General features: G+C 42.1%; 2 protein-coding genes across 5 annotated transcripts in view; one reads left to right on the forward strand and one right to left on the reverse strand.

The window, feature by feature from the left end:
• The first annotated feature begins 14,659 nt into the window (after positions 1-14,659).
• LOC138758702 (amyloid-beta A4 precursor protein-binding family A member 3-like) lies at positions 14,660-42,797 on the forward strand. Its single transcript, XM_069928024.1, has 10 exons — positions 14,660-16,234; positions 18,348-18,384; positions 19,213-19,358; positions 20,656-20,742; positions 21,774-21,950; positions 22,578-22,754; positions 26,821-27,033; positions 29,877-29,996; positions 38,339-38,479; positions 41,718-42,797. The coding sequence occupies exons 1-10, from the start codon at positions 15,116-15,118 to the stop codon at positions 41,787-41,789; spliced, it is 2,289 nt and encodes a 762-aa protein (XP_069784125.1). The 5' UTR covers positions 14,660-15,115; the 3' UTR covers positions 41,790-42,797.
• Positions 42,798-59,367: 16,570 nt separating this feature from the next.
• arhgef18b (rho/rac guanine nucleotide exchange factor (GEF) 18b) overlaps positions 59,368-72,089 on the reverse strand; it is a 128,741-nt gene continuing 116,019 nt past the window's right edge. For 3 of the 4 annotated variants that reach the window (XM_069928027.1, XM_069928026.1, XM_069928025.1), the window contains 3 exons: positions 67,441-67,831; positions 66,547-66,672; positions 59,368-64,862 (listed from right to left, as the gene is read on the reverse strand). In XM_069928027.1, the coding sequence (XP_069784128.1) occupies positions 64,726-64,862; positions 66,547-66,672; positions 67,441-67,831 (654 nt within the window). In that variant the 3' untranslated portion in view covers positions 59,368-64,725. Of the gene's footprint in view, positions 64,863-65,944; positions 65,996-66,546; positions 66,673-67,440; positions 67,832-72,089 lie in introns of all 4 variants that reach the window. The other variant, XM_069928028.1, reaches the window with a different exon arrangement.

Consider the following 72,089-nt stretch of genomic DNA (forward strand, 5'->3'; position numbering starts at 1 on the left):
CCATTGCAAGAACATCCTTCCTTAGATATGGTGACCAAAACTGCACACAATACTCCAGGTGTGGTCTCACCAAGGCCCTGTACAGCTGCAGTAAGGTATCCTTGTTCCTATACTCCTTTATGTAGCAAAAATAAAGATACTTAACCAATGATTTGGGCATGAGCCCTTCAAAGTTGGTTATGTATACTTTATCTTTGCTACATAAAGTACTCTGTCTTCCTTACAGTAGACAAAGTTAAAGAATTTCATGTATGTAACATTCTAAATGTCGTGACAATAATAGAATCTTTACCTTTACCTTAAACTACACCGTTTGACCTGCTGAATTTTTCCAGCATTGTGTTTTTCCATTCAGATATAAAACAGAGAAAGCAGATTTTACATGTCCAGGAGAGTACATATAACTATCAGTCCAATTTGGTGGTCTCTTTGTGACTGGAAGCAAAGATATTCAACATAAATAGCATTATTTGAATGGTCATCTTCGTAGCTTTCACTAAACTTGCCATGATTTGATCAGACTGTAACCACTGAGTTACAGAGTAAAATGGGAAACAAGAAGGCAGACAGTCATTTGGCTTTTTTTAAAAAATAAAACTCAGCATGTATTAAACTTTGAACTTGAAAAGATCGTGAGAAATTTGTGCTCAATGTCAATTTGAATCTTTCCCACTGTGTTCAGACAGCTGTGGGGGTGGGGGGGGGGGGTGGCAGCACAGGTTGCTCAGTGTCTGGGTTATTGAGGCTGTCATCAGCTCAGGATGCACAATGATCTTCGGATTCAAGATCCAATTAGTGATGAACTGCAAGGCTGCAGTTTTCAATGTGTTAGCTCCGTGTCCCTGGAAAGAACGGAGAGCAGTACAAATGTAACCTAGGTGGAAAGGGAGAGTATCTGCAGGGCTTCTGGAGTACAGAGAACTGGGATAGGCTACTTCTTCATACTTGGATGAAGGGTTCAAGCCCGAAACATCAGTTATGTATCTCTGCCTTTGCTACATATAGAGCAGCAGAGAGGATCACTGAAGTCTCCCTCCCGGCGATTGATGTGATCTATTGGGATTGTTGTCCAAGGAGGGCACACAAAATCATTGAGCACTTCATCCACCCTCTTTCAGTTGCTCCCATCAGGAAAGAGATCCAGGAGCCAGCACCACCGGAGGAACAGGTTCTTTCCACGGGCAGTGAGAACGCTGAACAACCGAAGGAACTGCTCACATTAACCATCTGAGATTTGCATAGAACAATATTTATCAATATGAAGGCTTGTCCTGCATGTGTACTGTGTCTGTCGGTGTGTCATGTCTGGTTGTGTGTTTGCATGTTTTGCACCAAGGATTGGAGAACATTGTTCTTGTACAATCGGATGACAATAAACTTGACGTGATTGTTTCCATATTCTTTTCTACAGCAAGGCTCTGATTTTTTTTATTTAGGTTTCCACCACACAATAATCCTACTGTTATTATGCTTGCTGCCATCACCAACTCACCCATTTTCAACCCCCTTCATTCTAGGTTCATACATTGCAATCAAATCTAAATTGTATATTTTGGATAGCAACGATCTATTCTTTGTGTACCAGTGGGAATTAACTTCCCATCTAGATCTTTAAATAAATGTCTCCAGAACAATAAAATGAGAGAGGGGGTTTATTTCGCCTGAAGTGCTGGCCTGCCTCTTTTTTTTCCTCTCAGACTGTAAAATTTTGCTGCAAAAAAAAATTGCCTCAACTTATTCAGAAATTAAGCTGCAAATTTTGACTTTAAAATGCTGGTAGGGAATTCTGTGCTCAGCTCCAGGGCTCAGCATAACTCGGGCCACTTCCTTGCTTGCGCTGCTGGTTGACATCAGCCAGGGTGGTTTGTCTCTGTAACTGGCTTCAGTCACCTTGGGAGAGGAGAAAATTTGTCATTTCCTGACCATTATCTAGTGACGATAAAGATGTTGCTGAGAGTAATGGTATCAACTCACAATTAAAAAGGTCACCAACTTTCGTCATGCAAAGAAAGCCATTCAGTGAGAGGGTGGGTGCGTATAGGATACTTGGCCTCAGCCAACTATGATCAACTGGTTTTTTTTCGGTTAGGGCCCCCTTTGGGCACTACTCAAAGTGTAGGGGGCTTCCCTGTGAATCAGTCAAGTTTAGTTGGTTTTTTCCGTACTTCTCCTGACTACATAAAATACATTAAAAATATTTGTTTTGTGATATGAAAAGAAAGCAAGGCTTTTACTCTGTGCGTAACAACTATGGCTTGTGATTCCAGGACAAACAGACACTTTGGATATTATTCTTATTGAACATGTTGGAAAGAATAAAATATGCACATAGATACAGTCCGTTTCCGATTATCTGAAACGCTTGGGATCAGATGTGTATCGGTTAACTGCATTTTTTGGATAACTGAAAAATGATTTTAAGGAGACAAGCAGGAACACCAGAATACTTGTATTGGCCTTCGCCGATCCCCAACACCTCCCCACCACCGTCGCCGAACCGTCTAGGAGCCCGAGTTCCCCGCTCTGATCCACAACAGCTCCCCGCCGCCATCATCAAACCTGCCCAGGAGCCCCCACTCTGATCCACGACATCTCCCCACTGTCGTCGCCGATCCTGCCCGAGAGCCCGAGTCCCTGCTCCTGCCGATGCCACAGCCTCCCGGTCCGGCGCTGCCGCCACCAAACTCCTCCCCTCGCCTTCCGACCCTGCTGCCGCCACCCTGGTCTGATGCCGCTGAAAAAAATTAATGATCCCTGCAGTTACCCTAATTTCCCCCCCCCCCATTAAATTTGTTCGGACACCAACTCTGGGGACAGCGGAAAACCAAGTACAGTGGAGGGTAAAGAAGAAATGGAAAGAGAGAGGGGAGGGAGTTACCTGAAATGAGGACAATCTCCCCATGTGCTGCCTGGTCCACCGACTTCCTCCAGTTGTTCACTGATGTTACCGAACTGCTGCTAATATCTGGTCAGAGCCTCACAACTTGTGACGTCATGTTGTGGAGAAAAACCTTTTGGATTAACTGAGAATTTCAGTTAAGTGGTTTTCGGATAGTTAGAAATGTACTGTATCACAAAAAAATATGAAAAAGGATTCTTGGAGCGCCATGGTTTGTACACAATGAGTCATTAGGGAACCTTAAGCCTACACTCGTGAAACCTTAATGTAAAGAACTTTAAAAAATAATTCTTATAAAATGAACATTTTAGTGGGATCTTTGAGCTTGATGTTCCTGTGGAAGTTTTTTTGATGTCATGCTCGGAGTTGGATATTCATAGTCGAAGGTCACCTCTTGTTGAGATATCAAGTCCGTTGCTGGATTTTATCAAGGAAACTACCTTCCCGAATCCACATTCAACTAAGCTTGTTGAGGCTAAGGCAATTGAAAATACTTCGGCCTTTTCCCATCGTTTTAGAACTCTATTTGGCAGATCACTCTCAACCCAAATATCTTTTTTAAATTGATCCACCATTGAAATGGCACCACCAGTTGCACAGGCAACTATGTTCTCAAGTGGAATGCTGTTCTCATTTACATAGTTTGTGACTTCCTCGGGAATAGTCCGTCCTTTGGTACCTGCTTTAATCCTGTGGTGAGCAACATCTCTTCCATCGGCTCCAGAATCTGGCATTAGCCATGAGAAGAACGTTGCTCTCTAGCTGAGTGGATTCATCAAATTGTAAAGAGAATTTCTTGGATTGTAATGAAATGACTAATTGTTTTTCATTGTGTCCCTTGCCATCTCATCAATTCTTCTAGAAACAGTGGAATTACTCAAAAGAACTGCCTGAATAGTTACTTTGGCGTTTAAGTTTATGATATCAGATATTATTGTGGACACCAAAAAATTCGTGAGCATTTCCACTTTTAGCAATCAGTTCACTTGTAAGATGTCACTCCTAATTTCTTTGACATTTGAGTAATCGTCTGTTTGAGTGTTGGCCTTCCCTCAAAATGATCTCGAAGGGTTTAGAAGTAATCCAAGGGTTTTTCTTTCTTCTCTTTATGTTGTTTCAGCTCGCTTGGCCTCCTGCTTTTGTTTGAAAATGTATTCAAACAAATCAAGCACATGGACAGAGAAGAGTTTTGGAGAGATGTAATGGAACCATACGATAAGCATTCCAATGAATTCTGTCGACACTACTTTGCTGAGGAATTCATGGGTAAAATTATTTCTTAAAGTAACAGAAATTAACCATTACAAAACTGAAACATTTCTAATGAGGGGTAGCTGAAAAGTCGGCTTAAATTTTATGGAAAGTAATGAATACTTTCTTCAGTGAAAGCTAGCAGAAGGAGACATACATTCATACATTAACCTGCGAGAAAGGTGGAGCAAAATTTTTTTGGCCTGCACGCTTATTTCCTGGAATTGAAGGAGACAGAACAAAAGAGGAAAACTACGTGGAAGGCAATTCATGGCCAAAGCTGGTTCCACGTCAGCCAAACACAATCCTGTCGAAGCAAGGAACGCTGTGAAAACATTGTTAATTTTCGCATAGATCTAGGTCATTTTAGCCTGGCTCCAAATGCTTCCAATCTTGAAAAAAATCTTGACAACTATACAGCAAAGCCCAGCAGCAAAGTCCTTTCCTTCCCCAAATAATGTTTAGTCCTTTTCGTTTCCATGCCCTCTGTACCTTGGCAACCCTTATTAAGGATTTCAGTCAGTGTCCCACATTAAATAGGCTGTGTCTCCCAAGTGGGGGGAAGGGAGGGGGCGCATATGCCCCCCCCCCCCCCCCCCATTGAGAATGAGTGTCCTCAGGAGATTCAGTGTCCAAGGAACTTTTGAGAATCATTGTTCAGGTATTCACATATCAGTGAAAGTCAGTTTCCATGGGATGTAACCAGAGAGAATCAAGTGCCTTGGGAACTGTAATCTAATCAGGGTTAATGTCTATGGGATTGGCATTGTACCCAGTGAAAGTTGAACAGCATCCATGAAGAGAAATGGACAGGCAACATTTCACATTGGGACCTTTTGTGAGACCAGGATGAGATGGGAAGACATCAAGCATAAAAAGGGGCTGAGGAGGACTAGGACGTAGCAGGATATAGGATTGTTCATTTCTCTCCATAGATGCTGCCTGACTTGCTGAGTCCCTTCAGCTTCTCCTTTCTAATCCAGAGTCCAGCATCTGCAGTTCTTGTGTTTCCCCCATGAGGATTTGTGGGAATAGCACCCTAGTAAGAGTCAGTGCTCTGGGTACTTCACTGCTGTGACGTTGATCTAGGAACAGTAATCCTGCGGCCTATGAAGACTAAGTGCCCGTTGAACTGCAGCGGATTGGTCACGTGAATCAGAAACTGTATCCCGATGGGAGTCAGCGATCGAGAAACAGTGTGAAGAGAAAATCAGTGGCTAGGAACAATGCCAACGAGGGAATGAATGCCCTGTATCTGAGTGAGAACACACAGGAGTGGTTCAGGTGACTCTTGACAAAGGGCTCAGACCCAAAACATTGCCTGGCCATTTACTTCCTATGGATACTGCCTGACCTGCACTTTTGTGTACAGCAAGTTATATGTCTGATAGAGTTCTTCTGCCCTCTGGTGGTTACCTGTAAGATCTCAGTCCTCTTGAACATCTTGCTTTCTTTCCCCTTAGGTGGTTATTTATATTTCCATATTACATAGGAGGCCTTTCAGTCCATCACATGTATGCCAGCTACCAGTGCAATCCCTTTTCCTCACTATTTTTCCCTGTAACTTATTCTACCCACATTCCCATCAGTTTCCTCAGCTTCTACCACTCATCCACTCACTAGGGATAATTAGAGTATTCAGGGAAGCTCGTGTTGTCATGAGGACATGCAAACTCCACAGTGAGCCACCCTCCTGGACCCCTGCAGTCCTCCCAGTGAAGGACTGGATACTACTGGGTAGGGAGTTCCAGGGTTTAGACCTCGTAATCAGGCTGATGTGCGACTTGGAGGGAACCCAAGTGCCTGCTGCCATTGTCTGTCTTGGTGGTAGAAGCTGTGTTTGGGAAAGCTGCCTGGTAGCTGAGGTAAGGAACTGTAGCGCATTTTGTTGATGTTGCATGTGGGAGCCACTGTGCACCTGTGGTAGAGAGGATAAATATACAGAGCAGTTGATGGGGTGACATCGAGCAAGTGGTTTTGTTTTTTGATGATATCCAGCTGTTTGAGAGTTTTCGGAGCTGCTCTCCTCCAGGCAAGTGGAGAATCTTCCATTACACTCCTGACATATATCTCACTGAGGATGGAGAAACCTTTGAGCATCAAAAGACGAGTCATTGGCTGACTGATACCTAGTCTATAGCCTGTACTTGTAGCCACAGTATTTACATGGCTGATCCTGATTCTTACTTGTCATTGCATAGCACAGTGGTGGCCAACCCATGGCTCGCAACCCACATACATGTAGTGCGTAGCTCGCGGAAATAGGTTAGCTGGAGGAGATACCATCGCTCTCCGGACACTCCGAATTCCTGCAGCCAGACCAGGGGGTCCCGGGACGGTCACAGCCCGGGCTGTGTGACAGGAAGAGGGAGTGGGCACTGGAAGAACAGCCCTTGTAGAGGAGCAGAGCAAACAGCGCATGCTGGAGTTGGGTTCTCCTTGCTCGGGCCGGGCGACACCACAGCAAAGCAGTGCCATTGTGGGGTGTGTGTGTTAGGAGGGTCAGGCAAAGATAAGAGCCCTCTGCAGAGAGTGGACCAAGAGGTCGGGAAGCAGGCTGGGCCAGGAGAGCTCTGACGAGGCATGGTCTGTCCCAGAGGTGGGGTGTCTGTCCAGGCACTCTGGCAGGAAGGAAGCAAGATGACAGAGACAGGGAGGAGAGGCTGGAGGGGGTCCACAATGAAGACCTCATCCAGGCACCAAGCCAGGACAGAGCAGCAGTGAAGGTCCTGTCAGTGGCCTTGGGCAAGCACCAAGCAGCGCAAAGGTTAGATCGCCTCATACCCCAACCACTGCTACCAGCAGCTGCTTTCCCCATCCCGCTGGTGACTGGGAAGAGGGGAGCAGAGGTGGGACGGGGAGGAGCAAAGCGTCGTGCGCTCAGCTGAGGATGCTGCAATGGTGCAGGTATCTTCAGAGACCAGTGGCAGCAGTGTTTCTGAAGAAAACACATAGAAGCAAGAGCAGGAGTCATCCATCCGGCCTTTTGAACCTGCTCCTACATTCAGTGAGATCACAGCTGATCTGGCTGTGGATCCAGCTCTGCCTTTCCCCATAACCCTTAATTCCCCAACAATCCAAAAATCCATCTTACTGTATCTTAAATGAAGTGACCTCCACTGTTTCTTCGGGCAGAGATTTCCACAGGAAATCGTTCAGGATTTTGAAAACATTTGGTACGTGTGTGTGTACTTTGTGATTACTGAAACTAATACAAATGAGCAGTTTAAAAACTACATACAAGAAAAAATATTATTACATACATGTATTTCTTAATATTTATATAATTTTTTGATACAAAATATGCATGTAAGCGTAGAAACGTGTATGTCATATTTTTTTCCTGTCTTGCAGCTCTCAAACATCTGAAGTTTATCATATTTGGCTCTTACTATCTTACTTACTGAGCTAGCCCTTAGTGTCGCCAATGTTGCTTGCCACTTACCAGCACATGTTTGAAAGTTTTCTAGGCCTTGCTGCAATCAAGCAATGTGGCCTCCATCAGTCGTGGTTGTCCATAGGTACTGTGCCTCTCCAGGGTGGAAGCCAGGGCAGAGTTGTTATAGAAATCTGTCTGTTTCCAATGCTTTGACCCCCCCCCCCCACCCCACCCCCGCCACCACCCCATGCTAATGCCAGGTCAAAAGGAACAACGAAATTCGATACAGTTTGGTGCCAGTGGCATAACAGGAGTTGCCGTGCTGGTGCTGGGTACGGCAGTCACCCACCTTTGGGACTCTGGATTTTTCCTCGGGGTTTACTCCCAAAGCCTTTCCCATGAGTGGGTATAGCCACAAGGCAGTGGTGGTTTGAAATTGGAGTTTTTCCCTCTCCTAGATGAATTAGTATCCATGGTTAACAAGCCTCATCTGCCTGAAGCAACAGGTTTCAAGGCACCAGTGGGCTGCTTTTGCCCTTTTTCCTGTCAGTAAGAACTCTGCTGGGCATAAAAAATATGCCACATGTGAAGGCCAGGAGTTCTCAGAGGCTGCTTGAGGCACACACCATGAAGATCATTTGCTTAGCAGTGGGAGCTCATCCCCACTACCACCCTTCGGCTATGACTACCTTCAGAGTGGTCAGGTAGGGGCTGATTTATTTACTGAGTTGTGAATTAAATTGAACATAATGCAATCATCAGGGTACATCCACCTTCTGATGTTATGACAGAAGGAAGAGGGACTAACTAAACACAGTGAAACTCCATTAAACATCTCCAAAATGGACAACAGCAGCACCAGAAATGTACACAACCACAATCTGTAAACCCACTGTCTTGCATATTCCTCGTTCTACCATTGCTTTCAGGGAAGAGTGCAGAAGACCTTGCTGGGAGCATAACTGGACACACCCAATAGTAATAAGGTGCCAGCCTCGTGAAGCTCTGAACAGTAAAACCAGCACATAACCTCTTAGGCCAAGCGATCTCACAACCAAAGCATTCAATCTAACTTTGCAGTCTTACCATAATGAATTATAAATAGTGGTGGACAATTAACCAAAGAAAAAGGCTCCAAGACTATTTCCACATTGCGGGACCCAGCATATGAGTGCTGAAGACAAGGCAGAACTTTCCTATTAAGATCCCCACCATTACAGAAGATAGCCTCCAACCAATACAATTCATTCTATACATCTTCAAGTATGGATTTAAGATAATGAAGTACAGACAACTTCCATCTGTGATACTGAAGGCCTTCACTCAGAACAATTTGCATCTCCAGTTGTTTCCAAGCTGTAGTCACATTACTGGAATTTTTTTGAATGGATGGAAAACTGCCCAGGCTTATTGAACTCACAACAATCAGAATAAATCTCCTCTGAAGAAATGCCCTGCAATTAGTCCACTCTCAACGAAAGCAAAGTGATTGAAGCTGTCATCAAGTGGCACTTTAATTCTCCAATTTGGCACGGTTTGGGTTTAACCACTCCACACCAGATCTCATCATGGTCTTGGTCAAGACCTGAAGGTTATGCTGCAACAGTATAGGGCAGCTATTCTCAACCTTCTTCTATTGCTTTTGGCCTCCTTCGGACTCTGCTCAAAGTCTATGGGCCCCCTTCCCTGTGAAGCAGATGTTTGGTTTGTTTCCTTCATACTTCTGTCCTATTAAAATATTTTATTTTGGCCTCCTTAAATGTGCTGTGTACCCCAGGTATGGCCCTCAATGAGAATGGCTGGTGGAGGGTATTGGTGAGGGTGCACCTGGAGTATGGTGTACAATTCAGATCTCCTTATTTGAGAACAGATATACAGAAAAACCCCTAGTATCTGGCACCTATGGGGATCGGTAGATGTTGGATAAGTGTATTTTACGGTTGCTTGCGACTTACTCTTACAATGCCCAGCTGAATTAAGACTAAACAGACTAAAGTAAAAAATACTACACTCTATTTACATTGAACAAACTTCACTTGCCTGAATATATAAAACTTAAAGCATTTCACTTTATTTTCAGTCACATTCTTTGAGAATATTTAACTGTCGCTGTATCTGCAGGTTCCTCCCCCTCCATGGAGCCACCCAAAAGACTAACAATAACATTATAGATAATTAGCCCCTTCCCCCCTCCCCCAAATTTACAAATTTACAAATTTACAGATAAAGCCTCTGGCTCTTACTAAGTGGGAATAAAGAGACACTTATAGGGAGTCACCCCAATGGCGAGCGGCATCAACCAGCTCTTCATCCTTGATGAAGCCATTACTATTTCACACAACTTTATTCACACAGCTGCCATGAGTAAAGCATGGCCAAGGTCCTCCGCTGACTGAATATTTGTTCCCATCTTCACCAAAGGTTGATGTGTTACTTCAGAAAACGTTTACTTTTACCATTTTAAGCTTACTTTTTTTTAACCTATTATTTTATTCTTATGATATCTAAATTTTAAAAAATTATTATCTTTGATTTTTTTTTGCCGACTGCTTGAGGCTGCAGTTGCTTGAATTCCAGATACCAGGGATTTCACTGCTACTGGGTTTGGAGGCAATGCAGAGGAGGTTCATCAGATTGAATCACCCAAGACTACACTCAATGGAATTAACCATAACCATATAACCATTTACGGAGCGGAAACAGGCCATGTTGGCCTTTCGAATCCACACCGGTTCACCGATTTTGTGCGCCCTCTTCAAGCATTGGTCCCGGTAGATCTTCATTCAATAACGATGATATCCACTAATTTTTTTTCTTCCTCAGATATATGTTGGAATTCAGAAGAATAAGAGGGAATCTTATAGAAACAAATAACATTTTTTGAAAAGGATATACAGTATAAGATAGAGACTGGAACTGGTAGGTGAGACTAGAACAAGGGGACATAGCCTTAAGATTTGAGGGAGAAGATAGAGGATGGAAGTGAGGAGAACTGCTTTTCTTAGAGTGAATCTCTGCCCAAGGAAGCAATAGAGGCCTTATTAAATATATTTAAGACAAAATTAGATAGATTTTTGCATAATAGGCTAATTAAGTGTTATGCAGGTAGGTGGAGTGAGTCACAGCCAGATCAGACATAATCCAACAGACCAGATGGCCAACTCGTACTCCTATTACTTATATTCAAACATGCACCAAAGAGCTGAATTCAAGACCTGATCTAAGGTTTGCCATAATATCAAAAATTATTTATAAATTTAAAAGTAAATTCATTAGGAACACTTCCTCTACATTTATTAAACCATTAATAAATGGTTGTGCAGAGAAGGTTCACGAGAATGTTGACAGGATTTCAGGGTCTGAGTTACAGGGAAAGGTTGTGCAGACTGGGGCTTTTTTCTCTGGAGCGCAGAAGATTGAGAGGGGACTTGATAGAGGTGTTTAAGATTTTAAAAGGGACAGACAGAGTAAATGTGGATAGGCTTTTACAATTAAGAAAGGGGGAGATTCCAACTAGAGGACATGGTTTAAGATTGAAGGGGGAAAATTATAAGGGGAACATGAGGGGAAATTTCTTTACGCAGAGGGTGGTGGGGATGTGGAATGAGCTTCCGGCAGACGTGGTCGAGGCGGGATCATTGGTTACATTTAAGGAAAGACTGGATCGTTACATGGATAGGAGGGGACTAGAGGGGTATGGACCGGGTGCTGGTCAGTGGGACTAGGAGGGTGGGGATTTGCTACGGCATGGACTAGTAGGGCCGAACTGGCCTGTTCTGTGCTGTAAGTGGTTATATGGTTATAATCCAATTTCTTACGAAGCATTAACAACACTCTTGTTTTCTCTGGTAAACAATGCACTAAAGAGGCCGTTATATAGGATGTAGCCACCCCAGAGACAAGTGGCAGCAGAACCCTGGGTCTGTGGTCCTTCCACACAGAGGCTTTGTGGTGGCTGCACCTGAGCATTAGTATGTTCCTCAACAGCTTGGAATGAGCCATTTGGGAACATTTGCTTACATAGGAAAAACAACGTGTTTCAGGTCAAACCAAAGTGCATTTTTCATCAAGTTGATGGTCTTGACATCAAAGTGGCACTTGACTAGCTGAGGCCAATTGTGTAACATTGGGAAAATCTTCTCTTCATTCTGCTGACAACTTGTTGACGATTCATGTTACAAGCCTCTAGCACTTAGCAGTGTCTTCCATATCCATGGCCTCATTCACTGCCAAACCGAGGCTACCTGCAAATTGGAGGAACACCTAACATTTCATCTTGGTGCTCTCCAACCATTGGGTATTAACATCGAATTCTCCAGTTTCCATTAATCCCCCCTCCCTAATATCTTTCTTTCCCTATCACTCCACCCCTTTCCTCCCTGTGTCTCCTCAACTTTTTTTTTAACTTCCCCCCCCCCCCCCCCCCCCATTCTTGATGGTTGGAGAGTACCTAGACAGAAGTATTAGGTGCCCCTCCAATTTGCAGGTTTCAGTTTGGCGTCCATGACCTCTATTGGCCTGTGCTCCTTCCCTTACCCTCTCCTCCCCCCACTTTTTAAATCAGGTGCCTGCTTGCTTTTTTGTTCGTGCCTTGACAAAGGGCTCAGGCTCAAAATGTTGGTCGCGCTTCACTTCCTATTGATGCTGCGAGACCTGATGACTTTTTCCAACACTTGTGTATATTACTGGCAGTGTTTGCCAGTAAAGTACAAAATTCAAGACACAGACTTTTTCTATATGTACACATAATGTGGGCGTGGATGTGAAGGGTGAAAGGCCATTTCTGTGCTACATAACTCTATGATTCCATAAATTATGGGCTTCACTCAAGCATCAGAAACATATTTCATGTTGGAACCCTACAAATCTCTGGTGAGACCACATTTAATTGTGTTCATTTCTGGTCACCTCATCATAGGAAGGATGTAGAACTATGGAGAGAGTGCAGAGGAGATTTACCAGGATGTTGCCTGGATGGGAAAATCAGTTTAATGAGACAAGGTTAGTAGAGCTGGGACTTTTCTCTTTGGAAAGTAGAAGGATGATAGGAGACATTAAGACATTAAGACCTCTATTAAAGAGGTCTACAAGATTCAGAGAGGCATAGAGAAGGTAGACAGCCAATGCTTTTTTCTCAGGGCAGGAATAGCAAACACCAGAGGACATCTGTACAAAGCGAAGGGAGGGAAGAGTAGGGGAGACATCAGGGGTGTTTTTCACAGAGTTGTAGTCCCTTGGAATGGCTTGCCGGGGTGGTGGTGGAGGCTGAAACATTAGGGACATTTAAGGGACTCTTAGGATGGAAGAAAAATAGAGGGGAAGGGAGGGTTTAAAACTCTTTTTTAAGGAATATATGGGTTGACACAACATCAAGGGCTGTAGAGACTGTACTGTGAAGGGGATGAAACATGAAAGTCTGCAAATGCTGTGCTTGTGTTAAAAACACACCAAAACTCTGGCAAGTTTCTACAGATGTGTGGTGGAAAGGGTGCGGACCGGCTGCATCACATTCAGGGGTATGAGTGTTAGAAACAGAAGTACCTTAACAGAAATTGCTCGAGACAAAAATTGAGAACAAAGAACATTTATTATACAACAATGCAAAGTTGGGTGCTTCCCCTTACCCTGGGAATACACACATACACTGGGGCTCACCCAACTTTTATACAGTGAATTTCAGTATCATAATACCCTCCCCCTTACATTCTTCTGCCCCCTGGATGGGTTTGGCATAGGCAATTCTTCCTGCCTACGTGCAGTTTCAGTGGACTTGGAGGACCAGGGGTATCTTGTCTTCTCATGTCATTATCCCCATTGTCCTTATTCACAACCTTGCCCTTGTCCCCATTCACACCTTTCCAACTCTCGGAGCTACAGTCCCTTCATATGCAGAGTTCGCTAATCCTGTCTAGGGTTTACTAATTAAATATGCCTAACTTGATAAATCTGTGTATGGCTTACTAATTATATATGTAGAACTTGGTACTTCTGTCTAGGGCTAGGAGACCCTTATCTCATCCAGACTATCTCAACTTCCTACATTCTATCATTCCTTACCTCTCCTTATCTTATTCATACAGTGGGCTCACTGATCCTTGAAAAGACTAGAAGATTCTTATCTTACAGAGGCTGACTCTGCTTCCTGCATTCTAATTTCCATGCTTAGCCTATTCATACTGGTTTAATCCATCACTCCACATGTCTGCACTAGTTTCCCCATCTTTCATATTTTTATGTCAAGTTTCCTCATCTCTCACAGAAGTACCCTCCCCTTACATTCTTCTGCCTCCTGGATGAGTTTGGCATTAGGCAATCCTGTCTGCCTAAGTGCTGTTTCTGTGAACTTGGAGGACCAGGGGTATCCTGTCGGTGTCCCATCATGTCAGGGCTTACTAATTACATATGCAGAACTTGCTGATTCTGTCTAAAAGGCTAGAAGACCCTTATCTTATTCAGACTAACTTTACTTCCTACATTCTAATATCTATTCTTATCCTATTCATACTGGCTTTATTCATTACACATATATCTATACTAGTTTCCTCATCTTCATATTTTTATATCAGTTTTACTCATCTCTCACATGAGGACACCCATATCCCCTGAGCATAAAGTCCTCCAAAAGGTAGTGGACACAGCCCAGGACATCACAGGCAAAACCCTCCCCACCATCGAGAACATCTGCAGGGAGCACTACTGTCGGAGAGCATCGGCAATCATCACCCAGCACACGCTCTGTTCTCACTGGCACCATCAGGAAAGAGGTAGAGGTGGCACAAGACTCGCACCCTCAGGTTTGGGAGCAGCTGCTACCCCTCCACCATCAGACTAATCAACAACAAACTCAATCAGGGACTCTTTATTGATCTTTTTTATTCTCTCGGTATTGCCCAGTCAGTTTATCTGTTTGCATGGATGCGCTTGTGCACAGTTTTCGTGCATGACCAAGAAGAGGTCATTCTGCCTTGCCTGCAGGATAAAGAATCCCAGGGTCGTAGGCCAGGTCATGGGCATCTGAAGAGCCCAGCCCACCCTTTAACGTCCTCTCTGGAGGAACTGGGAACTGAGACCATTTTGCCGTGAAGGACAGGACGTGGTGACGTCATCGCCCAGGGCATGCAACGTCCGTGCGTCAGGACGCTGCGTGGAGCGGGGCCGCGGTTCGGGTGAGATGGAGTGGCCGGCCAGCGGCCCGTAGGAGCGGTGGACGACCGCGTGCGGGCGCCTGGCAATCGGGTCAAATCGACCGCCGGTCTCGGACCTTCCAGCGCCTGGAGCTCGGGATGTAGCGCGCATCCGTGAGCTCGAGTTGCCCGGACTGAGGGCCCGCGCTGCAAGCCGGCTCTTTGTATGTACGTTAACCGCAGGCAGCTTGTGGGGGCCGTGCAGCGGCAGGCCCAGTCACCAGATGCAAGGTCGAGGGGGGCTTGGGGCCTTGAATCCTGATGTCCTATTAATGGGCTCCAGTGAGGGGGTTCACTGCAGTTGGTGTCCTTCTGCAGTGTGGCTAGTTCTTCCCTCCACCCCGTGCTAGACCCGCAGTTCTTTTTATTTTGCTTTATTAATAATGGTAATGGGATATTAATATGAGCAGGCAGGAAGGCTCCGTTGACTCTGATGGGAGTGGGATGAATGAACGACGTCTGGGAAACGATCAAACAGACGTGGACGCCGTCCTGACTGAGGGTGGCAATGATGGGGCTCTGGAAAACCTCGATGGCAGAAGAAATGTTCTCAGAGGGGATTGGGAAGAAGATTTTCATGATCAAGAGGCTTGTGCCCCTGCAGAGAATGAAGATGAAAACGATGAATGGAAAAGCGTGGATGATGTCGAACTGAACAATGCTATAACTGAAGAAGACAAGCTTTTGGTGGATGATGCAGGCTTGTCAGACATGAATGAAGGTTCTGGTCATTTGGTTGACGATGGTGTGAAAACCTTCAGTTCGGGGACTGACAACACAGGGGAGACTTCGGATCTTGTATGTGATAATGTAGAAGATGATGATCACTGCCAGATTAAGTTACTTTCCGCTCATTTGCGCCAACACGAGCGGACTTCAGTGATCTTGGAGAGCAAAGGAAAACCAACAGAAGGAGGGACTGATTCATCAACCGGAGAAAGTGACAGGCAACTATCTGCTATGGTTAACCACCAAGATATTTTGACTGACATGAGCCATGAACATTCAATTTATTCCGATGAGCAACTTAGTTTAAGAGGGAATGGAATAGAAGATCTGGTCCTAGATCACAGCAAGCTGACCCAAGATGGTTGCCTAGAAAGAATTTATGGTTTTAATAGCCATGCAGTGCCTAACATCCAGGATAACCTAAGATTAGCACAAACTGAGGGAAAATATACAATCTCCCAAGAAACAGAAGATCTATCTGGAAATTACTTTGGCCAAACTAAGGAAGTCATTAAGGGTATGCACCCTGAGCAACCAACTCCTGATTTCCATACAAATGATGATGTGGAAATTGAAGATTTTTCGAGTTCTTCTCTGGTAGGTAGGCTGTTACTTAAGCAAATGATGCTGAAGGAAGACTGGAAGAAAGAGGGAGAAGCATTGTCTTTAGCAGTTAAAGAACTCAAAGAAGAGGTTGAATGTATTAGCAAATCTTTTTTGCCTGAATATGTTGATCCATCAAGTCAAGGTGCTTGTCATAAAAAAGCCAATGTTCGTGAACAAAATCGAGAGGTAAGAAAGAAAACTGAATAGAATATGTACTAATTACCTGTTCGAAATCATAATGTCATCGTACAGAAATATTACAGGAGGTTCAATGCACAATGCAAGTTTTCCTTTCTGGTATTAAATTTGGCAGATGTACTTTTGAGGTTTATTGTGTGTTTTGGGATGTAAATTTGGCACAGGTATGGTGATGGAGCTTTTCCACAATTGGTATTGAGTTGTGTTCTGAGGATGAAGTAAAGCAGCTGTTCTCAACAAGGGCCTGACAGGAGGGCACCCCCCACTTTCTGTGGGGGGGGGGGGGGGTCACAGCACATCTAACTAAAAGCCTTGTTTTCTTTTCACCTCACGTAATAGTTTTTGTTTTGTTATGTTGTGAGTAAGAGAGAAGTACGGAAGAGACCAAAAACTTGACTGCTTCACAGGGGAGGGGACCCATAAACTTTGAGCAGAGTCTTAAGGGGACCATATCCAAAAAAAGGTTGCGAATGGAACATTTTATAAGGATTTCTCTACTGTTATACGTCTGTTACAAACTGCTGATTTGTAGAACTAGATCCTGCACCCTGGTGATGTTATGGCCATTTAATTTTGTGATTAGCAGCCCAGCCCTTGTCACTGAAAACAATTTGGTGGTTTTGCAAAGGCAAAGTGCATCCGTTGCTGGAAATATGAAGTAAAACAGTGCTGGAAATAATTCTGAAACCCAGATACGGTAGTATCAGGTGAAATATTTCATCAAAGATCTTTAACTCTATCTTTCCCTCTCTCCAATTTCAACCTCATTTATTTCCAGGATATGATGTATTGTAGTTGAGTGTATTCAATTTTAATTGCTTTATACAATTATCTGATATCCATTGTCGCTTATGAAAATTTGTGGGTGTTATCTTAGACTAATTCAGACATAACTTTAGCCTTCTTAGCAGAGTTCCCCAGATGGGTAACTGCTGTTGAAGAAAATTTTGCTGGTGGAAGAAATTATCGTCGTAAATTGCCCAAAGACTTCATAGTAAGGTTTAGACATTGAAATACAATATTCTGAAGCAATGTTAATATTTCTGTGCTTGTGTGGGTAAAGTCCAAAGCAGTTGTATATCTGATAGACTTGGGTCATTGGTCAATCTGGCAGTACTGCTATAGATAATATTTTATTAAAGGAAGATTAAAAATGTGAGTTTGCATTTCTTGGCTTATTTAAAAATCATCCATCTGTAATTTGCATCTACTAAAAGAATTTGAGGTGCAAAACTTACCCAAAATTGTGGAAATGTTTGGATGCACAAATGTACAGTTTGAATTGTGGACAGAAGTATTTGCAGCATAAATGAGCTGGTTAAATGTTTTTGATTCAAGATTCCTCCCACATTTATCACGATATTCTGTTTTACTCATGAACAAACACAGACTCGCCACGTTGCAAATAACTCGACTTGTAGAAATTCTGCTTAAAAATTCTCCCATCATTTTTAAAACATTTTCAACGGTCATAAAAATAAAATATTTCATTTCATTAATGACTGGATACAGTATAGATTATGGGTAGTATCAGGGCAATTATTCAGTGAAATGAAAGATTGATAGCAAATGTCTTTGATATGCATCATGGGTTACTATAGAAAATGGATGGTTGCAACTTGTAGAAAAATCAGCTTAAAGACAGTCTCAGGACCCAAGCTACTGCATAACCCAAGGACTGCCCATATTTATCTGAATTGAATTTGCTTCCATTATTCCACATAAGCCTGAGATCAACCACATGTAAGAATCTGGACACTTACAGCTACATCATGCAGACTACACAGTTGCGGATTGAAGCTGGCTTTGAGGTTTTTTTCCTGAGTGAGTTCATATCATTTGCTGAATTTTATGGAGCTAGGTATTTTCGAGGGGCAGGGGCTGGTGAAGTTGAGATCAGTTAAATCACGGTTGGTGAGAACCATCTGTGCAGCTCGGTTATGTACAAGGCTGTTGAATTACCATTGAGTTACCAAACAGACCTGATTTTTTTTCTTCTGCTTCTTCATTTTAAAATAATCAAGTTTTTAAAGTAATTTTAAACACTTGGACAAAAGACTTTAGATTGTCTTTGGTATTAAAATTTATCATTTTATTTCAGACAAAGAAGAAATTTTCCTTTCCTACATTTAAGGAAGGTATGTTGATCCCTCTTCATCAAGTATATATTATTATTGTTTCGTCAACCAAGCTATTAAAAAGGGAGATTAGCGTTTAGATCTTTCACTACTTCAAATCTTACCAATTAAAAGTACTTTATTTTTAAAGTGTAGTCACTTTGGTAAAGTTGGGAATCCAGCAGATTATTTAGTTCCACAAACAGACAATGTCCTGTAACATTTTGCCTCAGTAACTTGAATACAACTTGAATGGTAAGTCTTGCTAATAATTTGCTTGAAATTATGCCATTTGAATTAATGTGCAATTTTGTATGTAGAGCATACAGCAAGATTGCACCATGTTTATGAAAGTTGTCATTTTCTTTGTCAAATAACAAGTGGGTGATAATGGAACTAGTACAGTGGTTTTCAACCTTTTTTCCCCCCTCCCCATTCACCTACCACCTTAAGTAATTCCTGACTAACCACGTAGCACCTATGGCATCCTCTGTGGTTAGTCAGGGAGTTCTTAAGGTGGTAGGTGAATAGGGTGGGGGGGAGGGTGGGAGGTTGAAAACCACTGAGCTAATATATTGGTTTGACATTTCCTTTGTTAGACATTCCCTAGGTTAGAAAAAGCTGGAGGTGGTGGTGTTTGGGGTAGGGAGGTGTCAGAAGAATATTGTTGCAATTCTTGTTTTTAGTCACTATTATGGCCAAATAGGGCAGATTTTGGGGACTGCACATGAAGAATCTCCTGGAAAGTGGGTATTACTGACAATATTACTGATTGTGTGGTGATGGATTGAAAATCGATTTTAACTCTGGATTCAGTAATAGTATTGGCCTGCCTTCCTTTGTTTAAAGTAATAGGACCCTGTGAGTCAGAGGATCTCCTTGATGGCATCATATTTGCAGCAAGTTACCTTGGATCAACCCAATTATTCTCTGACAAAAATCCATCGACTAATGTCCGAATGTCACAAGCACAGGAAGCAGTGGGGAGAATAAAGGTGCTGATGTAAAGTTTATAAATTAATGCATGATATTCTTTTGACGTTAATATTTTTTTAAAATCCAGCAAAATCCTTGTTATATTGAATGTGATACTGATAAATGTTCTGGTTAAGGAGTCTCCAGATATGATGTCTGACCTGCACTCCTAATGTCCTGGGCCAGTGAACACAATTAAGTAAAAGTACGAGTAGGGTTTTATGTAGCTTCTATGAGCCTCTTTTCCTATTCAGTGAAGTTGCAACTAATTATGCATTAATGCATTATGCATTAAAAATAAAAAGTTTAAAAGTTTAAAAATACTACACTGTACTTACATTGAGCAAACTTCACTTGCATGAATATATAAGCCTTAAAGTGTTTTACTTTATTTTCAGTCACATTCTTTGAAAACATTTAACCATCACCTGCATCTGCAGGTTCCTCCCCCCTCTCCAATGGACTGCCCGAAAGACAAAAAACAACGTTATAGATAACGTTATTCCCCCAAGTTTACTGATAAAGCCTCTAACCAGGGCAACTCTTGCAAATCAGGGCTAAGGAGACTCCTTAAGAGAGTCACCCCAACAACGAGCGGCATCATCCTGGGCGATGCCATTGCTGTTTCACACAACCTTATTCAAACAGCTGCTATGAGCAAAACATGACCAAGGCCCTCTGCTGGCTGAATATTTTCACCAAAGGTTTATGTGTTACTTCAGAGAACATTTACTTTTCACATTTTTAAAATTGTGTATTTTCTACTTATTTATTTATTTTAAATTTAATTTTAAAAAATTTCCTTGTTTTTTTTGCTGGTTGCTTGAGGGTGCCAGTTGCTTGAATTCCAGATGCTGGTGGTTTTACTGTATAACCAATATTTCTAGATTTCTTAGATAAAATAGCCTCACCGTCTACTTCAGTCTCTGTTCATAGGGCACAACCGCTCATTCCAGGAATAATGTACTGCACTGCTTTAAAATCATAATGTATCCTCATTTTGATGTGAGAGAGCTGCATGGGTCTCATTATCCCCAAACAATCTTAACATTTTCATACTTTTTTGATATCCCTTGTGAATCTGGGTTGGTCACCATTGGGCTTGCAAATAATCTTCCTTGTGACTTGGGGGGGAGGAAGGCCTGGTTTGTTGTTTAGGTTTATGCTTGAATGACTGTAATAAGGATGAAATACTGGTGAGATTCTGGCACTTGTGGACTCTAGCAAGCAGTCAGGTTCTTTGCAAAGATAAGAGAAGTCTATGTGTGTGTATAATGGAAATGCAAGTCCAGTAAGTAGTTTGTAATTATTTATTAGGCACCTGAAGGAGAGTTACAACCAATGACTGCAATAGATCTGTTTATTTCAACACAACGGATCAAAGTACTGAATGCAGAAACACAGGTAATGGGATATCTGAATGACTAGAAATGTACCCAAGCTCTTATGCACACAGTGTATATTTTGCTCTGTGTCCTGGTACTAAAATGCTATGTTGAAAAATCTATTTGAAAATTTTAAAAGTTATCTAATATTTTTAATTAACTAGAGTTGTTCATTTCATTGTCACCAATTTAAATGTTGCAAGTTAAGTTACTTCTAGCAAAACTAAATAAACTGAAAAGATAATGACCTTAATTTTATTGATACATAAATATTGGCCAGAGCACTGACTGTCTGTTTTAAATAGTCCCACTGTAGTGGCATTTGGGACCTCAGCCCAAAGACTTCATCTCCAAATGATCAACATTCCCTCAATACTTTAGTAAAGTACAAGTCCACATGAGTATTATGGGAATTGACGGATATCTATCACATGAAAGCAGCATAATTTTAATTTGATTCGGACATTGTGTTTGGCACAGACATGGCCGGGCCCTTCAGCTCACCTGTATTGTACTGTTCTATCTCCAAGGTGTTATGCATTTCAATTTTGAAGTGGGGTGAATTGTTAATTGGTCTAGTCTCCAGCAAGAATGGTACCAATAAAAAAATCCTTGCCATGTTGTTCAAAAACCTGTCCAAGCACTTGGACTGGAATGAAAATGGCTAAGTATTTTACAGATTAATTTCACAGCCCATGATGAAAAGGTACAAAGAATCCAGTTGTCTGGATTATTCAAATCCTAGTGGCAGGTTATACTGCTGTGACATTAATGATGACACCCTCTTCCCCCCAACCCCCATGAGTATTCTCATTTTTGCAGGTGGTTAATGATGCACGAATGTTCTACAGCTGTAAAATGCTCAAAAATAGTGTGAATACAAAATCCTCAATATATCTCAGCTTACAAGACATGTCAGTGTGTCTGCCTTAAGTTATTGCTTAGTTTCTTGTCATCACACTGGATCAATTTTTAACAGGAATCCATTTTTCAGATTCCACAATTGTGGTTACATGTGTTTGGTTTATCACAATTCCCTTTTTGTTGTAGGAAGCCCTGATGGATCACCCTCTGCAAACCATTTCATACATTGCAGACATTGGAACTACAATAGTTTTCATGGCACGGCGCCGACTACCACGTAAACCTCCAGACCAAGAGACAGGGAGCTCTATGGCAGGAAAACGAGAGTACAAGATGATATGCCATGTTTTTGAGTCAGAAGATGTGAGTACCTTGTATCATTCCATTATGGCACAATCTTTCAAGCAGTAATTGTGGACTGTTGGGATCTTAGCTAATGATTATAAAATGTCTCAATGACATTTATGATACTGCTCATTCGTGTCTTTTTTTGGAGTTGTGGCCTGATTTCAAGATTAACTGAGCTAGGGCTTTTCTCTTTGGAGCAAAGGTGGATGAGAGGTGACTTAATAGAGGTCTTCAAGATTATGAGAGGCCTAGGTAAGGTAGACAGTCAGCCCTTTTTTCTCAAGGTGAGAGTAGTAAGCCTCAGAGGTCATCTTTACAGAGTGGAGGGTGGAGTGTAGGCGAGACATCAGGGGCAATTTATTTTTACACTAGACACTTGGGCACATGGATGAAGAAAAATAGAGGGTTATGAGAGTTTAGTTTTTTAAATTTTTTTTGTCGGTATATAAGGGTTGGCACAACATGAAGGGCCTGTACTGTGCTATAATATTCCATGTTGATTCCCCTTTGGTCACTTGTAAATTAAGGATATTGTTAAGAGTTATTATTTTCTTTTCCCCTGTGCCCTGAGGATGTGTATGAAATCTATAGTGTGATTAATTGGTATGTACAGTTTTAACAATGCAATGCCCTTACTTGCAGGCAACTCTCATTGCACAGGCTATAGGCCAAGCTTTTACTGTGGCTTACCAGCAGTTTCTGAATGCCAATGGTATCAATCCTGAAGATCTAAGTCCCACAGAGTACAATAATTTACTTGACACTGAGTTCTACAATGGGGATCTTGTACACTTTTCCAAATCAGAGAACTCTAAAGAGGTGAGTGTCTGTTGTGATGACCTGTGGTATAGTTTATTCCTTTCAAGGTTAGGAGGATATTTAAAATTTAATAACATGGAATAACCTCAAGGCATTTTTGGATTTGGACATCTTCCTATCAATCTCTTCCAACAGGCAATTGTTGATTTTATATGTTCTTTCCTCATAAAATAATCTCTTCATCACAGAAATCAAATGAATCCATGCTGGTACAGCCTCCAAGACAAGTACTTGTACATCCTTTCTTGAGCATGGAGATTGAAACTTCATACAGTCCTTTCAGATGTAGCCTTAGCAAATCTTTGAATAATTTGCAAATAACCTGGCCTCCTTAGACTTGTATTCCAACTTCTTTGCAATAAAAGTAATGTACTATTTCCATTCAGAATTGTTTGTTGGACCTGCATACAAGTATGTTTCATTCAATAATTTACATGGGCTTGTTTCTCATTTTAGAATGCTTCTCTTTTCTCTATCTCCAGGTGTTATAGTCCCTTTAACTTCACCATGCTTTAGTTACCATGTACAAATCTATCTACCCAGGAGAGGTTCTATCCTTCCCATTGCTGATTACAAACAGGTACTGGTCAAGCTGCATGCTGTGGTTAGTAGGCAAGAGACAGCCCACTTCAACACACCACAAATCGTAGTTGGTGATCTTAACCAGGCCTGTCTCAAGAAAATCCTGCCCATTTATCACCAGCATGAAACATACTTAACCAGAGACCCCAGCACTGCTACACCAAGATAAGGCCTATCGTTCTTTCCCAGGGACTGCATTTTGGCAAGTCAGTTCATCTGGCTTTGCTCCTTCTGTTTTTGCAGAGACAAAGGTGTAAAGAGAGGCTTCAGAGATCAATTTTGTTTTGCAACAATTGATTCTCACCTCAAATTTGCGTCACATCAAATGTGTGTCGCGTTAAATTTGCATGCATCAATTTTGATTATATTATTTTTTGTCACATCAATTGAAATGAAATATTGCGTCTTTTCAGATATGCTTTGCATCAAATTTTGTATCGCATCAAGTAAGAACAGCTTCCTCAAGTAAGCGCATTGGGCGGTGTTTGAGAACTCTGCTGAGAATCTGAACGAGCACACTGACGCTGTCACACACTTTATTGAATGTTTCATCCAACTACGATTGGATGAGTGTGTCCCCACCAAATCATTCAGGGTTTTTTCCCAAACAGAAGCCCTGGATGAACAATGAAATCCGAAATCTGCTGAGAGCCAGATCATAGGCATTTAAGTCCGGAGACCCAGATGAGTACAGCAGGAGCAGGAATGACCTGTGGAAACCTATCTCCTGGGCGAAGTGGTGATTCCAGTTGAAAATGGAAACAGCAAAGGACACCCAACAGCTGTGGCAGGGCCCAAATGCCATAACCTGTTTGAAATCCAAATCTGGTAAAGGAGCAGATGGCAAAGCTCTCCCAGAGGAATTCAATACCTTTTGCGCCTGATTTGACAACAGTAACAACCACTCCTCCACATCCCTATGTCCCCGATGATCCCATCCTGTCTGCATCTGAAGAAAACGTGCATACTGCCTTCAAGAGAGTGAATCTGAAGGAAGCATCCAGCCCGGATGGAGTACTTGGTGAGCACAGATCTTTAATGCTTGGCCAACTGACCAAGGTATTCGTGGATATCTTCAATATCTCACTCCAGCAGGGCATGGTACCCACCTGTCAAAATTGCATCAATCGTACCGGTGCCCAAAAAGAGTGCAGTAGCCTGCTTGAATGACTATCGACCAGTAGCACTTACATCAACAGTGATGAAGTGTCTTGAAAGGCTGGTGATGAAGCAGATCAGCTCGTGTCTGAGCGGTGACATGGATCCATTCCAGTTTGTCTGTTGTAGAAACAGGTCTACGGCAGATGCCATATCACAGGCTTTACACAAAGCTCTGGAACACCTGGACAGGAAATATGCTCTTTATGGACTACAGTTTGGCATTTAACACCATCATCCCCTCAAAACTGATAAAACTCCAAGGCCTGGGAGTTAACACCCCTCTGTGTAATTGGATCATAAATCTCCTCACCTCCAGACCACAATCAGTGAAGATTGTTCAGGATTTCTCCACAATCTTCATCAGAACTGGAGCACCAAGAGCTGTGTTCTTGGTCCCCTGCTCTATTCACTTTACACCTATGACTGAGTAGCTCAGTATGACAATTAACACCATCTACAAATTTGTTGACGATACAACGTTAGTGAGTTGTATAAAGGATGGGGATGAGTCAGCATATAGGATAGAGATTGAAAACTTGGCTGAATGGTGTACCAACAACAACCTCCAGTCAATGTCACCAAAATTAAGGAGCTGATTGTGGACTTCAGGAAAGCCAGAGATATGCAATCCAATGATCATTGGGGGATCAGAGGTGGAGAATTTAGATTCTTGGGAGTCACTATCTCAGAGGATCTTTCCTGGACCTAACATGCCAAATGCATCATAAATAAAGTGTGTCAGCGCTTCTACTTCCTCAAGAGTTTACGGAGGTTTGATATGATACCAGAAACCTTGGCAAATTTCTATAGCGGTGTGGTGAAAATGTGCTGACTGGTTGCATCATGGTCTAGTTTGTGATTGTGAATTTTAGGAGGGGAAAACCAGAGGTATACAATCCAGTGATCATTGGGGGGAACCTGAGGTGGAGAGAATTAACAAATTTAAATTCCTGGGAGTCACCATCTTGGAGGACCTTTCCTAATGGCATTGTGAAAGAAGCACGTCAGCACCTCTACTTTCTTAGGAGTTTGCAGAGCTTTGGTATGACATTGAAAACTTTGGCAAACTCCTGCTGACGTGCAGTGGAATGTTGTCTGATCTGCATCACTGCATGGAATGATGGCACCAATACATCTCAGCAGAAATCCCTGCAAAAAGAAGTGGACACAACCCAGTACACTACCATCGAGAAAATCTACATGGGAACGCTGCTGTCAGAGAGCAAGAGCAATCATCAAGGATCCACACCACCCAGCATATGCTCTATTCTCGCTACTGCCAACAGGAAAAAGGTATAGGTGCCACAAGACTTGTAGCACCAGGGTCAGGAACAGCTGCCTCCCCTCTACGTTAATTAATTTTATTTTCTGTATTGCTCAGTCAGTTTGTTTGCATTTCTTTCTGTTTACATTTCTCTTTTTTGTCTCTTGAGCACAGTGTTTTGCACTACCGATAAGTAGAAATTCTGCCTGGCCCACAGGTAAATGAATCTCAGGGATGTATGTGATGTCATATATGTACTGACAATAAATCTGAACTTTGAACTCAAGTAATAGTTATTTGCGATTGTAAAGAGGTAATTTGGCACATTGCAGTCTTGTGAGACACTTGATAATAGAGATGCAAATACTATATCGTAGCCCAGATTATTCTAACTCGTTGCCTTGTGAAATGACCATTATGTTCATGTTGGTATAGTTCTAACCTCTAGAGACGAGGAAAATCTGACACATTTGGGCTTTCATTTAGGGCAAACCTAACAAAATATTTGTCAGTGTTCACTCTGCATTTGGTTAATTGGCTCATGGTGGTGGGTATGGTGGTAGCAAATTTGAAAAATAAGATCTTGGAGAGAAAAGCAGTAAAAGGTGTTAGAAAGCAGGAGTCAAACTGAAGGTAAATGATAAGTCAAGTGAAGTTTATTGTCATCTGACTGTATAAGTACAACCCGACGAAACAACGTTCTCTGGTCCTCGGTGCAGACAACACATACAGACAAACAATATATATATCACAGCACAAGTATTTAATCTATAAAAATAAACGTTCTTTTATGAGAGTCTTGGGTGGTTAGTGTAAGCGATTCCTTTGGTCGTTCAGCATGGGAAGAAGCTGTTCCTCAGCCTGGTGGTGCTTGCTCTGCTGCTCCTGTATCTCTTCCCACAGTCTCTTTCTGTGAGAGGGGCAATATTATGAGGGAACAGGCAGGATAGCGATTGGTGGAAATTGTGATCAGCTGTTCTTGCTTTTGAAAATTTTACTTTGTTATTATGTAATGCTTTTATTGAAAAAAGTAATGATATAATTTTGTTCTCTAACCAGGTCCATATTGAAAAGACGAAAGGTGAGATCCTTGGCCTTGTGATAGTGGAGTCAGGCTGGGGCTCTATCCTTCCCACTGTGGTGATAGCCAACCTCATGCATGGTGGGCCTGCAGAACGGTCAGGAGAGTTAAACATCGGGGATCAGATCATATCTGTGAATGGCACCAGTTTAGTTGGCCTGCCACTTGCTACTTGTCAGGGCATAATCAAGGTACTGAATCTCAATGGCTTTGGAGTTCTTGTGCATGGTTTTGTTTCTTGTTTACATTTTTTCAGCTTTAACATTATGCTCCATGAAAGTCTTCAATACTTATAACGTGGATTTCCCCCCCCCCCCCATCTCCTTATCCGCAGTTTTGCTTTCTGTTACCTGCGATCAACTGCGGTCCGAAACTGATCCGACTGTCCTGCTCTCTCCCCACAGCCCTGTATCAGTCTCAACTGATCCGACTGTCCCGCTCTCTCCCCACACCGTGTTGGTCTCCACACCGATCCCACTTCCCCACTCTCTCCCTGAAGCCCTGTGTTGGTTCTCTCACTGATCCCACTGCACCGCTCTCTCCCGCAGCCATGGGTCAGTCTTTACACTGATCCCACTGCCCTATTCTCTCCCTGAAGCCCTGTGTCGGTTCCCTTCTTACAAATAAAAAGTTTACAGGTACACTACAATATCCCATATAGCTTTGCTAAGTATATAATATGCTGTTCGCACAATGTCCTCATCGCATAACGCGCATTTTCACAGAACGTATTGTGGGCGTTAAGCAGCGCATACTCTGTATAGGGTTCCGTACTATCTGTGGTTTCAGGCGTTGGCTGAGGGTCTTGGAACATATCACCGTGGAGAAGGGTGGGACTTCTGTACAGTAAAATTCTTGTTATTCAGAATTCAAGCAACCGGCAAAATTAAAATTGCAGAATATAAATAAGTGAAAAAATCTAAAAGTTTAAAATTGGTGCCTCCTCGTGGTTCGTTCACTAATAATGCAGCATGTAATCTCAAGCAAAATTCACTTATCTGGCATCTACCAATTCCCATAGGTACCGGATACTGGGGGGGATTTACTGTAGTTGGTTCCTAATATATATAAAACACACCAACACACTAATGGCCCCGGATTTCTTGGTTGATGGGTTTTTCACCTGGTTTGACGATGAGTTGGAAAGTAGGAAATTGTCTTTGCTAGAAATTAAGTATATAAATTCGTAGAAACATAGAAGATAGGAGCAGGAGTAGGTCATTCGACCCTTCGAGCCTGCTCCGCCATTCATCGAGATCATGGCTGATCTTAAAGTTCAGTACCCCGTCCCCGCCTTATCTCTGTAACCTTTAATACCCTTATACTGAAGAAATATATCTAATTCCCTCTTAAATATATTTAATGAACCTGCCTCTACTGCCCTCTATGGGAATGAATTCCCCATAAGTGCACAGATACATCACAGCACCTTGAGACTTTTTGTTTTTTTTTATAATGGCTCACTGTTCAAGGGACCTGTAATTAATCCTGACATTAGGTGCTGTTTTCTCTGCTTCTGTTGATTTCTGCCACTTATTTCTGCTTCATTGACCAAAGATGTGTTGATAGGTTAATTGGATGGTGTTAATAAACCCTTATCATAAATCACAGTTGGGGAAAAATGACCATGAGAAAAATGATTGCAGGATTACAGAGAAATAGATGGAAATTATTGTGATGGGATTGATTGGCTGTGAATGGCATGGATCCAGTTATTCAACTAACCTTGTTGTACATTGTAATAAGTAGGGTTATGGGAGTAGTACATACTTGTGCCTGTTGATTAGTTATGCACCATGAATCAAATGAAGGGATCAACAGTGGCTTAGGTAGGAATGTAGAAAGACATTGGAAACACTTTGTGTGGGTGTGGTACCTACATAGTGAAACTATAAAACCAGGCAGCACTCTTAATAAACCACAGAAAAGGCATGTTATAGTCAGCCCATTCTGTAGCCCATATGGTACCTCCATTTGTGTCATGCAACTTGTAGGCAAGTGATTAACTCCAACAAGGAGCTAACCAATTTTTGTTGGTTGGGTGCAAAGTGGATAAATTACTGAACTAGTAACCAGAGTTCAGAAATGTTGATGCAGCGACGTACATTGGTATCTCACTGTGGCTACTGAGAAATTCAAGTAGTTAAATGTGCTCATTCAAATTGGGTATTGGCACCAAGTCACAAGAGTTCTTTGAACCTGTTTTACCATTTAATAAGATCTTGGTTAATCTAGTTGCAAATTTAGATATTTTGAAATGGTAGGCTCATTAATAAGAGAACTAGAAAAATACTGGATTGGAGTAAATATACACCTGCTTTACAGATATGGAGATACACAGGAGACTACAGATTCTGGAATCTGAAGCAAAACACAATCTGCTGGAAGAACTCAGTGCGTCAAGTAACATAAGTGGGGGATAAAGAATAGTTAACATTTTGTGCTGAAACCCTTTATCAAGACATTTTTTTCCCTCTCAAAGTTAAGCAGTGGATTTAGGTCTTCCACTTTCCAGCTAACTGGGAATACCCCTGGAGGGCATGTGGCTCATCTAAGTAAATCTAAACCTGATGTTGATCAAATAGTCTCTCAGTGGAAAGCTGTTGAATCCGGCTTATCCTCTCAGCCACTGAGTTAGCCTGAGATTCTTGGTCAATAATCAGTATTGCAGCGGATAAAGTATAGAAGACTGCAGATCTGATAACAGGATATAATTTGGTTGTTATGCCTAGTTTAAATCAAAACTTGCCACATGGTTTAGATGAAGACTTGCATTGGAAAATAGCTACTGAATCCATGAAATTTACTGAGAAAATGGTAGGTAACTTTAGAACGTTAAGTTATTGAGTTGATACGTAAGCTTTGATCTGATTATGTGCCAGTCATTCAGTGCAAATCCTGCTAAGTCGAGGAATTGCTACCACTGCCAGGTGTATTATAAATGGTTTTTTTGCTTGGTTCTCTTTGTATGATTGTAAGTACACTTAAGGAAAATTTGTCCATCTGGCATTTCAATCTATTGGTTTTATTAAAGGATTTAAAACATCAATGTGAAGTGAAGCTCAATATTGTGCGCTGTCCTCCAGTCACCACTGCAATCATCAAACGACCAGACATGAAACTTCAGCTGGGATTTAGTGTTCAGGATGGCATTGTAAGTACAAAGATGACATTAACAATTTTTTTAAATTTTACTGGAAGTAATTTTTACTATCCTTCCGGAGAGAACTTCTAATCTCCTAAAGCTTTCATCCTTGTGTTTAAGAATGAGATTTTAATTTCACAGAGAGGAATGTGAACTAATGTTATAGGTATTCACAGGACCTCACAGGTAAAACCATCCCTACTATCAAGAATGTCTACAGGGAACACTGCTCTTGGAGAGCAGCAGCAATCATCAAGGATCCACACCACCCAGCGTATACTCTGTTCTTGCTGGAAAGAGGTATAGGTCCCACAAGACTTACACCAGCAGGTTCAGGAACAGCTGCAACCCCTCCAGCATCAGACTCCTGACAACATACTCAATCAGGGACTCATTTAAGGACTCTTATTTTTGCACATTATTGATTTTTTTTCCTCTGTATTGCCCAGCCAGTTTGTTTACATTTCTTTATTTTTTTACCCATGTATATTGAGTACAGGTTTTTTAGCATTATCAAGTGGTAATTCTGCATCACCCAAGGAAAAAGAATCTTGGGGTTGTATGCATTGTTGTGTATGTACTCTGACAATAAATCTGAAATCTAATATCCCAGCAAAAGGTTAATATCAGGAATTGCCATGTTCTAGAAATGTGTTAACTGCCTTTTAAAATCTGTCTTCTTTTCAATTATATTTTCTACACTTTAACTGAATAATTTTGATTTGCTAACCTGTATCAAGACTTTCTAAGATGAAGAATAGACATTGTTTTTTGATTGGTTGAAAGTTCAATGATCAATAGGCAAATGAAAACTGCCACCAAACCAAACTTGTAGGAATTAGCTTAATTCAATTTATATAACAGAATAACATCCTAGAAATCTCCAGGAGAAGGTCATTCAGTCTATTTTGTTCATGTCAGCAATAAATGAACCCGTGAAGCCTTGTTATTTGTCATTTATTTAGGAAGTGCTAAATAAATCTTCAATGTATAAATCCATTCCAATTTGGTATTAATCTGAATTCCCAAAGTGAATGAAGTAGTTGTATGTTTTTATCTCCCTTCATTGTTAAGGTATATGATTACTAGTAAATTGATCTTGATAACCATGTGGAGTATTTGCTAAACCAATAGCAGTAACCAGATTATTTGATCATTATCTCTAATTTTTGTCAATGTGAGCTAAATTTGTGAAAGTGGCTTTTGTATTTATTGTCCCTCAATAGTAACCAGTTTAATGTAATTGCCTGTGAGGTTTTAGAATATGATTGTGATAAGGTTTAAATTAATCAATGTTAAATCCCTGTGAAAACAGCTGCTTTAGGGTGTAAATCCGACAACAACCCTTTCTTTAAAACAAACTGACAGTATTTAGTCCAAGGCTTTATTAATTCCCAGGAGATGGATGATATTTGATCTGTTTCAGTTGGTGCGGACTGAGAGTGAATAGAATTGTTGGCCAGGACAGGAAAATTTGTTTCTTTCACCATTCATGGTGTATTTATAGAACATCTGAAAGGCCTGATAGAGTCCATTGTTTGCCTTGTGTAAAACTGGGACTCCTGACATAACACAGAATACTTCATTTTTAAAAAATTCTTTTTTTATTCTGTCCTTTTCAGGATGTGACCATTATTAGTGAGTACAATGTTTATTTCTTATTCCTAAATCTCCTTGAGAAAGTGGAGTCATCAGTCTTCTTGAACGACAGATGTGCTTTTGGTAAAGCTGAATAGTGAAACTGAACAACTTGGAGCTGGTGATGATGAAGGAAGAGCAATATATTTTCAGCTCTGAATAATGTGTGGGTTGGACAGAACCTGCAGATGTTTGCACTTCCTCCCACTTGCCTGCTGTCCTTGTTGTAGAGATTGAAATTTTGGAGTGTTTTATCCACTTTTCCCATTAAATTCACTAGGGTTTCTTGATGTCACTCTCGGTGGCTTTGCTATTAAGGGCAATTGCTCTGACTTTGCCTCAAGAATTCTGCTGTTTAGACTAAGATTATGGTGAGGTTTGAAACTGAATTGTCCCTCCTGAAACTGCAGCTTCAAATCATGAGCAGGTGATTGATAGCTAAATATTGCTTGCAACCATTGTCAAAAACACCTTTTATCAATTAATTTGCTGATCATTAAGAGTACATTGGACAATAATTATCTTGATTGCATTTGTCTTGTTTTGTGAACAAGATGCACCTCGGCAACTTTCCACCTTGTTTGGATGACACCAGTGTTATAGGTGTATTGGATCAGCATAGTTGGAGAGGTGGCTAGAGAGCACAAGTCTCAAGAGAAAACAAGGTGCATCGCCTTGGAAGTTTATGCTCTTAAGTTCTTTCCATTCAGTCAGTAGCACCAGGAGATATAGATTTTGTTTGATGCAGAGAATGGGGTCTCTGCTTCACTTTTGATTGTATGTCTATCTTTTCCTCTCTATTTCAGATTTGTTATCTCAGAAGAGGCTAGAGATTAGGGTGCTTTTAAGACTTGTAGTCCATACACATTCAAAACTGAATTGACTGCCTAAACTTAAAACAAATCAACTTTGTGCCTTTTTGTCATTGCGTCCTACTAATTTAAACTGAGAATTGCTGGGTGCCTATTATAAATTCCGTCGGATACTAATGTGAGCATAGCTTTAGGCTATCTTCACAATGCTATAAATTTATAACAGAGCTCCTACCCTGAAGCAGCCCACATTATAGCTGGAGATTATAACCATGCTGATTTAAAGGCAGTCCTCCTGAAATTTGAACAGCATATTAAATGTGCTATCAGGATGAGGGGGGAGGGGAGGAGTCACGTGATGGAGTAGTGGCCGGACGGTGAACTCCAGCCCTCTCCAGAAAAGTCGGGAAAAACAAGAGAAAACACAAAGGCACAGAAATAAAAGTTACAGAAAAGTGAGTATAAAGGTGGAAAGAAGATGGCGACAAAAAAAGAAAAGTCGAAAGCAACGGTAAGAAGAGAGGAAGAGAAGACAAAGGAGGAAAAAGGTGAAGGCCTTACCTGTCCGAAGAGGCCCGCTGCGGAGAGAGAAACCCGCTCCCTCAGGTCGGTAAATAATGGACTACAAAAATGGCTCGCAGAGCCGAACAAAAGTGCGCAACCGCGCATGCGCGAAGTTTCGCGCATGCGCGATGCGAATGAAAAAAAACACACCGACGGGAGGGGGGACCAGCTGGGGAGTCGATCTCCACAGCCGGCAACGACAGCTGCAGAACACCTGCAGCAAGAAGAGACCACAGAAGACAATAGAAACAAGATAGAAGAGGAGGAAAGGGCAACAAAGAAACAACAGATGGTCAACCCAGAGGAAGAAGAAGAGGAAGAGTATGGTGAAATAGAAGAAGAAAAGAGAGGCAAGGTAAAGGATATACTTGCTCTTATTAGAGGATACATGGAATCATTTAAAGAATGGCAAACACAGGAATTTAAGGATTTAAGAAAAAGAATAAACAACACAGAGGAGAAAATAATTAAAATGGAGATGACCTTAACAGAAATGGGAAAAAAAATGGACAAGATGGAAGAGCGGGCAGTAGCAGCAGAAATGGAGGTAGAAGACTTAAAAAAGAAATTGGAGAAATCTAATAAAAAAACTAAAGAGACACAAGAACTACTAGCTCAAAAAATAGATACAATGGAAAACCATAACAGAAGAAATAACATAAAGATAGTGAGCCTTAAGGAAGATGAAGAAGGCAAGAATATGAGGGAGTTTATAAAAGAGTGGATCCCTAAGACCCTAGGATGTCCAGAACTACAGCATGAAATGGAAATAGAAAGGGCACATAGAGTATTGGCCTCTAAACCACAACCACAACAAAAACCAAGATCTATTGTAGTAAAATTCCTAAGATATACTACAAGAGAAAAGGTACTGGAGAAGACAATGGAAAAAGTAAAAGAGGGCAACAAACCACTGGAGTATAAAGGGCAAAAAATCTTCATTTATCCAGATATAAGTTTTGAACTCCTAAAGAAGAGAAAAGAGTGCAATACAGCAAAGGCGATTTTATGGAAGAAAGGGTATAAATTTATACTAAAGCATCCAGCGGTATTGAAAATATTTATTCCAGGACAGCAAAACAGACTATTCTCGGATCCAGAAGAAGCACGAAAATTTGCAGAACAATTACAAAAATAGACTGAGGGAGGAAGACGGGTAATGAGAGTTAAAATGATCACGACTGATATGTATGTGGGTAAAGACAAAAATAGACTGAGGGATGAAGACGGGTAATGAGAGTAAAAATGATCACGATTGATATGTATGCAGGTAAAGAGGTATAAGAGTGAATAGAGACAATGAGCATACATGAATGTATCTGTACTTAGAGGAAAATATAGATAGTATAGACAAGAATTAATAAGGGAAGGTAATGGAATAGAGAGAATAAGGAGGGAATTAAAAGAGGGACCTTTGTGACATATGAAAAGTGAAATCTTTTCTGGGGGAGGCGGGGTGGGGGGAAATAGCGGTCACTGCACAATCAGTTGACGCTTGCGAGTGGATTCGCAAATCCAAATGGAGAGGGGAGATGTGGTTGTCCGACAAGGGATAAAGGACAACTCAGGAGGTGAAGGGGAGATTGGGGATAAATAAGATAGAAATAGGAGAATAAGGAAAATGTTAGATGTTGTAGGAATGTTGTCTTATGAAGAGTTGAAAATAAGAAAACAGAAATGGAAAAGGAGGAAAGGTAATGATGGAAAAACGGAAAGAGAAGATAAACAAAATATAAAAGGGCTACGCTGAACTATATGTCTTTAAATATTAATGGAATACATAACCAAATTAAAAGGAAGAAACTACCAAATTTAAATGAATAAATGTATTCCATTAGAAAAAAATAACATATTGGTTAAGAAATAATATTGAAATATTCGAACAAGTATAGGAGCCTTACATTAAATACAATAGCGAAAACCTACCGGGGACAAACATTACCTAAGTTGATGGAAGGAGAAGGAAAGAAAAGAATGGACTCAGTAGAATTTCTGGTGTAATTTTGTTGAATGACAACATTGTCTGACTGGATTAATGCAACCTAGATTGTATACCTAAAATGGATGAGAGGGGGGGGTGGGGGGGTGGTTTGGGAGGAAAGGGGGGGGGAGAAAAAGTCACTGTATATGTGTGAAAAGAAATAGTGTATATCATGGCTAATGTGATTTATGGTGTGAAAAATAAAAAAATTAAAAAAAAAAAAGGATGAGGGGGGAGGGAAGGAAGACACTTGACAAAGTTTATTCAAACATGAAGATCAGCTTTAGATCAATACTGCTACCACACCTAGGCCTGTCGGATCACCATCCTTATTCTTAATCCCAGCATACACTCCCCTTAGAAGGAAAGACTGTTAAGATATGGCCAGAAGGAGCTTCCTTGCAGCTGCAGGATTGCTTTAAAAGGACCAATTGGGACAATTTTTGAAGATCAGAATTTGGAGGAGTGCACATCAGCTGTTCTCTGTTATATACAGAACTGTGTTGGCGATGTTACCGTTGACAAACATATCCAGGTGTATTCCAACCAGAAGCCCTGGATGACAAAGGAGGTCAAAACTCTTTTCAAGGATTGTAATACCACCTTCAGGTCTGGCGACAGAACACTATACAGTGCCGCTAGAACCATCCTGAAGGGAGGCGACAGGGATGCTAAAGTGGCCTATAAGAGGAAGATTGAAGATCATTTCATCAATAACAATCCACAGCGAGTGTGGCAGGGCATTCAGCATTTCACTAATTGCAAAACCAACAACAGTATGACTGTCGGTGGTGATGCCAGCGGAAATGAACACAATGTCCTCATCAGCCTCTAAACAGCCACATCCTCACTATGCAGGAGCATGATATGAGATGGGTGCTCAGTGCGGTGAATCCAAGGAAAGCCACCGACCCTGATGGCCTGACTGGAAGGGAGCTAAAGGAATGTGCCAGCCAGCTCACTGAGGTCTTCACAAAGATCGTCAACCTCTCCCTGTCTAAATCGATCATTGTACCTTGCCTGAGGTCAATGACGACCATCCAGTAGCACTTACTCCGGTCATCATGAAGTGCTTCAAGAGGCTGGTCTTGCAACACATAAAAGTCAGCCTTCCACCCACCTTTGATCCATATCAGTTTGCCTAAAGGGCAAATAGGTCTACAGTGGATGCCAACACAACTGCTGTTCACACTGCACTGACCCACCTTGAAACCAGGAGAGCTATGTGAGGATTCTTTTTTATAGACTTCAGCTCTACCTTTAACACTGTCATCCTGGGTAGACTAGTTACAAAATGCTGAATTAGGATTTTCTCAATCTATTTGTCTCTGGATTAAGGACTTTCTAATGAACTGCTCCCTGACTGTTAAAATTGGCACTCACCTCTGCTCTACCCTTAGACTCAGTACTGGCTCAAGGGTGTACATTGAACACCATCCTCTATTCCCTCTATACCCATGATTGTGCCTCCACATATTCTACCAACATCAGCATCAAGTTTGCGGGTGACACGACCGAGGCTGGACTTGTTTCAAGAGGAGATGAGACAGCCTACAGGGATGAAGTCCAAAGACTGACAGTGTGCTGTTCAGAGAATAATCTCATCTTGAACTCCTCAAAAGTTTATAATAGCCTTCTGGAGGAACAGTTCAGTCCAGACCCAAAATGGGGACTATGTGGAAAGGGTCACTGTTTTCAGGTTTCTGGGTATGCATTTTGCTGAAGCTCTCTCCTGGACTGCCAGTGCCACCTCAATAGTTAAAAAGGCACAAAAGGATTCTCAGGAAACTGCTGGTGTCTTTTTACCACTGCACCATTGAGAGTGTGCTGGCTTACTGGATTCCTACGTGGTTTGCCAGCTGCTCGGTAGCAGACGAGAGAGAGAGAGAGAGAGAGAGAGGGTCATCAGTATGGCCCAGAAGATTATCGGGTACTCACTGCCCTCTTTGGAGGATTTATTCTGCTCATCTGGTCATCTGTTTGACTTGCTGCCCTCTGGGAGATGTTTCAGGTCTATTAAATCTCGGGCAAGCAGTCTTAAAAAGTTTTAACCCGAGCCATACGTGAACTGAACGCTGCCAAACATTGAATATTGTATTCTTTTATTGTTATTATTTTTATATCTTATTTGTATGCATCGTCAGGATATGTACTCAGTTTTGTTGTACTTGTGCAATGACAAAAGTTTGTCTTTAATAGCACTGTAGCCCAATTATGAAATTGTCTGAGTTTGTACTTCATTTATCAACCTTAAATGATTTTGCTTTGGAATGTATTGAATTCAAATAAGTTTAAAACAGAAAGGATCTTTACCTGAAAAATTTCTCTTTCTGCAATATTGCTTCACCTGCTGAGTGTTTTCAAAACTTTTTGCTTCATGATTTTTTTAATATATTGGAATTTGTTGTGAGGTAATTGCTTTTGTGTCCTGAGAGCAAATCATTTAACAAAATGTCTTGCCTTGGATTAACTTGTGTGTGCAGGGGGGGAGTTTAAATTTAATTTTTTTAAATTTAGACATACAACATGATAACAGGCCCTTTTGGCCCACAAGCCTGTGTTGCCCAAATTAACCTAATTGAAGAGTGGGAGGAAACAGGAGCCCTTGGGGAAAACCCACGGAGATACAGGGAGAACATACAAACCCCTTACAGCACGTAATTTGAACCCCAGTCCAGATCGCTGGTGCTAATCGCCACACTAACCATTTACACAGCCTAAACTGCCTTTCTCTTGCTTGCTGTTCTCTTGTGACCACGTTTCATGTACGGTTAAAAATGATTAGAAAATGGCCACATGACCATGTCAGTAATAACTCGTCATTTTTAGATTAACCATTGAGTACTTCATGAAAACATCATTTTCAAAGGTGTCCTATGGAAGAAACAACTATGCTAAAAATGGAAATAAGTGCAGGGAGGTGGGACTAGAGAGGGGTGTTTGGTTTGGTGCGGACTAGAAGGGCCTAATGGCCTGCTTCCGTGCTGTAAATTGTTATGTTATGTTATGTTAAGTGGACTATTGAAGAATCCAAACTCCAAACTCCACTGAAGTCGCGGAAATGAAAGAATAAATATTTTTTCTTGTACTTTGTATTTTATAGGAAAAATGTTTTGTGAATAAACTATCAAAATTTACCTGTTCATCTTATTCTCCTTAAATTTGAATTTTAAAAGTACTGCCTGATGATCTGAAAATCCAGACCAACCCAAACCCCAAGCATTTTAGATTTTAGAACTTTTATTGTATTGGTTCTTAGTGCAAGTAGAAGTGAACTGATCAGTAACCAAATTAAATAAATAATCCACTTCTTGTAGTTCTAGTGAGTTAATGGAGTTAAATGTTATTTTAACCAGATCTATAGCCTCATGAGAGGAGGAATTGCAGAACGAGGTGGAATTCGAGTCGGACACAGAATCATTGAAATAAATGGGCAAAGTGTTGTTGCAATTCCACATGAAAAGATTGTGCAAAGACTGTCGAATGCCACTGGTGAGGTAAGTGCACCATTAGTTTTTTTTTCTCTCTTTTTTATTTATAGTTGATTTCCAGTTTACTAATAATTGCCTAGTTCACTGCATGCACAGTTCAATTTGGGATTGAGGCATACACAGCTCATGGTATGGTTGATGCTATATTTTTTTCATACCTCTAGTTATTTTCCTAATTAAATGAGCTGATGGTCAAAATGCAATAGAACAGCTGGACTCTATGGAGTCAGGCCAGCAACTTCTGGAATGGCCTAAGGCTTGACAAACCTGATTGAGTTTTTCGAGGGGGTTACAAAAAAGGTTGATGAAGGGAAAGCTGTAGATGTTGTCGATTTAGACTTTAGTAAAGCTTTTGACAAAGTTCCCCACAGGAGGTTAGGAAAAAAGGTGGAGGCATTACCTATAAATGAGGAGGTAGTGAAATGGATTCAACAATAGTTGGATGGGAGGTGTCAGAGAGTAGTGGTAGAAAATTGTTTGTCCAATTGGAGGCCGGTGACTAGTGGAGTTCCTCAGGGATAGGTCCTCGGTCCACTATTGTTTGTTATATATATTAACGATCTGGAAGTAGGGGTGGAGAATTGAATAAGCAAGTTTGCGGATGATACAAAGATTGGTGGTGTTGTGAACAGTGAGGAAGATTACCGAAGATTAAAAGGTGATTAGGAAGGCTGGAGGTGTGGGCTGAGAAATGGCTGATGGAATTTAATATAGATAAGTGTGAGGTGTTACATTTTGGAAAGGCAAATCTAAATGGGTCATATGCATTAAATGGTAGGCTATTGAGATGTGCAGAGCAACAAAGGGATTTAGGAGTTGTGGTAAATAGTACCCTCAAGGCTGATACTCAGGTAGATGGTGTGGTGAAGAAGGCATTTGGAATGTTGGCCTTCATAAATCGGAGTATTGAATTCAAGAGTAGGGAGGTTATGATGAAATTGTACAAGGCATTGGTGAGGCCAAATTTGGAGTACTGTGTACAGTTTTGGTCACCAAATTGTAGGAAAGATATAAACAAAATAGAGAGAGTGCAGAGAAGGTTCACGAGAATGTTGACAGGATTTCAAGGTTTGAGTTACAGGGAAAGGTTGTGCAGACTGGGGCTTTTTTCTCTGGAGCGTAGAAGATTGAGAGGGGACTTGATAGAGGTGTTTAAGATTTTAAAAGGGACAGACAGAGTAAACGTGGATAGGCTTTTTCAATTAAGAGTGGGGAAGATTCAAACTAGAGGGCATGGTTTAAGACTGAAGTGGGAAAATTATAAGGGGAACATGAGGGGAAATTTCTTTACGCAAAGGGTGGTGGGGATGTGGAATGAGCTTCCGACAGACGTGGTCGAGGCGGAATCATTGGTTACATTTAAGGAAAGACTGGATAGTTACATGGATAGGAGAGGACTGGAGGGGTATTGTCCGGGTGCTGGTCAGTGGGACTAGGAGGGTGGGGATTTGTTACGGCATGGACTAGTAGGGCCGAACTGCCCTGTTCTGTGCTGTAAGTGGTTATGTGGTTATGGTTAAGGCTAAAGAGAACAAATAAAGTCATAGCATGGTCAGTCAACATGACAGGAAAAAAATGATTGTAGGTTTGAAAACAGTGGTTTTCAAACTGCCCTCTGCCACCCACATTCCACCTTAAGCAATCCCTATGCCATAGGTGCTCTGATTAGTAAGGGATTGCTCAAGGTGGTATGTGAGTAGAAAGAAAAAGTTTTGAAAGCCACTGTTTTAATCGTCCCTAACTGACTCGTTATGTGCACAGTTTCATAACTCCAAAGGAAATGGGCCAATGACACTTCTCTCAAGCAAAATATTTCAGTAACAATTGGGTCTAGAGCAGTGGTTCTCAACCTTCCCTTCCCCCCTCACACACTAGCTTAAGCAACCCCTTACTAATCACAGCACTTGTGCCGTAGGGATTGCTCAAGGTGGATGTGAATTTTAGGGGGGGGGGGGGCATTTTCCCAACGACAAATGTTAAACTTAACTGGCCTATAGTTACCCTCCTATTGCTTGCATCCTTTTTAGAACAGTAGAGTGACTTTCTCCATCTTCCAATCTGCCAGGACCTGACCAGAGTCCAGAGAATTTTGGTAAATTATCAGCAAAGCCTCTGCTATAACTTCTTTCAGTACCCTGGATGCATTCTATCAGGACCAGAGGATTTATCTACCTTTCGGCCCACAAGTTTGCTCAGCGCTACCTCTTTAGTTAGAGCTATTATATCCAGGTCCTTGCCTCCCATCGCATCAGTAACCTACATCTTTGACAAGGGAGACCTGTCTTCCACCATGAAGACTGGCACAAAATAGTCATTCAGTCTTCGCCATTTCCTCATTCTCAATATCAATTCACTCCAAGGGACCAACCTTCAATTTAGACACCCTTTTCTGTGTTATATAATTATAAAAACTTTTACTGTCCTTTTTTTAATATTTTGTGCTAATTGTTTTTTTATAATCTACCTTCCCTTTCTTCATTGCTCACCATGGATTTTTTTGTTTTTCCCAATCTTCTAGTTTCCCACTGCTCTTGGTGACTTTGTATATGTGAGCTTTTAGTTTGATGACTTCCTTTATTTCCTTAGTTATCCCAGGCTGGCTTTCCTGAGACTTTCCATCCTTGTTTTAGCTGGAATATTCTTTTCTTGAGCACCATGAAAAATCTCTGAAAGTCTTCCACTGTTTCTCAGCCATTTACAATTTAGAAGGCATGGCACCAATTTAAAGAGGGATGTTTCCAAAATAGTTGACTAGATTTTGTTTGTGTGTCATTGGGAGATTGGTATTGACAAGGACAATGAGGATGAGGAGCTGATGTAGTTGCAGTTTAACATCAGGTTAAGGCCTCAGCATTTGCTGTCCTGTCTTTTTCAGTTAGACGTACAGCACGGTAACAGGCCTTTTTGGCCCACGAGCCCGTGCTGCCCAAGTACACCCAATTGGCCTACAACCCCCTAGTACATTTTTAAGGGTGGGAGAAAACTGGAGCACCTGGAGGAAACCCAAGCAGGCATAAGGAGAACATGCAAACTCCTTACAGACAGCATGGGTATTGAATCCTGATCTCAGGCGCTGTAAAGCGTTGCAATATCTGCTGCACTAACCATTTTACGTCCCATTTAGTATGAATGTAATTGAATCTAGGCCCTTGGTTTATGATTGATATGTGCCTGATGCTGGGGATTGTTTCTGTGAAGGTACGAGACTTGGAAAAATTTGTCTTGGTAACTGTTTCTTTTCTAGATTCATATAAAGACGATGCCAGCTGCAACGTACAGATTACTAACTGGACAAGAGCAACCAATATATATATAAAGAAAAAATTGTCACTGAAAGCCAACTGAAACATTTGTGACCTCCATGGATTCCACATTGATGCTGCCTGCTTTGTTGTACCTCAGCAGTATTGCAACATTCTTAATTGGTGTGTTGAAGATGACTTAACACAACCATTTCACTCTGCACTAGATTGGCTGCCTGCTACAAGCTGCAGCATCACATCAGGCCAGTGAACAAGGAAGAAATAAGTTCTCCTTGGGTTGCAGCGTTGGCTGCGTGCCACACATCAGACTTTGATGCTGAGTGGCAATGTTCTTCACCAAAAATATTTTGCACGTGGCTTCCTCCATATCACCAGCTCATACTAGATATCTCATAATATCTGCAAGTGGCTCTACTGTTTAAGTAGAAACCCAATGGATTAATTTTAATAATGGCAAAGGCATTGTTTTAACCACGTAATTTAAAAAAAAATCAAAAATTAAATCTATGAGGACGAGGGTGCTAGAAGAATTTTTTTTTCTCTGTGTTAGGTTGGAGAGGGAAATGGCTATGGACAGTGGTCTTGGAGACTGAGGTTGTGGGCCTGAATCTTGGTCTGGAAACTGTTCTGCATTGTTTGTGAAAGATGCTTTTCCATCATGTGACTGCCTGCAATTGAGATACAAGGATCACCGTCAGTTCCCAGTTTTGCTCTATATATACCAAATGTAATTTATTTACTTTGTGCACAGATATTTCCTTTAAAGTCAAGATAGGATTGCCTAAATTGTACCTTTGCATAAGGAGATTTTTAAAAAATGTCTAGAGTTACTATTTCTGCTCATTATCCACTGATTCCTTTTGAGAAGTACACGTGTAATCATTAAGCAAAGAAAAGATTGGCTAATTGGAATCTCCTCCTGATCAGATGCATTATCAAGACTTAGAAGTACCTATAAGTACATGCCTTTGGTGCCTTGAAAATGACCATTAAGCTCACCATAATTGCCATACTATGAGTGCTTGTCAGAGAATATAACTGAATAAAATACATTAATGGTGTACACTCTTTTACATAGTAATAATGGTGAACTGAGAGGTTAAAGGCCACAGGTTTATCAATTGCTGAGTTAGCTGTGACAATAGGGCTGGGGCAAGTGGTTTATTTGGGATCACTATTACTGGATTAAGGGAGAGGGTATTAATCAGATGCATCTGATTATTATTGTTTTGTAAAATGCATCTGGGCCAAGGATACTGCCCATAGGCACTAAGTTTTTTGATTCTGGAAATGTGCTCCAGCAAGAGTTCTAGTTTTGAGACAAATAAGGCGAGAACTTTAAGGCCAGAGTATTTCTGGAGCTCTCTGCATCTGGAAATTGTCTCTGGACCTGTAATTTAGCATTTGTACAAATGACCAGTGTGGCTTGTGAGCTGCTATGATCAGTATTTGAACCATGTGGTGCTTAATCTTACAAGTTGCCTTTTCTGCAAAACTCTGTGCTGAATTCTTCCAAAGTTACGTGTTTTTGACATCTGATGGGAGTGAGGGCACTTGGTGCTCTGATACATTGAGCATTGGCCTTCAGCAATGCTTCCTCTCTCTGATGCTCATTAACACCTTTCATTGCAATAAAGTTATTGTGGCATAAATGCATTAATTTAGTAAAATGATGGATGGCTTTGTTTTCCACAATGTAAATGAAAACAATATACTCAACATACTAGAAGTCAGAAATAAAATTAAAGTTGGCAGCATTACTAAGAGAATCAGATAAGTTCTGAGAAGAGCTAAACAATTCACATTTCAGGACGATGACCTTTTGTCATTTATTTTCTGTTTAGCTGTGCTCTCAATCACGCTTGCATCTTCAGTAGGTCGTGCCTTCAGTCTCACACGTCTCCTCAGAATGCCATTCAGAGTACCATTCCAGTCTACAGCAGGAGAATTGTGACCCTGTATCATACTTCCCAGAGCCTACTGCATCTCAGTGTGAAGTATTGCCTTCTGGCAGCTGCACAGAGCTCATTCCCAGTATCATGTGCCTGTTCCAGATGTAGAAGTAAGTACCTAAATGAGGTTTTGGGAAAATGATGCATGTTGTAATCAGCATTCCAGTGAAGGGTGTGCAGACTCTTTTATCCAAAATTCCAAAGTTTTGTTAACTCTTGTTGAACATGATGGAAAGTTTTACACCATTAAAAGTGTTATACTCTCTATTCTACACATCCAATTTATATTTAAGATGGAGCCCACGTTCACCCCACAAAATGGCAGCTTGTTCCCCACTTCCACCACATTCTGAGTGGAAAAGCTTTCCACTAATGTTCCTCCAAAACTCTTTTCCTCCATTCATCTTAAAACTGTCCTTTTATATTGGTCTCCCTAATGTAAGTGGTAAGAGCCTCCTTGCATCCACTCTGTACTTCTTTTAAACCTCTGTCAAATCTCCTCATTCTTCTTCACTCCAAGGAATAAACGTGTTTAATCTGTCCCTGTCACTTAACTCCTGAAGAACCAGCAAAATCCCAGTAAATCTCTGCACTTCTGATCTTGCTGATATCCTTCCTGCAGTTTGGTGACCAGAACTGCACACAATACTCTAAATGTGGCCTTACCAATGTCATGTACAACATCACCATAACATCCCAACTCGTGTACTCTATACTTTAATTTTTGAAGGCCAAGATGCCAAATGCTTTCCTCACTCCTCTGACCACCTGTGACACCACTTTAAGCGAATTGTTTTCCACATGTTGCTCTTTTCTGCCTTCACCTTCTGCTTCCCATGCACAAACCAATCTTTAACACCCCCCGAGTAAACGAGCAAACCTTCCTGTGAAGATATTCACCCCCTTCTAGTTCTGATGCAAATTTTCCAGGTCAAGGTCCCACCTTTCCTGGACGAACCCAATGATCCAGAAATATGGTCCTGCCTCCTGCCCCATCTCTGATGCCACATGTTAAGCTGCATTGTCCTTATTTCTAACCTCTCCAATTTGTGGCACAGGAAGCAAACCCAACATTGCAACCCTGGGGATCCTGTCCTTCCACTTCACTCCTCGCTCCATGAAATCTTAGCAGGTCCTCAGCACCCTTCCTATCCATGCCATGGACCACATTTGCCTGTTCATCCACTTGGGAACAAACCACCTGGGATTCTCTTCCACAGAACCTTCCCCCACCTCACTGTCATCTCTCAACACCCTCCCTTCTCATATTGACCCCAAGGCAAGGCTTTGTTCGAGACCTGATGGCCATGGCTTGTCCCTGACAGTTTGTCCTCCAACATAATCCAAATGGGATGTTATTGAAGGGAACAGCCACAGGGGAACCCTGCATTGACAGCCTATTTCCTTTCCTTCTCCTGATAGTCACTGACCCACCTTCTTCCAACCTTGTTGCTGTGATTGCATTCTGGAAACTTCTGTCATTCATCCCTCAAGCCTCAGTGACCTGGAGTTCAACGAACATCTACATCAGTTCCATAATGTGTCCTACCTAGAACAGAACAATATTCCAACTTGGTCTCCGTTTTGTTGAATTGTTACATGACCATGGCTCTTGAACTCCTGTCTAATGAAGGCCAGCAGACCACAAGCCTTCTGAATGACTTGCTGTGTGACAAGCTTGAGAGATTATGTATTTGAACACCATGGTCCCCCTGTTCTTTTGCAATGTTAAGAATTGTGAAATTAACCACTGATGCCAGTGGTTCTCAACCTTTTTCTTTCTACTCACATTATCATGAAGTATTCCCTAGGCCATTGATGCTCTGATTAGTAAAGGATTGCTTTAGGTGGGATGTGAATGGGAAGGGAAGGTTTAGAATCACTGCTCTGAACCCAATTGTTAATGAAATATTATTCTTGAGAAAAATTGCCATTGCCCCATTTCCTTTGGAGTTATGAAACTGCACATCATGAGTAATGAGGTAAGATTAATAGTGGTTTTCAAACTTTTTCTTTCCACCTGAAATAATCCCTTTCTAATCACAGAACACTGATGGCATTGGGCCTGCTGAGCTGAGTGGAAAGAAAAAAGTTGAGAACCAGAGTTGAGGCTTGGTATGTGATTTTGACATCAGAAACTCTGGCATATTTCTTGAGGTTTGGTGGAAAGTGTACTGACCAGCTGCATTATGGTCTGATATGGAAACATCAAAAATCCTGAACGAAAAGCCCTCCAAAAGGTAGTGCACATAGCTCAAGACCTTGCAGCCAAAACCCTCCCCGAACCCGAAGTCTCCAGGGAACGCTGCTGTCAGAAGGCAGCAGCAATGATGAAAAACCCAGACCACCCCGCACACGCTCTGTTCTTGCTGCGAACATCAGGAAAGAGGTGTAAGTGCCACAAGACTGGAATCACCAGGTTTAGGAACAGCTGCTACCCTTCCACCATCAGACTCAATGACAAACTGAGACTGATTTGAGGACTCTTGGTTGTGCACTTTATTGATGTTTCTTTTTGTTCTCTAGATTGCATTTGGCTTGTTGACATTTGTTAACTGTGTACAGTTCTGTTGACACTGTACAGTTTACTTTTTGCATGATCAATTAGTGGAAATTTTTCTGTACCTGCAGGAAATGGGAATCTTGGGGTTGGATGTAATGCCAGGTATGTGCTTTGATGATAAATCTGAAATCAATCCCCACCCGCAGGAACCTTCCGCACCATCCCCAACAACTCCGTGCCCTGTCCCTGCAGTCCAGTAGCACCATCTGTTGTTGCAAACGTCAAATTGCAAATGCTGCAAATTTCTTCCACCTCATGTTCCAACTGGGTGCTGCATGAACCATTGTTCTGGTCCAATACCACAATCCGCAGTCAGAACCGGGGAAGCACGAGCAAGTAAATTCATTAATACCTAAATGTGATAGCAAAGTGTTATTGAAGGACTCTGTATATTCGGGCATAATTTCTTAGGGTGGTGGAGAATGAGGAGGGGGGGGGGGATTTATCACATTGAGGGAGATTGAGAAGGGAAATGAAAACAAGTTTATTTCCAGATACCTTGATGAAAGTTGTCAGCCCAAAACATCTAGAAAGTGCACTGTTTGGCCTGCTGAGTTTCTCCAGGATTGGACTTTTACTTTTGAATGATTGTGTTGAGACCAGAATGAGAGGATGTGGATTGAGTGGACATTGGTTCAGAGAACGTGGGAACAATTTCCAAGGGGACTGTGGAACAAGCTGGCAGCTGAACTGGTGGATGTGGGGTTCTTGTGACATTGAAATGATGACTGGACAGGAACCTAGTCAGGGGGGGAGGGTCCTGTGGTCCAGGTGAAGTGAATTATAAGGCGCAGTGGGCCAACAGGCCTTTGCATTCTATGGCAAATCGAGTGGAGGGTGGAATGTGTTTGGCACGCTGGCCTTCAATGGGTGGGATATTGAAATTCTTGTTGATGAAGTCGACAAAGATGATGTGGTCAAACAATAATCATGGCTTTTATTAGCAGAATCTAATAATGTGATGTGGTCCTGCATGTGTGCAAGATGCATGTGCTGTCAGGTTGGAGGCTGCAGTGGAAAGATCACCTGAAGCGATGAGATCTGATGTTCATGATATCCCAGTAGAGAGGATGGGAGGTGTCTGAGTACTGATGTCAGCCCTCCAGAGAGCATCATGTCCCTGCCGTGCCCACCTTTTGAGCCACTTGTGTGGAATAGTCCTTGTTCTAATCTGGCCGGATTTTCCAACTCTTTCCCTGCTGCATTGATGACAGGATTAGTGCTGCCTCTTGTACCCATGCAAAAATGGATAATGTTCATCTTGCAGTAGATTTTCACTGGATCCTCAGATTTACTTGGACTGTTTCAAAGTAATTTCATCCCTCTGGTCTTGCCTCCCTTTCAGGAGATGTCCTCAATGGGAAGCGGTTACCAAGTAACTCCCTCCCCAGAATTGCTCACCTTTTTCAGACCGTCTCTGGAAGGATGGGTGCAACTCCCAGCAACCACCCATTTGAATCAGACTGGCCAGGCAGTCATGTTTTCCCTCTGCACTGCCCACCTGCAGGATGAGGCAAAGCTTCAATTGGAGGAACAACTTGGTACATTCTTCAATAGCCTTAACACTGACAGCATGAAAATTGTATTTTCCATTTGGAGGTATTTCCCTCCCCAATGCAGTCCCACTGCTTGATCTCTCCTTCACCTGTTCTGATCTACATGATCTCAAATCTTGTCTGCTCACAATGCCTGGTTTCCCCTGATCCTGCCTATCTCCCAACTTGACCAGTATCCATGTTCCTTGGTACTTCTTCTCCCGCACCTTACCAATCGATCTTTGCCCTGAGATTAACCCATTCCCACTTCAGCCTCATCAAAATGTACTGATCTGAAACTTTGATTACATTACTCTCAATGGATGCTGCCTGACACGAAGACGCTGTTTACATCCGGTACTTCACGGATGGCAGGCTGAGGTGCCTGCAAGCTCACACCAAAACACAAGAGCAACTTGTCCATGAACTACTCTTTGCAGACGATGCAGCTTTAGTTGCCCATTCAGAGCCAGCTCTTCAGTGCTTGACGTCCTGTTTTGCGGAAACTGCCAAAATGTTTGGCCTGGAAGTCAGCCTGAATAAAACGGAGGTCCTCCATCAGCCAGCTCCCCACCATGACTACCAGCCCCCCCACATCTCCATCGGGCACACAAAACTCAAAACGGTCAACCAGTTTACCTGTCTCAGCTGCACCATTTCATCGGATGCAAGGATCGACAACGAGATAGACAACAGACTCGCCAAGGCAAATAGTGCCTTTGGAAGACTACACAAAAGAGTCTGGAAAAACAACCAACTGAAAAACCTCACAAAGATAAGCGTATACAGAGCCGTTGTCATACCCACACTCCTGTTCGGCTCCGAATCATGGGTCCTCTACCGGCACCACCTATGGCTCCTAGAACGCTTCCACCAGCGTTGTCTCTGCTCCATCCTCAACATTCATTGGAGCGACTTCATCCCTAACATCGAAGTACTCGAGATGGCAGAGGCCAACAGCATCGAATCCACGCTGTTGAAGATCCAACTGCGCTGGGTAGGTCACGTCTCCGGAATGGAGGACCATCGCCTTCCCAAGATCGTGTTATATGGCGAGCTCTCCACTGGCCATTGTGTCAGAGGTGCACCAAAGAAGAGGTACAAGGACTGCCTAAAGAAATCTCTTGGTGCCTGCCACATTGACCACCGCCAGTGGGCTGATATCGCCTCAAACCGTGCATCTTGGCGCCTCACAGATCGGCAGGCAGCAACCTCCTTTGAAGAAGACCGCAGAGCCCACCTCACTGACAAAAGACAAAGGAGGAAAAACCCAACACCCAATCCCAACCAACAAATTTTCCCCTGCAACCGTGTCTGCCTGTCCCGCATCGGACTTGTCAGCCACAAACGAGCCTGCAGCTGACGTGGACATTTACCCCTCCATAAATCTTCGTCTGCGAAGCCAAGCCAAAGAAGAAGAAAAAAGTTGGTCGATATTGAGGCAGTCAGGTAAGGCATGCCTTTGATGGCAGAGCAGACTGTGGGTAAAATGGCCCGCTTCTTCTCTGATATCCATTATCAGAACAGACTGGAATTGGAAAGGTTTTTCTTTCTCCTGGATTTCAGCATTTAGCAAACATGAGGTTTGGAGAACCATTCACCCCAAATATCACTATCATAGATCTGTTAGAACCCACAGAAATTTAATTGAATCTTTCATGTGTTGTGTTGAGCCCTCCTAGGAAAGAGCCATGGAGAATGACCAATAAACAAGGTGTCAACATCACCACCTTAATCCTCGTTTAAAACACACCCTGTCTTTATTGTTTTGACCTTTTGCCAAGAAAATGCCCAACCATGTCCATCCAGAAGTTCTCTAACGATTTGGTTTCATTGCTTCTTGTGAGAAACAACACCTGCACCACCCAGGGAAACCCCAGGCTCCTGGACTCCTGATCCATCGGGGAAACCCTTGTGGTATTTAATCTGTCCACTTGTTGCAACTTTGAATTTGAACATGGACTGGAGGACACAGACAGGCTCATTCCCACACTATAAACAAGTCCACAATGTACATTTCTACCCCAGGGAAAATGTCTCCTTGTCAATCCTGACAACACCTTGGCATTGAAAATGCCAGCAAGTCTTCACTTGGCCTCTGACACTACAGAGACAAAACCCAAGTTGGTCCTAATTTCTCTTCAACCTCATCATGCTACAGCAATAAATACAACATTCTGGTGCACTTCTGTAACCCTGGCCATGGATACTGTCCACAACTCCACCAATTTGGATCTCTTCCTCAAACGTGCAAATGGACTGACCTGCATGTAATGTTAATATAAAACTGCAAACAAGGATGATCCTGTCATCAATCCCTTCGGAACACCACAGGTCACATCAGCAGCCAAGAATATCATGCTCTCTGTGTTCATTCTGAATATAAATCATAACCTCACATGGGATCCCATGGATCTGGACCTTTGCCTCAGCTGACAATGTTGGCTTGTTGTCCTGATTGCTGCAGAAGGAGTTACGTGGAGCAAGTTAACAAATTGGTGTGGCAATTTTTCCTTGATATTGGCCAAGGAGTCCAATCTTCCATTGGTGTCTGTGGTGTTACGAGCCCAAAACCTAGCAGCAATAGACATTCACCAAGATGAGTGATTTTAAAACTAGTTATTTTAATCAACTTTAAACATGAAAATAGAATCAAACCTTAACTCAATACTTAAACTTGACTATATACTAACCCAAATTACACCCTTTCTAATTCTAAGTGCACGTGTATGCAATGTGTGTGTAAATTCAAGAAAAGTTCTTTGGTTCACAGTTCAATCTCACTTTCCCTTCCTCCAAGTTCTCTGGTTGCAGGCAATTCTTGTACTGAGCACAAAATTTAACATGTATAAAGTTCACCACGCTTTGGTGTTTGAAAGTAAAATGTTTACTGCTCTAAGGTTCTTATTGGGTTTGCAGAGAGCGATTTTTGTTCCAGGATTTCCACAATTGAGGTACCACCATTAGTCGCATCAAGTCTCGCTGATGAAACTTGCTCCACCAGGGTTTTCTAGATGGTAACCTCTTCCTCAAGGCCACCACAAAGCTCCATTCTGTTCCTCTTATTCCAAGAGAAACATCAGTTAGATAGCACTTCCAGCCATCCACTGCTTTGGAATTTTTCATCAGTTATTCCTGGATTGCACTGTTCAGTGTCCCACACACAGAGCTTGTGACCTCTTTTTTTTCCTCTCTCTCTCCAACTGAAACTCCAGTAAAAAGCATGTGACTCAAGTGACTTGAAAAACCCCCACCTTTCTCCAGCAAAGAGCAAAAAGTTCTTCCTTCTGCTCAAGTTGTTATCTTAAGTATAAACAAAACCCAAGTGTGACCTTTCTGTGAGCCCTTTGCAGAAAGGGTACTTGTAGTCAACCTGACTCTAGCAAGACAAAGGTCATGCATGTTATGAGCCATTTCCATTAGCACCTACTTGTGAAAGTGCAGAACATTTTCCAGAGATCCTGCAATGTGTATTCTTCAGTCTTTCATATAAGATCTGTTTTAAAATGTATGTATGCAACCTACTCCAAATGTTACCAAATTGCCCGCACGTGCCGCCACATGGCCCGCACGTGTGACCACGTGGCCCACACGGGGAAGGGGACAGAGAACAAAATGTGAATTCATGATTGTGATGCATGATCTGAGACATTCAGTGGTCTCACCCCCAGCAGGCCCTCACCCCAACTAACACCCAAGTGTGTGTAACCCTTCCTTCCCTCAACTTCCATTCTTATTGCACCCTTTTGCAGAAACAAGATCTTTGAACCCAAGGTTATTTTATTTCAAAGTATTAAATGAATGTTGATCAGAAGAAAATTGCAATCTATATTTTAAAAAAGTGTTGGAGGATGTTGAATGCAAATTAAACATGTCTCCAACAAGGCTGTTTCTGGAAAGATGTGTTTAGCAAACTTCCTGATGGAAAAGGATGTCTTGCAGAATGTTCAGTTAAATAAATGCTCAAGTTATCAAGGGGGTAGTTGGTCAGGCCAGTGAATTTTCAGCATTTTAATATCTTTTTATTTCCCCAGGAGTGTGATTTGTGTGAGGGAGAACATAAGAAGGGGAGTGCGTTGGTTGGTATATCACTGTTTGAGGCAGGTAGGTGATATGGAGTGAGAGGGGACAGAATTTGAGCAGATGAGTGCTGAACTGGTAAGTTTATGTTCCAGGCTCAAGGTTTGGAGCAAGTGATTTCAGTGAATGGTGGAGAAGCCTCTATTGGCTGAGTCAATTAGAACTCAAACTGCACCTGCAAGGCGGTTCAAAACACGTGCACGACCGAGTCCAACAAACAAACCAACTGGTAAACTCTTAAATGGGCAAATAATCTTTGAAAACAGCACAATAGAAGAGTTTAGAAAAATGTCAAGGACACTTAAAACACTTCAGTCCAGAAACCTGGAGCATGTTTCAGCAAAATGATTTGCGAACTTTGTAAATACATTCAGGAGGGGATTATTATTTAGAAAGCAGGTTATGTGCAGCATGTAAAAAGAGAAATTAACTAATTTCATAATTTTGATTTTACAGGACTTTACCAGACATGTGGGATTTGGAGAGATGCGGAGACTGCACTGGGAAAGGTGAGTGAAATCAACAAGGTGACTGTTTCCATTCAAACGAAGGGAGTCAGGGCACATTGTGGGTGTGCAACTTGGAGGTTTCCGATCAATAGATGTCAGCAAACAGACACATCACAGGAAACCAGGTAAGGATCCTTAAACCTTTCTCTTTAAAGCGTCGAAACACATTAATTTGCACAGTGGCTGGAACTTGAGACTGAACAAGCCAAACAAACTAGAACTAATTAGAAATGATGAAGATGGAGGGTCAGATGTGTTGGAGCTGTGGTAAGTGGGAGGAAAAAATGGCTGGTTAGGAATAGCATTCCCATGAAATGTCACTCTGGTTTGGAGGAAGGAATTTGGAAAGGTAGTGAACGGAAAGAGATTTGCGTGCACGTTTCTCTTAATGTTGGCGGGAAGCAGCTCGAAGCAGTTGCATCCGGCCAGTTTGAAATATATGGACAAACATTTCCTCGTGGGTCCGTCATGTTTTGCATGACTGCATATTTCTTCTGGATTCAATTTTTGTTGTTCTCCTGTTATAATATTCCTGCTGTTATCGAACTGACATTGCCCTGTTAGTCTCCACTGCTTCCTTTCCTGGTGACAATACCAATTGAATTGAAAGTGATGTGTGGTGTGAAAGGAGCTAGATTTCTTGCTGAATGCTGAAACAATCAAGGAGTCTGCTCTTCCCTTCAATATAATCACACCTGACCAGTAAATATTGAGAGCAAACAATGAAGCTGGATCAACTCATCAGGTCAGTCAGCATCCACAGAGAGAAATAGTCAGTCAATGTTCCAGGTTGTGACACCTCATTGAAACTGAAGTGGGAAGAGGACCTCGGCAGGCATGAAAGGGGGTGTGGTGAGGGATGGGATGGTGCTGGACAGATGGGAATTGTGGGGTTGGCAATCAGTGAGGTTATTTGGCGGGTTAGAGGGGTTTGAGAGGTGTGAGTACCTGAACCGATGAGGCGAGGGTGAAGCTTTGAGCTGCATTGAGCTGAAATTACCTAGAATTGGAAAATCCATTCATGCTGTCGAGTTGAAGGCAATAGTGAAGGAATAAGTTCCCCAGTCATGGTTCGCATCACCCTGGGTCGGACCAAGAGTCGGAAGCAGTCCAAGTCAATGTGATGTGGTCCTGCATGTGTGCGAGATGCATGTGCTGTCCGGTTGGAGGCTGCAGTGGAAAGATCATCTGAAGCGATGCGATCTGAGGTCAGTGATATCCCAGTAGAGAGGATGGGAGGTGTCTGAGCACTGATGTCATCCTCCAGAGTGCATCATGTGTCCCTGCCGTGCCCACTTCTTGAGCCACTTGTGTGGAACGGTCCCTGTTCCAATATGGCCCCATTCCCCAACTCTTTCCTTTCTGCATTGATGACAGGATTAGTGCTGCCTCTTGTACCCATGTAGAAATAGATAATGTTAACCTTGCAGTAGAATTTCACTGCATCCTCAATTGGACTGTTTCATATTCGTTTCATCCCTCTGGACTTGTCTCCCTTATTCAGGAAATGACCTCCCATGGGAAGCGGTTACAAAGTAACTCCTTCCCCAGGGTTGCTCACTTTTTCCAGCCTCTCTGTGGAAGGAAGGGTGCAAGTGACAACACCCAGCGACCTCCCATTTGAATCAGAATGGCCAGGAGTTCTCTTTTTTTTCTATACCTCTGATTTCACCCCTCTGTTTCCCTTTCTCTGTTTACACCACACTTTCTACAATCTGTTTACACCCCTCTGTTTCTACACCTCTGTCTCCACCCCTCGATTTTCATGTCTATTTCCACATCTCCACTTCCATTTCTATATCTCTGATCCCATCCCTCTGTTTCCACACCTCTGTAAACCCACCTCTGTATCTCTACTTCCATTTCTATATCTGTTTCCATCCCTCTGTTTCCACCCCTCCGATTCCACCCCTCTGCTTCTCCACCTTAGTTTCCGCCCCTCCGTTTCCGCCCCTCCGTTTCCGCCCCTCCGTTTCCGCCCCTCCGTTTCCGCCCCTCCGTTTCCGCCCCTCCGTTTCCGCCCCTCCGTTTCCGCCCCTCCGTTTCCGCCCCTCCGTTTCCGCCCCTCCGTTTCCGCCCCTCCGTTTCCGCCCCTCCGTTTCCGCCCCTCCGTTTCCGCCCCTCCGTTTCCGCCCCTCCGTTTCCGCCCCTCCGTTTCCGCCCCTCCGTTTCTGCCCCTCCGTTTCCCCACCTTAGTTTACAGCTGTTTCCACCCCTCTGTATAAACCCCTCTGTTTCCCTACCTTGCTTTTTTCACCTGTTTCCAACCATCTGTTCCAACCATCTTTCCACCCCTCTGTCACCACCCCTCTGTCTCCACCCGTTTCCCCACCTCTCTTTCTATAGCTCTGATCCCACCCATCTGTTTGCGCACCACTGTTTCTCCACCTCTGTTTTTACCCCTAAGATAACACCCCTCAGCTTCGACACCTCTGTTTCCCCATCTCTGTTTGTACACATCTCTTTTCACCCATCTATTTCCACTCCTGTTTCCACCCCTCTGTTTCCCACACCTCAGATTCCACCTTTTTGTTTCCACTCCTCTGTTTCCATTCCTCTGTTTCCACACATCTCTTTTACCACCTCTGTCTCCACCCCTCTGCCTTCACCCCGTCTCCACCCCCGTCTCTGAACATTGGCAAATCATAAACACACTTCCTTTTCAGATCTTGGCCCCGACTTCTGCTCCCTCGGTCCTTATTTCTTTATCTGAACTCCTATCATTCAACCTGTTTAATTGCAAGAGCGGAGAGGTCGAACTGGTTGAACGAGAGTTGAATCCAAATTTTTTTTTAGCCTTGAGCACATGAAAGACCTGACACATAATCCATTCTGTGCTGCTTTGTTCCTTGTGAACCACTTCCGCATAATGATTGAGGACAAGCCAGCACAAGCTCCTGGACTTGCTCAATCATGCCACAGCCAGTTTCTCTTGAGAAATTGGGACGGGATTCTTTACTTTCCCAAAGACGAGGTTGCTGCTGTGTGATCTTTAACGAGGAGATCTGTGCAAGTGAATGGAACAAATCCCTAATTGACTGGTGTCCAGATTGAGCAGTTGCTGATCTGGCAATGACACCATCATGGCCTCCTGCGCCAGTCCTGGGGCTGCAGTGGGCCATCCTTTACATGCACTAGTTACCCTTCTGAGCTCATCTTTCAACACCTTCCAAGCCTGCGATCTCAAAAGGAAGACAAATGCAGAAGGAACAGCATGACTTGCAGGTCCTTCTCCAGATCTCTCACCACTTTGATTTGCCTGATCCTCCTTGATGATCTGGCCTCAGTCAGGGAGGCACGGATAGTGTGGTGGTTAGTGGATCACTGTTACTGCGCCAGGGACCAGGGCTCGAATCCTGTGCTGTAAGGAGTTTGTACAGCCTCCCTGTGCCTGCGTGAATTTCTTTCCCCCGCCTTCAAAACGAATGGGGCTGTAGCCTAATTGGGGTATTTGTTCAGCACAGGCTTGTGGGTCTGGTACCATTCTGCACATCCAGATTTAAAAGTCAAAAACCCTGACACTCTGTGCTCTGGACTACCTTCACCAGAAGGCCTGCGTCGATTAAAGTCGGCAACTTACCACCAATTAGGTCAATTAGGGATGGGAATAAATGTTAGTATTGTTAGCAATACAAAAAATAATGCAGTCCTCCAATATGATTCAATTTAACCTTAAAAGCAATATTGCAGCAATGTTCTATTGAAACCCATTAACTTTACAACCAAATTAATCTAAATTAGATGATTTCTACATGCTTTTACAAGTAACTGGGATCTTCATATTCCCACCATCCCGGGTTAACAAAATAGCAACACCAAACACTAACATTTAATTTGTCTTTTTTCACTTTCCTCCCATTTGCAGTAGGAAACCCAGGAGCCAATTTGAAAGCAGACCTTCCTGTACAAAATAATGACTGGATGATCCCTGTTTGATTACATTGTGCACATCAGAAAATATTACTCAGTTTAGTTCCCCATAGAATAAAATTTAGATCCACTGCTAGGATCTTGGTGAATCCAGCGACAGGCAAAAGCTTGCCAACATAATCCTTATTTCACCTTACCTTCATGCTCTAGTCAGGCCAGAGATTCAAGCCACATTCTCCTACAATATGTCTGTGACCCAATACATGTGGCTTGTTTTCTTCTGATCAAAATTTCTTCAGTTCATTTCCAATCACCCACTCCCAAAAAGGGATCACAAGATAGCAAACATTTGGAAAGAAAAAAACTGGGAGCAGTACCTGGGGCAATACAAATACACTTTTCAATGCATATCCTGGCCTTATACTTGTTATTGTTCAGATTTCTTGTCAGAGTACATACATGACATCATACACAACCCTAAGATTTTCTTTCCTGTGGGCCAGGCAAAATTATCACTTACTGGTAATGCAAAAAAAGGTACATATAGAAATAAAGAAATGTAATACAGAGGGAAAAGAAATCAATAAAATGCAAAAGTGAGAGTCCTTAAATGAATCCATGATTGAGTTTGTTGTTGAGGAGTCTGATGGTAGAGGGGGAGCAGCTGTTCCTGAACCTGGTGGTGCGAGTCTTGTGGCACCGATACCTCTTCCCTGATGGCAGCAGCAAGAACCAAGCATGTGCTGGATGGTATGGATCCTTGATCATGGCTGTTGATCTCCAATGGCAGCGTTCCCTGGAGATGTTCTCGATGGTGGGGAGGGTTTTGCCTGTGATGCCCTGGGCCTTGTCCACTACCTTTTGCAGGGCTTTATGGTTGGGGATATTGATGTCCCCATACACCAGACCATGATGCAGCCTATCAGCAAACCTTCCACCACACCTCTGTAGAAATTTGCAAGGGTTTCCAATGTCATATCAAACCCCCGCAAACTCCTGAGGAAGCAGAGGTGCTTTCTTCATGATGCCATTAGTGTGTTGGGTCCAGGAAAGAGTCTCTGAGATAGTGAGTCCCAAGAACTTAAATTTGCTCACCCTTTCCACCTCTGATCCCCCAATGATCACTGGATAATACACCTCTGCTTTTCCCTTCCTGATGTCCACAATCCCCTCCTTAGTTTTGGTGACACTCAGTGCAAGGTTGTTGTTTGTTCTCCTTTTGGCCAAGTTTTCAATCTCCCTCCTGTACACTGACTCATCACCCCTTTTTATGCAACCCACTACCGTGGAATCTTCAGCAAATTTGTGGATGGTGGTGCTGTACCAAGCCACACAGCAGAGCAGTGGTTCGCAACCTTTTTATTTCCACTCACATCCTACTTTGTTATCCCATTGGTGCTCTGTGATTAGTAAGGGATTGCTTAAGGAGGGATGCAAGTGGGAAGGGAAGGTTGAGGATCACTGCTCCAGACCCAAATGTTACTGAAATATTTTGCTTGAGAAAAATTGTCATTGGCCCATTTCCTTTGGAGTTATGAAACCGTGTACATAACAAGTCAATTAGGTATAGTTAAAACAGTGGTTTTCTCCCACATTCCACCTTAAGCAATTCCTTACTAATCACAGAGCACCAACAGCATAGGGATTACTTAAAGTGGTACGTGAGTGGAAAGAAAACGGTTGAGAACCACTGCAGTAGAGCGGGGACTATGCATGCAGTCCTGTGGTGCTGTGGTAGTTTTACACCATCAGAGTATTCCTTGGATATGCAGTCCAATTGTTGAACAATAAATGGCAATGCCACGTGGGGTTTCTGAAAGGAAAAAAAAATAATGAAATGTGGTTCACCCTTGAATACCCCAGATTTTTCCACTTTGCTTAACAGCCATAAATAAATAGACAGGAGGCTCACAAATTTCTGCAATTCCGCTGGAGGGTGGAGCATTATCAAAATTTACTAAATACTTCCTACACTTGGTTGACTTTTAAAGACTGGTTCTGGGAACATTATTCAAGGACAAAGTGTTGACTTGATGAATAGTTTCGCTGGTCAGCTGTTGGAATTTATTGTTTTTAGACATACAGCACGGTAACAGGCCCTTCCGACCCATGAGCCCATGCCATCCAATTACACCTCAGGTACATTTTGAACGGTGGGAGGAAACCAGAGAACCCAGAGGAAACCCATGCAGGGAGAAAGCACAAAACCCTTAGTGTCAGATTCAAACCCTGGACGCTGGCACTGTTACAGTGTGGCGCTAACCGTGCTGCCGCACCGTTTAAGGCACTGAATGGATTTTACTTATTTTGATAGATTGGGAAATGTAAAGTAATGGAGACAGATCATTTGTTTTTACAAATCAGGTCCAGGCTCCAAAAGTAGGAACCCTTCCACACCTCAGCAACAATGAACTCAATTTTCTCCAATTTATTCTCAAAGGGGATAGATTCCTATCTCCAAACACCTCTTCCTCAATCTTCCTCTCATTTACTCAGGTTCTTAAAGGTGGGGGTCTGCTGGTTTTGCTATGGGCACTCTTCAAAATTATATAACCAACAAAGACCTGATCTTGTATGCTGACTGGCTGCATCACGCTCTGGTAATGGGAACACCAATACCCCTGAGCATAAAAAGCCCTCCAAAAGGTAGTGGACACAGCCCAGGACATCAGAACCAAAACCCTTCCCACTATTGAGAAGATCTATAGAGAATGTTGGAGGGCAGCAGCAATCATCAAAGACCCGCACCACCCAGCACACGTTGTGTTCTCGCTGCTGTCATCAGGAGAGGTATTGGTGCCACAAGACTCGTATCACCAGGTTCATGAACAGCCATTATCGTTCCACCACCAGACTCAAAGACAAACTCAATAATTTAAGGACTCTTACCTGTGCACTTTGCTTTTCCTTTGTCCTCTTGGTATTTCAGTTTGTTTACATGTTTATGCTGTGTACAGATAATTTTTTGCACTACCAATTAGTGGTGATTCTTCCTCTCCTGCAGGAAAAAGGAATCTCAGGGATGTATGTGACTGTCATGTATGTACTCTGACAATAAATTGGAAAGGTTTCCTGTGGACACTCTGTTCCAATTGTATCAAACACACAGACCCAAAACAGAATAGAAACATCGATTTCTTTATTGCTGAAATCAGATTCATTTCCAGACAGGCCTTTATTTTAAAGTGACATTTAATTAGAATATTAAACCATCATAAAAACAAATTTCTCAACATGCTATACTTCTGTTTACAATTTTTTAAAGAATGCAGGTGCATAATTTGACAGAATATGAACAGTTCATTTCTCCTTTAAATTTTACAACATGTAACAAAAACTACAAGAACCTGCTTCCCCATTACTGGCAGTTGGGTGATAAGATAGTTTTCAACTATGTACAATCTATACATTCTAATATATGATCAAAATCTCACCACCCTTTTCATTAAATGTTACTGTCCAGGTCGACAATCACACAACTTTACATTATAAACAGCAGTCCAAGACCTGAGTCACTAAATATACATATTATCTGCAGATTTGGCAGGATCACAGATTCTGTTGCACTGACAAAGCACCCCCCCCATTCTCCCTTCCTTTTCTCGGAAGGTCTCCAGAAGGCACTCATTTTTGTCTCCGCTCCAAGGGCCGGAGCGAGTTTCAGTTCACCTGGACACAATGCCAAGTCAAAAGGTCCTATCCATGTGCACCTTTTCAATAGAAGACGGTGCTTGGCCATGGCTGGTTTGGATGTTTGTTTATTCCTAATCGTGCAGGGACAGAGGGATTAGGATAACGTGTCATACTCTGACCTTCAGTAGCACAAGGGGTGCATAATGATAACTGATCCAAGGAACAGTGTCTTAGCTCAATCCGAAATTACACTCAACTACTGAAGGGGATTATGGCACTGGACTTGTTTGCTCATTCAGTAGAGTCCTTGTGCACTAAACTGCAAATGTTACAAGGTCCACCCCGACGGTCTATTAAACCAGTCACCTTCACAGTCTTAATTAAACAAGGAAGTCTGCAGTCACCGTGATTGAGGTTAAAACACAACGCTGGATAAACTCAGCAGGTCAAATGATGTACTTTATATGGCAAAGATAAAGAAACATAACCAACATTTCAGGCTTGAGCCCCTCATCAAGGCAGGAACAAAAAGTAGGCAGGCGTCCAAACAAAATGGTGAGGGAGAGGGGAAGGAGCAAGGTCCCACAGTTGAATCAGGCAGGGGTGGGGGAATTTCCTGGTTGGAAAAACTGATGTTCATACCATTAGGTTTAAGATTGTCTAGGAGCAATATGAGGTGTTTGGCCTCACCCTGACAATCAACGAGGCCAGACATTGTTGGAGGAATGGTTGGTGAGTTGAAAAGATTGTTCACAGGGAGGTGAAGTTTAGACCCACTTGCTAAGCTTAGGTGTTGGGAAAAATAGTCACCCAATCTGCATTTGGACTCACTGATGTTGAGACATGAAAGTTCAGGCACCTGCCTACATTTTGCTCATACCTTGATGAAGGGCTCAAGCCTGAAACAGTCATGGTATCATTCATTACTTTTGCTATATAAAGCACACCGTTTAACCTGCTGAATTTCAATCAGCTTTGTTTTCACCTTCACAATCTTGCCATTTTTGCTCCCTTATGCCATCCTGATGGGAATTGTTTCACAGGAACAGACAGACTGGATCTGAGTGTTAGTTAGCTAGTAGTTCCTGAATTGTCCTCTTCCTCAAGTTTCTCAACAGATGTAACGAGTGAACTCCTGGATTTTTCATTGGCTCTGGATCCCTGATGCAATTTGTATGGATGCTGAAGAGAGATAAAACCTATTTTTATGAAACTTTTTAAATGTACTCTAGGCTTTGAGACAAGAGTGGAGGTTGGGATAAATTAGAATTCATGCTGGCAGCTTCACTTTTACTCAAAGGATTCCATTTTTTTGGGTGCTTTTTGAAAACTTTTAAGTAAAACAAAATTAAAGTGAAACATACTGTGAAGTTTACAAAGAAAATCAGATTTGAATTTCATTATGCAATTGTGCAGGAATGGAGATGTTGGCTACTTTACAAGAGATGGAGTGTAATCACCTTTTTATGGTGTGTCCATCTTCCTAACCAGAAAAGAAAATCTGAAACTTGAAAACATAAACCATCAAATAAAATCAAAAAGTTAATTCTTTACTTCATTGCTTGATACATGAAATTCTTTGGAGGATATTGAACATTGGAACTCCAGCTCTAAGTTCACTTCTCCCAATGAATTCAAACTTGGCAATCGTCATGGGCAAAATCAATAGGATCGATACAGAAATGCATCAACCATTGGAAATTATGCTGCATCTCAATGTCCCCAGGACCCAAGCTCTTATTCTGCCCCATGACTAATTAGACAATCACATGCAAGATTCAACTGGTGTGCAGAGACTCAGGTCCCTACTGGCATAAAAGTTGAAAGGAACTAAGCCTCATCCTCAGCCAAACCAAGAATAATGCACATCCATTAAGACAGATGGACTTCAGTAATGAAATATCCTATTGCATGATCAAGGGAAGTCAATGTAACCAGGCAGTAGTCATATTACAACACCCATCAGTGGAATGTTTGTGGTTTATATCTGATTGCCATTTTAGACCTAAGCATAGTAACTTTTTAGACCTAAGCATAGTAACTTTTTAAATACAGAGTGCATTAAAGTGCTCCATGACTTTAAAATCTGACTTTACAGAATAATCAGTTATAAACAAAACCAAAAAAATCCTTTAAGTGCAAATTAGCGAAGAACCCGCTCAAAAATTACAAGTGTAAGATATTCTAGAGGCTAATGCTTTCAATACCTTCAAGTTTCTTTAACTGATTTAAAAAGCCCTCCCCTCCCCCCTCCCATTAGAATGCAATGATTCAAATACATGAGCATGGAGATGCTCATGTAATAGTCTTCAACTATTCTCCAATTACGATCAGCAACAGACTTAGATTATTACCAATAACAGGGTTGGCTGTGTTTTAAAGTGGAGGAGAAGGGTCAAATTTGGTGTAATGAACACCCTAAAATGTTCACACAATTTTCAACCAAAGGCAATACAATATGCATACTCAGGCAAAAAGCCACACTCATACCCTGATAGCAAAGCTGATATGTAATTTTCCCCACTTTCTCTCAGCTGTATCCTCGGTAAAATCAGGACTAAGTTCACGCTAAGCAGATAATTCCTCACCTTTGGGTACCAGCTCTTTCCTTACACTGTGGAGATTTGAACACATATCAAGAGCGAGTTTGTGCCCATTTGCTTTGGTGAAACATAAATGTATTGGAGGCAGGAGACAAGATTCCAACTTGTTCACACGGCATATTAAGAGTACATCAATCAATACAGCACTTTGGTACTGAAGGAATTTTCAAGCTAATGCTGCCTTTGCTATCACTATTCTCCCAGAGGAAATGATCCTCCACCAGCCTAGGCTCCAATCCCCTTCAGTAGGCAGTCTGATGTTTGGGATATCTAGTGGAAGCAAGCTTCCAGATATTTTGGGAATAGTGGTCTATCATGATCCACAGACTGCTCACCTTTGCTCCCTGAAGTTAAAGTTAATGCTGCATACAAATGAATTCAAGATATTTGCGCACACAACTTCTGCCAGTTTGGAATTTGAACTTTGTTCTGCATTCAAAGGGTCACTCAAATTCAACCCATCTGTTCTTGCTTCCAGGGTAGACAGTGCAAAATAAAACTGTTCTTCAACTTAAATGGCAGGAGGGCCAAACCTGGATGGGTTTGATCTGCACCAGGCCAACAGGGAGGATACCATCAACATCTTCAGCATGAATCACATTCTGCCCATCCACACCGCCATGCAGTGACCTCTGTTGCAAGAGTCAGACAGTGGGGAGGACAGGATGGTCTGTTATAGAACAGACACACTCAATCTACACTGACATGAGGATGCCACTTTGGGGAAGTTGGATCAGGATAATTACTGGGACACTCCTCCATCACCAGGACAGAGGAGCAAACTGTGCAGACTCATGGGCCAAATGTCTTTATGGCTCACCTGAACTTAAACATGCCCAAGCTGCATTGGCTTTACACCCACTGAAGAACAAGGGACTTGTGCTAGCTTGGTCATCTCAACCAGCAATTGCTTTTCCCATCTGTTGTCTGCAGGACTGAGTATCCATTAAAAACCCCAAATGCAGGATGTAGGGTCTGACCACAGCCTCAGTATCCACGATGCAGACCTCTGAGGACTGACCTGTGTTCTACTGCTGATTCCCAGTTCTGACAAAACACCTTTTCTCTGGCTCACCTCTACCTCATGAGAGGAGCAGGTTGTTGCAGTCACACCAGGCCTCTGTCTGTTTATTTCAGAGCACGTATATCCAAAAGTTCAAAAGGAGCTGCTGTGCTGTCTCCAATATCACAGTTCCATGACAAGTGGTCAAAATGTATGACAGCTCTACACAAAATGGCTGAGAGAAGCCCAATGTGGGTACTTCGGCAAACGTGCATCATGCAAAAATAAAGTTTAAAATATAATTACTCCATTTGTGATCCAGTGTAGAATTGGCCTCTCCACCCCCTACAGAGGAATATTGCCAACCAGTCGTCTATGACTTATCTTTGGTCCAGGGCAAAAACCAGCCAATCACACGGATCCCTTCTTGCGCAGCACTGGGTTTTTCTGACTACACCTCGTAACAGTGTATCTGTGCTAGAGCCCTTTGCCCTAAAACACTGGCAGCCAATTATGCAAATGCTGCAGAAAATAATTACAAAATAACTTCATTAATTACTAGACCACATTTGGAGATTCCCCCTATTGTAAGAGATCATTTAAATCTAAACCGTTTGCATTCCCCGTTGAATTTTGCTTTGACTGAAAAATAATGAACAAAATTGTTGGGATACTTATTCCACGACTGAGAGCATTTTAAAAAGTTACAGATTCATTAAAATGTATCAAGATGACATTCCTGATTTTTGTCATAAGGAAATTTGTGGACCCACTGCCACCTGTGTTGGCTTCTTCATCATTCCCTGGAAGGGTGGAAATTTAGCAGTTCAAGATAAAGTCTTCATTTGGTCACCGCTTCCATTCCCAACCCACTCTTATCCCATAATTCCAGTGTCCATCCTCGATTCGCACCAAGACGTGTCACACAGGGAGGGCGGTTTGGGAATTTTAAACATCTCCTAATAATGGGTGGAGAGGCGTGCACGAAGTATCAACAGCAGTTTTTACAATGGGTGGCCCTTTCCAGACACATAGTCCAATGGCTGGTCATCACAACAGCTCACATTGTCCACCTTCACCATTTAGGTTCTGGCACCATTGGCATAAATCCAGCAGTTGCTGTTCCTGTGATCAGTATGGATGTGCTTCCCTCCCTTCATCTCAGTGTTATTTTGGGATTTTCCTGGGTTCTGCATAATAACGCGGTGACTATGATCGCTTTTCATTGTACCCCGAATGATTCAGAAGAAAATGATCTCGTTGCCAGAGTCATCCTGTCTGCTGGATGCTTGCTTTGACAAAGTGATGGTGGGTGCACTCTGGGAACTTCCACTTGGCATTGCGTTTACTAGTGGCTCAGGTTGAATGTCCACGGGTTCTGGGACGGCAAAGGAAGGCGTCAGTTAAACGGAGGTAAACACAAAGACAAACTTAGAACGAAGACTAAACTAGTCAATTCTGTAATGTCTGTAGGTATTTAAAAAATTTTAATTAAAAAAATATTTACAACCTGGTAGAAGCTGATTCCAACCATTGAAATCTGTGCAGCCCAATTACAGCACAACCCGATGTTCTGGAGGGTGGAAAACCCAGGCAGGTCATGGGGAGAATGTACAAGTACCCCATAGACAATGCCACATTGAAATCTGGGGTGGTGGCACTGTATTTACTGGCATTAAGTATTTTTTTTCTTAAAACAGAGACAAAGATTATCACTAGGCCGATTCAAACTAATCCCCAAACTACCCACTGCTTTTGTTGGTCTTGGAAATGTTCATCCTTTGGGTTTGTGTCCAGAAAAGCAAACACAAGATTCAGGACTGGAGAATTAGAAAAACCAGAATAAACACACTGGAAAAGCCCACAATTTTTTTTATTTCAATGTTTAGCAAACCAACCTCACGTTCAAAGTGTTCCTGTATTGAATCCTTACAATTATTTCTGGGATACAGGAGTTTTTCCCCTCACAGCTACTGATGGTAATGAGTTCACACTGGTTAACAGAGTCAAAGTGGAAGAACACTTCAAATGGTGATGTGGACCTAATTATTGCTATTACTTTTAAACTTATCCTGCACTGGACATTTACAAGAAAACTGGTGAGCATCAAGCAACAAGGTCCAGATTAAAGAACAGTGATGGGAGATAGTACTGATGAACGCATTAAGAAAACTTCTGAAAGTATCAAGGACTTTTCAGAAAGTTATCTTGAGTTAACTGCAGTAAGCAGAGGTGCAGTTAGAGGTTGAAGAGTGGATTGGAGAATTCATGGTGCTGTCAGGCTGGAGAATAATACCCATCTTCCAAAGAAGGTGCACAGTCGAACTGTTCTAAGATATCAAAATGCACCATTTCTTAGACAGATCAAAACAGGGCAATCTATTAATACAAGTATCAGATCAGATGGTGTGAAGCATGACAGGATACGAAATGGGTCAAAGACCTTAAAAGAGAACTCACTAATTGGATGAAAGACTCAAATTCACTTGTTGCAACGCTCTTTGGGATATTCTGAAAGAAATGTAAAAGGCATCATACAAATGCATGTCTATCTTTGAAGACTAAGAGCTGCTTTCATTGACAGTGGAGATTACGGGATAACTTGGAAAGGCACAACAGAAATTGTGGAAGCAGATACCTTGGACCTTTGGATGAGAATGGACCGCGAGATAAAATGAAAGTGATTGAAACCAGAGATGTGAATTTTCCTTTTTTAAAAATTAAGCAAGTGATAAGAACATTTAGGATGGAGTTAGAAAATGGAGTAAACACAGCAACATGAATAAAAGACAAAAGATGGCTATAGAGAAAGAATAAAACTATATCGGAACAAAGTGAATACATGGGATTTTGTTCATCTTTTGGAAAGACAACCAACATAGGTTGGTTGAGCCAAAGTTATTTTGTCCCCATCGGAATTTCGATATAATTTTCACACTTGAAAATGTTGACAATTTACTGAAACAAATAGGGATGTTGACTGGGTCACTGAATATGAACTCAAATTCCTTGGGTTGAAGAGGCCTGTTTTTCTACAACTATAGATTGCTGGCGGTCCTCACCTAGCAGAGAGAAACTTTGGCTGGTTGATATCACAGGACTTGAAGACCTCCTGCCCTTCAGCATCAGATCATCTTTTACGAAAATCCTTGGTAGGTTGCCCTGTCTTGCATCTGCAGCAAATAACCCTTGAAGAAAAGAGAGTACTTTTAATTCAATGGATATAGAAAGGTTGAGTTGCAAGAAACTGAACAAAACATGGTGACCACTCTTGGGTACTGAAAAATTCAAAGACTGTTTTCAGAGCAAGGGGGATGCACTTGGGCAAAAATGAGAGTAAATAGGCCGGTTTCCTTTTCCTGACTTCGGTCAAGTAACTAACATTCTGAAAGCACTGAAGTTTAAAGATTACAGCACCCTCGACATTCTGTTGCTTCCGAGGACTGCAGATATAACCAAAAGGTCAAGGCCAGATTATGAAGTCAGAGAAATTAGTCTGATTTAGTATATGAATATATATATTCTATTAATGTAATGGGAGATCTTTGAAAATCATGGCATTGAATGGATCATATGGATGTATCATTGCAAAAGCAGGTGGGGCTGATAATAAATTATATGCAAGAGGCAAATTAGAAGGATATGAAATATTTGATAAATGCAATCTGGTTCTCGTCAGTAAAATACTTTAATTAGGATATCAGGATTGAGTGTCAGTGGGAGAGAAAATACATTAGGCTTTGATTTGATGAATGACTATTTTGGTAAGCCAAAAGTTTTGGCTTTAGAATTCATTTGAGCATGTGTAGAAACCAAAACAGGAAAGGAGCTTGGCATTCATTCAAACACTGACAGGGATTAGAGAGCTGTGGGTGGCCTAGAACAGAATCTCTGCATCTGTACGCTTGCAAGCAGGAATGGTCAGAATCTATAAATGAAGATCAAGTGATGTGTACCTGCTGCAGAAGGCATGCCAGCAATGGATTGACGGTCCTTGGCTTTTCCAGCCTTCTCTTTTCCTCCTTTTAAGGTGGCAAGTTTTGTTGGGATTTTCTGCTGAACTCCAGCATGCTTGAGACTTTCATTTGTGGTGCTCACAAGATGAATGGGCACATTGGGCTTTGAAATCAGGGACTGTCGAATGTCAGGTGTGCGTGCAAATATGGAGGCTGTGCTGTTCTCCCTTTGCAGCGGGATTTCTGAAGGTCGCTCAGAGTGTTCCATCAGCGTACTTGGCTGCCCGAGGTCCTTTACGCCATGCTGTGCCAATCCCACCTCACCCTGCGCTAAGAGGATCATTTCAACTTTGTCTCCATCAAGGCCGTGGGAGTGAGCGAAGCCTGGAATCTAAGGTTCAACAAGATATAGACATTAATAACCTACCTGGACTGAGAAAGGAAAGAAGCCTTGTGTTTTAGGAACACACACATTAATAGCATAACATGCAAGGACAGTCTTCAGAATAGACCATATTGCTCCACATTCAATAAGATCATGACTACTTCATCCTTACTCTCATGCCATAGGCATTTGACAACTGTTATTACCCGCTGGGTCATGCAAATGTCTCTGTTAGCATGTTGAGCAACATTTATTTGAGAGCCACCGGTAGGCATTTTGGTTTAATGATTTGAAAGTTCAAATCCCACTCCACATTTTAGAGTCTGGCACTCCATAACCCTTAGTGAAGAGGGTCTTGCTTTTGGTACATGGGAAACACTTATGCTACAAATAACTAACAATGGGCTGTCATTAATTTTTGGATGGATCCTGTGTACAAATTCATTGATTCAATACAACTGTGCTTAGGTTGTGTTGAGCCATTCATTTAATTTAGTGCAGTCCTTGTATATTGTAGTTACTTCAATGTTATTAGCTAGGTTTGCAGGAACAGCAATACATTTCCATACGTGGACTGCAATTTGTAGGGGAACTTGGAAATAGCAGTAAAACCCAAACGGCTGGATGAACTCAGTAGGTTAAGCAACATCTATGGGACAGAGGGATGGACAATGTTTTGGATCCTATGTAGACCACCCCTTTGCCTCCACAGCTGAGTCCCGCCAGCAGTTTTTATATCTTTGATCCTGATTCTCTTGTGACTCAGTGGAAATGGCAGAGTTGTCATATGTCTAATTTCCTTGTCTTAGAGAAGGTGTTGGATTTGGGAGGTGCTGTTAAATTTCACCTCCTCAATCCCTACATTACAGAGACCACATATCAGAATGTATTTTGGCAACTATTGTAATATCCATGGTTTGGAAAGCCATGAGATTATTTTGCAAGGTTGTACAACTTGCACAAACCAAATTAAGGACCTGCCACATTTCCACAAACCACAGAGTTTAATCTTCAAAGGATCATTCTTTACACCCATGAAATGTGGAACCCTTCAGGATTTGACAAACTACATCGAGCATTAAATTAAAACTACTCCTTGTAGTGAATTCGGGAAAATGTACACCCTCACATGTACAACAAGATGCAATTTAGGCCAATTTAGCAAAAAGATTACACCATTAAAATAAAAACAAGGCTGGAGAAACTCAGCAGATTAAACAGTGTTGTTTTTACATAGCAAAGATAAAGATACAGAATCAACATTTCAGGTATAATCCCTTCATTAAGATTTCGTCAAACCTTGATGAAATTTGTTGTTTGCACTACAATGCTGCCACAAAACCACAAACTTCTCGACTTGTTCATAACAATAACTTCTGATTCTCCAGCATTGTCTTTACTTCAACCATGGTATTTGCAGACTGTCTTTTGTAGATTGACAAGTGGAATTAAGGCTCACAGCACAGGAAACTTTCAATGACTCTCATCACAGAGTTGCTCTACCGCCCCCCAATGGAATGTTGCATTGGAGTAGCACATTTTTTGTTTGTAATTATTTATTGTACAATGAACCATATCGACCAATATATTGACAGATACCTCTTTAAATATTACAATGACATTTTCTCTTTTTTCCCCGTCCCTCCCTTCTCACCCTCCACCAAAAACAGTAAATACTGAAAATATGCTGAAGATCCAGCTGCGCTGGGTGGGTCACGTCTCCAGAATGGAGGACCATCGCCTTCCCAAGATCGTGTTATATGGCGAGCTCTCCACTGGCCACCGTGACAGAGGTGCACCAAAGAAAAGGTACAAGGACTGCCTAAAGAAATCTCTTGGTGCCTGCCACATTGACCACCGCCAGTGGGCTGATATCGCCTCAAACCGTGCATCTTGGCGCCTCACAGTTTGGCGGGCAGCAACCTCCTTTGAAGAAGACCGCAGAGCCCACCTCACTGACAAAAGGCAAAGGAGGAAAAACCCAACACCCAACCCCAACCAACCAATTTTCCCCTGCAGCCGCTGCAACCGTGTCTGCCTGTCCCGCATCGGACTTGTCAGCCACAAACGAGCCTGCAGCTGACGTGGACTTTTACCCCCTCCATAAATCTTCGTCCGTGAAGCCAAGCCAAAGAAAGAAAGAAAATATAATAAAACAAAAAAGACGCATAATCTACATTAAATCTGATCGTGTTTATCTTATCATTTTAGGTGGTGGAGGTCCTGGGCCTGCTCTCTCTGTTATGTTCCATATATGGTTCCCAGGTTTTTTCAAACATTGTAACTTTGTCTTTTAAATGAAATGTGATATTTTTTTACTTAAACTTGGTTATATATTCCATTAATGTTTTTAGTCATATAGTCCAACATGGCCATGTTATATCTTTATTTTCACTTCTTTTCTGCCTCTTCACCACCTCCATCCCCTTTTTTCCATTACTGTTTTTTAAGTTTTCCTTTTTAATCTCAATATATGACAATGCACTTAAAACATGAAATACCCCAACAATCCCCATAAGCAATAACTCTTTAACCCCAAATGAACCTCCCCTCCTTGGATTGCCCCTTGTCCCTTGATGGCAACCACAACTCCCCTTTCCATTTGGTTTGCGAACTTACTTGCAAGCATCAACCGATTTCGCAGTGACCATTATTCTCCCCCCCAGCGAACACTTTTTTCCTATACATATAACAAAGCTCTCTTTTTTTTCCCCCTTCTTCCCCTTCTCTTATCCATCTTTAAATCTTCATGTATACATTATCTTTTTTACATATTTTTGTATTTTTTTTGCCGGTCTTCCTTCTCGTCACTCCTCCTCCTGTCCTGCAAATGCTCAGCAAATTCTTGGGCTTTCTTTGGGTCTGAGAACAGTCTATTCCGTTCCTCAGGAATAAATACTTTGAGTACTGCTGGATGTCTTAATATAAAGTTATAACCTTTCTTCCATAAGATTGTTTTTGCCGTGTTGAATTCCTTCCTCTTCTTTAAAAGTTCGAAGCTTATGTCCGGGTAAAAAAAAAATAAAAATTTTTTGTCCCTTATATTCTAACAGCTTATTGTCTTTTCTAACCTTCTTTCTTGCCTGCTCCAGTATGTTCTCTCTTGTCATATATCTTAGAAGTTTTACCAATATGGATCTCAGTTTTTAATGTGGTGGCGGTTTCGGTACTAGTGCTCTATGCGCCCTTTCGATTTCTATTTCTTCATGTGAATCTGTCATTCCCAGTACCTTCGGGATCATCCTTTTATAAATACCTTCATATCTGACCCTTCTTTGCCTTCTTTCAGGCCCACTATTTTTTATCTGATTCACCTACTGTAGTTTTCCAATACATCAATTTTTTGTGACAATAAATCTTTTGTCTCTTTAAATTTTTTTCGCTCAGAAGAGATAAATCATTTATCTCCATTCCTACAGCAGCTTCTCGTTCCTCCACATTTTCAACTCCTTTCCCTATTTCGGTCTTCAGCTCTTTTCATTTCTCTTTTGATTGAACTAAATTCTAATGATGGCCATTCTTTTAATGACCTCATTTGTTCTTCAAAAAAGGCTTTATCTAAACTTTGTCCTTCTATTTTACCTTCTTCTTTCCTTTGAAATTCTTGGTCTTCTTCTTCCTCTTCTTCGTGTCTGTATCTATGTCTGTGTCATCTTCTCTTCTCTGTACCTGTGCATCTTTATCCTTCTCTTGTGAGCTGCTTTTGCATCCTTGCTGGGCTTCCAGCTGCTGTGTCTCCTACTGTTGGGCTCCCTGCTGCAGGTCGACCCATTGTTGGGCTTCCTGTTGCTGCAGGCCGGGCCTCCTGCCGCAGGTCATCTCCCTGCCGGTTGCCCCGTTGCTGCTCACCCTCTTCCAGCCCTTCATTCTCTTTCTCACCACTCTTCTTCTTTCTTACTTCCTTCCCCCAGCCGAACACCCCGATACTGGGCATCTCTCAGCTGGCCGCACCTCTTCTTGGCTCTGAGAGCCATTTTTGAAGTCCGGTGGTTGGGAGGACACCGCTCCTCTGGGGACTCACCAACATCGGAGATCAGCCGCTCCTCTCCACGGTGGCTCTCTGCTCCGACGTGCAGGTAAGGCCTTCTTCTTTCTTCTCCAGTGATTTTCCTTCTTCCCTTTTCCCTGTTATTCTTACTTTTTATCTTTTGGGTGCCATCTTCTGTCTCTTCTCTGTAACTTTATCTTTCTCTTCCTGTATTTTATGTTTATTGAGCTCGGTTTTTTCAAACTTTTTTTTCTTTTCTCTGGAGAGGGCTGGTTC

Source organism: Narcine bancroftii, chromosome 3 (genome assembly GCF_036971445.1).
Source record: "Narcine bancroftii isolate sNarBan1 chromosome 3, sNarBan1.hap1, whole genome shotgun sequence".
Taxonomy (NCBI): Eukaryota; Metazoa; Chordata; class Chondrichthyes; order Torpediniformes; family Narcinidae; genus Narcine; species Narcine bancroftii.

Coding starts and splice junctions, on each gene's coding strand:
- LOC138758702 (XM_069928024.1), top strand. CDS start 15,116: ATGAGCAGGCAGGAAGGCTCCGTTGACTCTGATGGGAGTGGGATGAAT. Junction 18,385..19,212: donor CTTTCCTACATTTAAGGAAG/GTATGTTGATCC, acceptor CTTTGTTTAAAG/TAATAGGACCCTGTGAGTCA. Junction 20,743..21,773: donor TACTGAATGCAGAAACACAG/GTAATGGGATAT, acceptor TTTTTGTTGTAG/GAAGCCCTGATGGATCACCC.